At 31.1% G+C, this 72,089-nt stretch overlaps 7 protein-coding genes across 11 annotated transcripts; 4 read left to right on the top strand and 3 right to left on the bottom strand.

The window, feature by feature from the left end:
* The first annotated feature begins 240 nt into the window (after window positions 1-240).
* Window positions 241-15,201, top strand: LOC123892879 (ent-copalyl diphosphate synthase, chloroplastic-like). Its single transcript, XM_045942759.1, has 15 exons — window positions 241-396; window positions 1,181-1,252; window positions 1,436-1,539; window positions 1,923-2,205; window positions 2,465-2,648; window positions 3,036-3,250; window positions 3,758-3,878; window positions 4,025-4,137; window positions 4,251-4,477; window positions 4,564-4,679; window positions 7,755-7,853; window positions 7,944-8,183; window positions 12,497-12,620; window positions 13,611-13,805; window positions 14,743-15,201. The coding sequence occupies exons 1-15, from the start codon at window positions 246-248 to the stop codon at window positions 14,971-14,973; spliced, it is 2,475 nt and encodes an 824-aa protein (XP_045798715.1). The 5' UTR covers window positions 241-245; the 3' UTR covers window positions 14,974-15,201.
* A 2,820-nt stretch (window positions 15,202-18,021) lies between these two features.
* LOC123892131 lies at window positions 18,022-19,386 on the bottom strand. The gene has a single exon (XM_045941962.1). The coding sequence runs from the start codon at window positions 19,384-19,386 to the stop codon at window positions 18,022-18,024; it is 1,365 nt and encodes a 454-aa protein (XP_045797918.1).
* Window positions 19,387-21,423: 2,037 nt separating this feature from the next.
* LOC123889357 (CSC1-like protein HYP1) lies at window positions 21,424-33,967 on the bottom strand. The gene is made up of 11 exons (XM_045938647.1): window positions 33,888-33,967; window positions 27,118-27,460; window positions 26,546-26,695; window positions 26,280-26,343; window positions 25,945-26,154; window positions 25,579-25,767; window positions 24,622-24,920; window positions 24,029-24,305; window positions 23,331-23,606; window positions 22,623-22,856; window positions 21,424-21,889 (listed from the first exon to the last, which is right to left on the bottom strand). The coding sequence occupies exons 2-11, from the start codon at window positions 27,396-27,398 to the stop codon at window positions 21,686-21,688; spliced, it is 2,184 nt and encodes a 727-aa protein (XP_045794603.1). The 5' UTR covers window positions 27,399-27,460; window positions 33,888-33,967; the 3' UTR covers window positions 21,424-21,685.
* Window positions 29,908-34,342, bottom strand: LOC123889360 (pectinesterase 31-like). The gene is made up of 6 exons (XM_045938652.1): window positions 33,845-34,342; window positions 33,005-33,078; window positions 32,586-32,663; window positions 31,531-31,718; window positions 31,040-31,213; window positions 29,908-30,449 (listed from the first exon to the last, which is right to left on the bottom strand). Exons 1-6 carry the CDS (start codon window positions 34,128-34,130, stop codon window positions 30,287-30,289), a joined length of 963 nt encoding a protein of 320 aa, XP_045794608.1. The 5' UTR covers window positions 34,131-34,342; the 3' UTR covers window positions 29,908-30,286.
* Window positions 34,343-34,711: 369 nt separating this feature from the next.
* LOC123889358 (nuclear transport factor 2-like) lies at window positions 34,712-41,258 on the top strand. 4 transcript variants are annotated; one of them, XM_045938649.1, is made up of 10 exons: window positions 34,712-35,045; window positions 35,145-35,297; window positions 37,306-37,491; window positions 37,592-37,886; window positions 37,970-38,205; window positions 38,281-38,458; window positions 38,853-38,974; window positions 39,071-39,136; window positions 40,497-40,560; window positions 40,671-41,258. In XM_045938649.1, exons 3-10 carry the CDS (start codon window positions 37,306-37,308, stop codon window positions 40,928-40,930), a joined length of 1,407 nt encoding a protein of 468 aa, XP_045794605.1. In that variant the 5' UTR covers window positions 34,712-35,045; window positions 35,145-35,297; the 3' UTR covers window positions 40,931-41,258. The 4 variants fall into 4 exon arrangements, with proteins under 4 accessions (XP_045794605.1, XP_045794607.1, XP_045794604.1 ...); XM_045938651.1 differs by having other exon boundaries at window positions 34,775-35,049; window positions 39,074-39,136; XM_045938648.1 differs by having other exon boundaries at window positions 34,777-35,049.
* A 9,985-nt stretch (window positions 41,259-51,243) lies between these two features.
* Window positions 51,244-54,878, top strand: LOC123891598 (ninja-family protein AFP3). 2 transcript variants are annotated; one of them, XM_045941497.1, is made up of 2 exons: window positions 51,244-52,386; window positions 54,326-54,878. In XM_045941497.1, exons 1-2 carry the CDS (start codon window positions 51,618-51,620, stop codon window positions 54,616-54,618), a joined length of 1,062 nt encoding a protein of 353 aa, XP_045797453.1. In that variant the 5' UTR covers window positions 51,244-51,617; the 3' UTR covers window positions 54,619-54,878. The 2 variants fall into 2 exon arrangements, with proteins under 2 accessions (XP_045797453.1, XP_045797454.1); XM_045941498.1 differs by having other exon boundaries at window positions 51,289-52,386; window positions 54,332-54,878.
* Window positions 54,879-59,141: 4,263 nt separating this feature from the next.
* On the top strand, window positions 59,142-61,250 carry LOC123892412 (probable endo-1,3(4)-beta-glucanase ARB_01444). Its single transcript, XM_045942197.1, has one exon. It carries the CDS (start codon window positions 59,193-59,195, stop codon window positions 61,176-61,178), a length of 1,986 nt encoding a protein of 661 aa, XP_045798153.1. The 5' UTR covers window positions 59,142-59,192; the 3' UTR covers window positions 61,179-61,250.
* Window positions 61,251-72,089: the final 10,839 nt, after the last annotated feature.

Below are 72,089 nucleotides of genomic sequence, written 5' to 3' on the forward strand. Positions count from 1 at the left end.
AAGCTAGAAATCGTAGCTTCTGATTCTAGAATTAATTTTTACACTCAAATTTTTTGTTCAACTCACTTTTTCATGAATATATCCAAACATAAACCACTTCAGCTTAAAATCAATTTTGGCCAGAATCAATTCTGCCAAAATCAATTCTCTCCGCCGCAGAACCAAACACACGCTAAACAATTCACTTCCTAGCTCTCATCATCACTCAAACTAAACAATACTTACTTCCTTCCTTCTCTCACATCATGTCTATTCACTTCTCCACCCACTACCACCTTCCCTCATTCTCTTCTTCTAATTACAATTTCTCTTTTCCATCTAATTTTTCTTCTTCTTCTTCTTCTTCTTCTTATCCTTCTTCTCTCTTCTTTCATCTTTTCTCCAAATCCTCTCTAGGTAAGTGTAATATTCAATTCAATATCCATTAGTTTCTTATATATATGGTGGTGATTGGTGAATAATAAACGTGCATGTTGTGTGTTTCTCTTAATTATAAACCATAAAGAAGTTTTGTCTTTTTATTTATTTATTTATTTATTAATTTTTAAGTTGTATATATTAATTTTTTTTTATTTATTTTATATGGCATGTTAGTTTCTTCATGGGGACATTATTTTATCACTCAATCTTTTTTAATATTTAACCACAAAGTTACATGCTAATTAATTATATAAGAAATTAAAGCTAACATCCAAATTAAATGGAACATAATCAAAGAATTATTCATCATCATCATCATCATATTATTATTATTATTATTATTATTATTATTATTATTATTATTATTATTATTATTATTATTATTATTATTATTATTATTTGTTACTTAACTTCAACCTTACTTCTTGGTAAGTAATAAAAAAATTCTTCCCCTTGCATATTTACATATACATGGCTTCTTTTGTTTTATGTAAAAGAGCAAAATAAACTAATTTATTCTTACAAAAATAGAAAAATTTAATTAAGAACTTAATTATTTACTTAAGAACATAGTCATTTTGGCTCTATGACTTCCAGCTTTCAAGATTTCATTAACACAAGCATGCCACAGTTGTGAGATGCTTACTTGTATTTTGTATTTTCCTTAACCCAAAAAGAAAAGGACATTAAAAGTAAAAAATATTACTTCACTTCCAAAACCAACAAAATTAATGTTATTTTATACTATTATTGTATATAGGTGCTGTGTCCTTTGTGGTTAAAGACAAACAAGAGAAAAGATACAGAGCTATATCCAAATCAAGAATTCAAGGTATATATGTAGTTGAGATTCTTAAACATAACAGATGTAAAATGGTCATTGGTGCCGCTTAAATAATTTAAGGAGTTTAAATCTTAACATTATAATTGTAAAATGATCATTAACACTGCTTGAATTAATATTCACCAATGTTTTTTAAGAAAAAGTTAAATAATTTAATATTTCTTTTTGCAGAATATTCAGAAGTATTTCAAACTAATGTAGCAACTTTAAAGTTGAGTGAGATTAATGTGGAGGATGACATAATCACTGATGAGGAGGAGGAACAAGATATTAGGGTACTTTTAAAATTAAATTAATATTTATTAATATTTTGCTATTCAAAAAAAAAAAATTAATATTTATTTAGAGTTTCTCTGTTTTATTCTTTGTTTTATTCCTTTTTCGATTAGACTTTCTAATATATTCTTTTCTAATGCCTTTTTATTTTGGGTACTACAACAACTCATTAATTAATATTTCGTCTATTTTAAAATATAAGGAAAATTATAACAATAAAAATTGCTGTATTTAATTTAAAATTTAAACTAAATACATTTACTTTTAGTGACTCATTTTTATTTATATTTTGAAATGGAGGGAGTATATTTTTAATTTTGTTTTCATATACTTGGTTACGACAATTCATTAATTAATCTTTTTATTTTTATTAATAAAAAAGGTGGGTTTAGTGAACAAAATCAAATCAATATTGAGTTCATTGGAAGATGGAGAGATAAATATATCTGCTTATGATACTGCTTGGGTTGGTCTTGTTGAAGATGTTAATGTTAGTGGCACACCTCAATTTCCTTCTAGTCTAGAATGGATTGCCAAAAATCAACATCAAGATGGTTCATGGGGCGATCGTCAATTATTTTCGGCTCATGATCGAATCATTAACACATTGGCTTGTGTTATTGCGTTAAGATCATGGAATATGCACCCAGAAAAGTGCGACAAAGGTAATATACATTAGTCTTGTTATCAAAGTTTTAATTGCATTCTTGGTCGCAATTTATACTATAATTGTGGTCAAATGTAGTTTATATTATTTTAATTGTGGTCGCGTAGACATAAAAATGTTGATGTTACGGTTATGGTAATGAACCATTAATTTTGAACACTATGCAATATAATTAGATTTATTTGTTTAACATATGGTATCTTTAAAATTTGTTAAATCAATTTTTAATATTAATATCATATCATATGTGTATTTAGGAATGGCATTTTTTAAAGAAAACCTTGGCAAACTTGAGAATGAGAATGAGGAGCACATGCCAATTGGGTTTGAAGTTGCTTTCCCTTCACTTCTTGAACGAGCTAGAGGATTGAACATTGATGTGCCAAATGATTCTCCTATATTGAAAAACATTTTTGCAAAGAGAGATGAAAAACTCACAAGGTACCTTTTTATATATTTTTTGTGTGAAAACTCACAAGGTACCTTAGTTGTAGTCATAATTATGTTTGGGTCATGCCCATATCTATTTTCAGAATTGATTCTAAAAGTAACCTTATCTTACAATCAGGGAAATCAATTTAAAGTAATTTCTTAGTCCCACAATGATTGATTTATTATATCATTTAAAGTAATTTCATCTTAAAAGTGGATATAAGTGGAGTGTCCGAAACTCAAACCACGACTCCTATATATTTAATGTAATGTCTCTATCAGTTGAGCGAACTCACGCGAACACTCACTATTTTTTTCTAAGTTGTGCAATAATTAACAAGTGTGTGTATAATTATTGTATTGTGTGGGGCTTGATTTTGTGTTATGTTGGGATAGAATACCAAGAGAGATAATGCATAAAGTGCCTACAACTTTGCTACATAGCTTGGAGGGTATGTCAGACTTGGATTGGAAACAACTTCTAAAATTGCAATCTCAAGATGGCTCATTCTTGTTTTCTCCATCTTCCACAGCCTTTGCATTGATGCAAACTAAAGATGAAAATTGCCTCAAATATTTGAACAATGCCGTAAAAAAGTTCAATGGAGGAGGTAAAGTGCTACTACTTATTTGCCTAATGTCACCTTTTCAAATTCATGCATATACCCTTTTTCTCAATGAGGTGTATGTTTCTAATATCTATATAATTTTTTTGAATATTTTTTAGTCCTTAATACTTATACTTACATGTTTCTAATTCTAAAGAGTGACTGAAGACATGCACTTTTGTTGTATGGACCGAAAAGTGGGTATTAGGATTAAAAAAAACAAGTATAAATTTTAAAATAATATATATTTAACACGTAATTTTGATACGCAGATTTGGAGTAAACTACCAAATATTTCCCTGAAATTTCAAAATTCGTCAAATACGCCATCGAAATTTGGAAATAGACAAATACCCCCCTGAAATTATAAAATGTCAATCAAATTACTCCCTGACATGGACTCTGACCGGTAGTGTCAGGGAGCAATTTGATTAACTTTTTATAATTTCATGGAATTTTTTTTTGTTTATTTTCATTTTTTTATAATGATTTTTTTATTTTTATTTTCAGTTCCAAATGTGTATCCAGTTGATTTGTTTGAACATATTTGGGTGGTCGATCGAATTGAACGTCTTGGAATATCACGGTTTTTTCAACAAGAGATTAAAGATTGTATGAGCTATGTTTACAGGTAATTTAATTAACAATGACCCTCAAATTAATACGTTGCAATTAACTTTTTGAACATATTAATTGTGTTCTTAAGCCATGATGATTAGTAATTGTAATTTACAATGTATAAATGATATTGTCAAAAAAATAAATATGAAATTTCAGAAATTGGACTGAAAAGGGAATTTGTTGGGCAAGAAATTCAAATGTTCAAGATATTGATGACACAGCAATGGCTTTCAGATTACTAAGATTACATGGCCATCAAGTTTCAGCTAGTGAGTTTACTACACAATTATATATGTTATTTTTTACTAAATTAAATATATTTTAGTCCCTATAAAATTTACGATTTTTTAACCGTATGAAATTTACGATTTTTTTTTTATAGATGTGTTTAAGCACTTTGAGAGAAATGGTGAATTCTTCTGCTTTGCTGGTCAATGCACACAAGCTGTGACAGGAATGTATAATCTATATAGAGCCACTCAAGTGTTGTTTCCAGGAGAAAAAATTCTTGAACATGCCAAACACTTCTCTTCCAAGTTTTTGAATGAAAAGAGAGAAGCAAATGAACTAATAGATAAATGGATCATAATGAAGAATTTGCCTGAAGAGGTAAGCAATTGATATCATAATGAACCAAAAAATGTATGAAGTTTGGTACTAATGAGAAGGAGTGTGTCCCTTAATTTGTTGGACAGGTGGGTTATGCATTGGACGTGCCATGGTATGCAAACTTGCCTCGTGTGGAAACAAGATTCTACATTGATCAATATGGTGCTGAAAATGATGTTTGGATTGGTAAAACTCTCTATAGGTACTTTTCACTCTTCTCCTTTAAGGCTTTAACTAACATAACATTCATGCATGTATATGTTATTCAAAAAACATTCATAGTTGTAAAAAGTGCAATATCTCATCATTTATCAACAAATGATAACACTCCCAATAACACATGTATATTATTTGTTTGGTAGCCATCGTAAACTCACACACACAGTGGAGAAATTAGGGTTCGAATCCTGGTCATGACATTCAATCTAACGATTTTGATATTTCTATCAATTGAACTAGAATTTATGAACCCCAATAACACATATTTTAACACGCTTTTTTAATATTGGCTTAAATGCAGTTTTACCCCCCCTATTTTGAAAAATGCCGAATTTTACCCCCCCTATTTTAAAATGTGGAATTTTACTCCCCCTATTTTATAATTTGTTGGATTTTGCCCCCCACCAAAATTTTGCACAAAATCTGCTTCTGAGCCTCAAGTTCAAAGCTACGCACAGAACTCAATTTGGATCATTAATTCACCAAACTGGTACCGAAACGACCGCAATCGAGTTAGTTTTCCACAGAATCAAACTCCACTAAATTTGGAGTTACAGAGAGAGATTAATTACTGTTTTAGTGAAGGTCTGTTCAAATTAATTATCGTATGAAACTACTACTGGTATTCTCGTCATTCCTCTCACCCTGTAGCTCATTTTTTAATACTATTTACATGTATGGAAATCTAACGAAATTACCCTTGTTGGCATTTCAATTTCGTTGAATTTGGAGTTACGATGTGTTCGGTAGACGATGTTGAATTTGAAGATCACAAGTAGATTTCTGCAAAATTAGTAATTGGACAGACCTTCACTAAAACGGTAATTAATCTCTCTCTGTAACTCCAAATTTAGTGGGGTTTGATTATGTGGAAAGCTAACTCGATTACGGTCATTTAGGTAGCCATTTGGTGAATTATGGATCCAAATTGAGTTGTATGCGAAGCTTTGAAGTTGTGACTCGAAAGCAGATTTTTTGCAGAATTTTGGGGGCATACCTTCACTAAAACGGTAATTAATCTCTCTTTGTAACTCCAAATTCAGTGGGGTTTGATTATGTGGAAATATAACTCGATTACGGTCATTTCGGTAGCCGTTTTGTGAATTATGGATCCAAATTGAGTTGTATGCGAAGCTTTGAAGTTGTGACTCGAAAGCAAATTTTTTGCAGAATTTTGGGGGACATACCTTCACTAAAACGGTAATTAATCTCTCTTTGTAACTCCAAATTCAGTGGGGTTTGATTATGTGGAAAGATAACTCGATTACGGTCATTTCGGTATCCTTTTGGTAAATTATTGATCAAAATTGAGTTGTGTGCGAAACTTTAAAGTTGTGACTCGAAAGCAGAATTTTAGGGGGGGCAAAATCCAACAAATTATAAAACAGGGGGGGTAAAAGTCCGTGTTTTAAAACAGGGGGGGTAAAATTCCGATTTAATCAAAACAGGGAGGGCAAAACTGCATTTAAGCCTTTAATATTTAAAACAAATGTAGGTCAACAAATTTATATGAAATCCATATAATTTGATGGATTCCAAATAAATTTCAATTGATAAAAAAATAAGTGTTAAAATACATGTGTTAGAAACGGTGTTCCTAACACACCAATGTTTGATAAAAACAATTTAAGTAAAAGCAATTTATTAGCGAAAAAAAAGTAAAAGCATTATATTTTTTTTATTTGTATGAAAATTATTGATTATGTTACTGACAACTACCTCCGATTATTAATATACTCCCTCCGGTCCTTTTTATAAGGAACACTTAGGGCAAAAAAATTGATCCTTTTTATAAGAAACTTTGACCAATTTTCAAATGTTTTAAATGTTCAATTTCACTTATGCCCTTATTTACTATGAGAGAGAATTTAAAAATAAGTAAGTTAGTTGAATAAAGAGTAATTAAATAAGGGTATATATGGAATAAATTAAAATTTATAAGAGTATTAAATGAAAATAACTATGTTAAATGTGCTTCATTGGTCTGTGTGATTTTTTCAAAGTGTTCCTTATAATAAGGACCGGAGGGAGTATATGAGAAGATTTATTTTTTAGATATATTGAATAACTAATGTATTTGATATATATCATAGGTCAGATACATTATTCAATATATCTAAAAATAAATTTTCTATGTATGCTGGAGGGAGTATAGAAGAAGAGAATATCCATTAGGAAGACTCATAAACAAATGAGTAAAATACACACACACAAAAAAAAAAAACAAAGATGCTAACTTTTCAATGTCGTTAATGCTGTTCGTTTTCGAAAATTGCTCTTGACATTTATTAATGTATTCACTTGCACGTAAGAGATGGAATTCTTGTGTTTGAATAAAACAAACATAGGGTAAGACAAAAGAAGAACCTTATTTTGATTTGAGGGACTTAAGGTAAGACAATTGGGTTGGTGGGTTTGACAAATATTTTGATTTATATTTTGAGAGAATCTCAAAGTTATGCGGAAGGAGTTTTTTTTACTCTACATGATTCGGTGCTAAGAAAAGTCTGCATTCATATAATCGGTGTGCTGGGAGCCGTACGATTTTGATCAGAGACTTAGATTTAAATTTAGAAAATTTTAATCTATAAAAATAAAAATAAAGACAACTTGTATTGGGGAGACTGTTTTTAATATATATATATATATATATATATAAATAAAAATAAAAATAAAATTTTTAATTTTTCTAGATTGTTCGATCATGATGACGATTCTGAACACACTAACTATGTGAATGCATATTCATATATAATAAGATATGTGAAGTTCCTCATTTTATTTATTAGAGGTTTTTAATTATCTTTTGCGTGAGATGTATCCCTCTTTATCTATCAGAAGAAAAGATGAAAAAAAAACCCTTAATAAAAATGCATAATAAGACTATGCAGGTTAGATTTTAAAATTTGAATCTGAAATGTCATAGTTGTGTGTGATTTTTAGCGATATATTTGTGTCTTCATTTAAGACAAATAAAAATGGTTTATATCTCATACAATTATATACTTTCTCTTGCATTTTTTTCCTAAATTAAATTACTCTATTTTTTTCTTTAAAGGATGGCATATGTGAACAACAATAATTATCTCGAGCTTGCGAAATTAGACTACAACAATTGTCAAGCACAACATCTAACAGAGTGGAGCATGATTCAAAAGTAAGAAGTTTTAAAATTTAGATTGCGCCTAACTCAACGCTCTTTCTCCGTTGAACTAACTCTCACTATTGCAATGATCACATTTATTAGATGGTACTCGGAATCAAGATTGGAAGAATTTGGGTTAAGCAAAAGGGACCTTTTATTATCATATTTTTTGGCAGCAGCAAGCATATTTGAGCCTGAAAGATCTCATGAGAGATTTGCATGGGCCAAAACCACAGCATTGCTAGGAACAATTACAGCCTATGCTAGTGATGAAGATTTGAGGAAAGATTTTGTGAAAAAATTCAATGACTATATCAACCGGCGAGACAATTCCATTGGCTGGTAAGTTAATTTATAGCGATTTCTTAATATATTAGGTAGGTAATTGTAAAATAATAAACCCTCATCTAATTATTCATTTTTAGATTGACAAATGTTAGTATTACTTTGTTAATAGCAGGAATCGAACACCGACCACCTCCTTCTAAATTCTAATTTATATAAACCAATTATGTCAGTTCGGGTACTAGATACTCTAATTGTAAGGCAAATAAATTAGTTCTAGTTACAAGGACCCAAAAACCTTAATTACTATAAATAAATTTAAATTTTAAAAGACAATTATGTTATTACCAAGGTTGTTTTTGTATTTTCAAAGATAGTACCAAATTTGCTTTCTATACTTTATAACTTTCTTTTTCTAAAAATAGTGAAACATATATGGCTAAATATGTGCTATCATCATTATGCTACATGATAGTGGTTATTGACAGCTTATTGTTTTGTACATTTGAGAGTTTGTATGCCACATATCCCTTTCAATTAAGGTGAACACTTCGGTACACATATTATGTGGATGTGTACCGGTACACGGCTGAGGTGGTTAACAAGTGGCAAATATTTAATGCAGATTTTATTTCTTTATTAAGTTTTCTATATTAAATCCTACTTTTTAATATTTGCAAATGTATCCTTTACATAAATGTAATCATTAATCATAATCATGTCCCACAATAAATCAAAGTATGCATCAAATCTTTCGACTTAAATTTTCAAAAAAAATTTAAGCAAATATTTTCTTTTTACAAGATTCAAATATTATAATATTATTATATATCCTGTAAAATATATGATTTTTTATTATTTAACAACATCTGGTATTTTCTTTAAAAAAACATCGGATAAATTTATATTATTTTTGCATCCAACGAATATTTTAATATTTCAATATTATTTATATTTCCATTTTTTTAATATCATTAGTTTGTAATGTTTAATATTTATTTACCTTTGAACCATTAATAGATATAACTATATATTATTTTATGTAAAAAAAAAACTTATAATTCTTAGTGTGTGTATATATATATATTGACTCCAGGAGTAAGTCTCCATTGATTTATTTAATAACTCGATATCGGCATTATATTTCTTCAATCCAACAGTTGAATTCAAATATCTCATTGAGTAGATCAACTCCACAATTTTTTTTTAAAATTCAAAATCGTTTGATACTTTTTTTGACAACTTCAATTGAACGTACGATAAACTTTTAAAAAAAACCGTTGAATTTCAATGGTCTGAATACATAACTACATATTTTGAATTTTTATAAAAATTTGTCGAGTTGATCTACTCAATAAGATCTTTGAATTCAACGGTTAGATTGAAGAAATATAATGGCGATATCGAGTTATTAAAGTGAGTTAAATACAACTAAATTAAATTTTTCGTATACATAAAAAAATTGTGTTTTCATCTCTTCAAACTGTTTATGCATGCAGATAGAGTCATGGTGTTAAGTTGACGTGTATTTTATGATAATTTTGCAAATATGTATAGAGCATTATAAAAAGTTTGTCCAAAAATAAAGAGCACGATATTTGATTTTTAGGTCAAATGATTTTTTAGACAAAAGGAAAAATATATTAAGTAAAAATAAAAAATACAGAGACCGGAGGACATTAAACCTAGCCTGGCTAAAACCTAAACGGGAATACAACGTGATCAAACAAACAAGGTAGAAAAACCCTAATCAATCTAGCAATACAAACAAATAAGATTTTATGAAATATTATATAAGTTTTTCAAGGTAGTTTATGAGAAATCAGCTTATAAAGATACAATTCTTGTTGGTGAAAACTTATCAAAATAACATAAATTTTATTTATTTGAATAAGTTATTTTCATAAACTAAAAAATAAGCTAAATTCAATCGGGCCCATAATAACAAATAGGTTCAATTAACAAGATGATTATTTGTCTTGTTGGTAAGTTGTATGTGTTGTTAACGTATAGTCTGAGTTCAAATTCTAATCCATCATGAGCCAAATTTTATTTTACTATTTTTTTGGAAAAAAAAAATTGTCTACAAAATTATGATCGTTTGGTCTAGTGGTGAGGAGTTTGGGTTGTACATTTGAGGTCATAGTTCGCTTTTCAGCTCAATTGTAAACAAAAAAAAAAAGTAGTAGCTTTTACAAAAAAATAGGTTTGTTTGTATTAACTTATTTTTAAGCTTATAAAAAATGACTTATGCAAATAAATAATTGTTAAATCTCAACTAACTGAACTAACAATACTTAAAAATTCACCATGGACCAAATTTTATTTTGCTTTTTATTTTTTAGCTTATAAAAAACATTTTATACAAATAATAAACTTTTATATTAGTTTATTAGTTGCTCCAAAAAAATATTAATTTATAACTTCTACCTAGCGAAAATTGTATTTTCATAAGCTATTGTTTTCATAAATTATTTTGACAAGCTTATGAATAATACATAAGAGATTATTTATTTGTCTAAGCTTAAAACTAAGTCAATTCAACTGCGCATAAATTTTATTCTTATTAAATCATATTTAACCCTATTAACCTACTAATTTCAAAAATCATAACTCTCAACTAATTAGATTAGCTATGACTCAAGAAACCTAGTTCATATGAAATAAGTCTCAACTAATTTTCTCAATTTTGACCATGGGAATCAATCCATCTCATTCAGTTTGTTCAACTTGACCTGATTAGAATAATAAATACTTAAGAAGTTGAATTTCAACAATCTAACGGTTCAATATCATATTGTTAGACTAGTAACTAATGCTCAAGAAACCTAGTTATTATGGAAGGATTGCTAAGTCACATCCACCTAGCTAGATTGAAAGGGACTAAGGAGATCATGTATTCTCAATCTGACTATTCAACTTGACCAAATTGGAATGAGAAACACTTAAGAATTCAAATTTTGACAATCAACAAATAGTTAAACCTCAACTAGTTAGATTAACTATGACTTAAGAAACCTAGTTTATATGAAATGATTGTTAAGTCTCAACTAATAATGTCGAATGTGACTCAAGAAATAAAAATTTATAGATCAAACACTTCAACTTGAAACATAGTTCATATGTAAACTTAGCTAATTATACTTACTTTCATTAATGAATTCAAATTTTCTCAATCAAGTCGTTCAATATCACCTAATTGGACTAACAATAACTTATGAATTTAAATTTCGACAATCAAGCATGTCTAGAACAATATTTACAAAACTTTAGTATTTTCCAAAATGAGATGAATAAAATATGAATTTTCTAGATCAAAATATCAAGATAATAGTAACGAATGTTCTGACCTAAAAATCAAATTTTGAGATCCTTATTTTTTGACAAACTTTTTATAACGCTCTATACATATTTGCAAAATCATCATAAATACACATCAACTTAACAACATGACTAAAATTGCATGCGAAAAATTAAATTTAGTAATTTTGCAGAGGCAAAAAACTTATTTAACCCTATCAAATATTACCAATCACTTAAAATTAACAGACTTACAATAAAATATTTAAACATATTAAAAATTATAAGTTTTTTTAACAAGAAAATAATTGTAATTAATAATTATATGTATTAATTGTTAAACGGTAAATAAATATTAAACTTTATACACTACTAATATTAAAAAAATTGAAAGGAAATAATAATAAAAAAAAAGTTATTAAAATCATACGTGTTTTTTAAAGAAAAAATATCAAATGTTGTTAAAAATACTAAAATCATATTATTTTATAGGATATTAAATAATATTTTTTTAAAGGGAAATTAAATAATATTAAAATATTTGAATCTTGTTAAAAAAAATGAAAATCTAGATCGAAAGATTTGATGCATGCTTTGATTTATTGTGGGACATAATTAGTGATTACATTTATGTGAAGGATGAATTTGCAAATATTAAAAAATAAGATTTAATATAGAAAGCTTAATAAAGAAACAAAATCTGCATTAAATATTTGCCACTTGTTAACCACCTCAGCGATGTACCGATACACATCCACATAATATGTGTACCGAAGAATTCACCTTCAATTAATGCCAAAGTTTTGCCCATGGTGACTAACAATTTATTTTTTTGCTTTTAGAGATTCACAATTATTTTCTAGAGTAGGCACCAAATTTCCTTGTCCACCTAAAGTGGATTGCAATCTTTTGTCAACAATTATTATATAAAGAATTTAATACATCCATGAATTAAATGGAAATAATATTAATACCATCTATTTTTAAATTATTATGTAGTTTAGACTATAGTAACCCAAAAAAAAAAAAAAAGACTATAGAGAAATTGAATAGTATCATTTTATGTGTAGGAGGTTGAACAGGAACAAAACAGGACATGATCTTGCTGAGACACTTGTTGCAACTATAGATCAAATATCATGGGACATACTTTTGTCTTGTGGTCATGAAATTGGATATGATATGCATCAATGTGTGAGTCTTCCAATCCTCAATCCTTTCTATATTCATATGAATTTGGATGATTCCTTATTATTGCCAAAGGAGCTATTTAATCTATTGAACTAGTTTTTTGGGTCGAGTTCTCTTCATGTGTTTAAGTCCAAATAATTGAGAGTTGGGCCACAGAAAAAGCTGTCTATCGGTTGGGTTAAGGTGCTACACCAAATATTAATAGGTGAGTGAAGTCACCGATGAGGAAAGAACTACCATCGGGTCAGTGTCGTTAGTGTGAAAGTCGTCGTGAACGTCAGCTCTTAAAAGGCGTGACAATATTAGAAGTCTCACATCGAGTATATCAAAGTTCTCAATGTAGTATTTAAGACATAGACTCTATCACCTATTAGACTAATCTTTAGGATTGAACTCTCCTCGTATAAAAGAAAACTCTTGTATTGACAATTTTAGCGCAAATTACAAATCCAAAACAACATGTCACAAACAATGAAACTTTGAGATCACATATCTAAAAATAGTGACACTACTATTTGATCTGATTAACATAGTATTTTCACCACAATAGAATAATAACTTAAAATAGTGTAAAACTATATGATGCATAAATTCTTCTTAACTAAAAATAAATACAACTCATTTGTATTTTTTGTTAATGTAAATTCTTTTTTACACTATCAATCCAACATTACTATTAGATCATTGAAAACTTCTGACTTTAGTTATAAATATTTTTAGAATCATACATATAAATAGTTAATTGTAATTGATTGACAAGGTAAAATTTTGTACACCAATAATAGTGTATGAAAATTAATCTTATTTTTTAACATGATTTTATTTTTCCTATTGCTCCACCAATGTGGAATTGGCCCCAGGCCAACTTGAAAAAAAATAAATCAGGGCTACAAAAAATAGAGAATCAAGTATCAATAGATGAATACAACCACCAAACCAAAGTATTGGCTCAAATGTGTTATGCATTTTGACTTTTTCTTTGTATTATTGTAGTGGAAAAAGTGGCTTTCAAGCTGGCAAAGTGAAGGTGACAAATGTGAAGGAGAAGCAGAACTTTTAGTACAAATAATAAACCTAAGTGCTGGTCATTGGATTTCTGAGGATCAAATATTTAATCCACAATACAAGCATCTTCTTCAACTCACTAACACAATTTGCCATAAGCTTCGTTGCTATCAAAAGGACAAGGTTAGTGACAATACAAACATTTTATAAGATTCAAATTCTCCACGATTACGAAATTACACATTTGACACAATCATACGATCTAAATCATCAAACTAAAATAAGAAGACACGTGTTCTCACTCTCATAAATTAAGTTAAAAATATAATGTTGAAACGTGAATTGTCTTATCTTAATTGGATATTTTAGATAATCGCAACATAAATGTAGATAATCTACTCTATTGTTGTGCAAGTATAAGGTGAGTTAAGCTCACATTGCTTAAAAAAGTGGAGGTTAAACACTTTATAAACGAGAAGACTCATAAAACCTAATGTTATAAGGTTTTGGGTTAAAGTGTAGTACTCTCATCTCACTTGTATAGTTGTGCTGAACCCATTGTGGATGATCCCTTGCTCCCTCGTGACCCAACAATGGTATCAGAGCCAATAGTTCGACAAGCAGTGTGAGGTGAGTTAATATCACATTGCTTATAAAAGTGGAAGTTGAATATTTTATAAGTGGGAGGACCCAGAGCCCAATATGAATGTCCCTCGACTGCCCCCGCATGACCCAACATCTATTTGTTACTAATTTTTTGGTTGGTTTAATCTACTTGATTTTTTTCTTTTTCTTTTTTATTTATTTATTGTCTAAGCAACATTTTGTATATGAAGTATAAGTTTAGTGGTAGGATCTTAAAATTTCAACCTTAAGAAACTGAGTTCGAATCCCCACTAAAAAAATTGTAAAATAGTCATCAATGTATCTTTTGTTTATGAGATGTTAGTTTAATGATTAGAGTTTGACTTTGTAAAATTCAAATCCTATATGAAAGAGTTATAAGATATTTATTAGTGTCAATGTTATTAATAAAAATTGAAATTGCTCTTCTCTAAAAAAATTATTTAAAAATCTACTTTGATTTCTTATTTGAATTTTCTTTGAATAAAATTACCAGGAACTTAAGACAAGCAGCTGCAATATGCATGAAAACATGACTACACAAGAAGCAGAGTCAAAAATGCAAGAACTTGTACAATTGGTGTTCCAAGAATCTCCTAATGACATTGATTTCATTATCAAGAATACTTTTTTAACAATTGCAAAGAGTTTTTACTATGCAGCTTTCTGTGATTCAAGGACCATCAACTTTCATATTGCAAAAGTTCTCTTTGATAAAGTTGTTTAATCAAATTTAATGCCTTCAATAGGTATTAGATTTCATCATTATTGTACATATATAATTTAATCTGATATTACATAATTGCCTCTGATGTGGTATTTAAAGAAGAGGAAAATATCAATTATTGTAATTCAAATGTGTAAATAATTTTATATGTCAATTAATTCACCAAAAAAATGTATACAAATGTCAGTTTTTTTTAATAAAAAATGAGTGCTTACTTGTGCAACTTAATTTGGTTTTATTGTGAATGTGCAATTCATCAATTTCTTTTTCTACAATGTACTTTTGTCGGAAGAATCTCATTAACGGGGCCGTATTTGAGGGATTGTAAAGAGGGCGACCGTCTTAAGTCCTTAAAAATAAGTCTAAAATTTGGGCCCAAAACAATTTTTTTAGGGGACTAATAGGCCCAACAAAAAATATATGCGAAATTCTTAGTTTTGTATGTGGCTTCTTATTCTCTCTCGGTGAACATATGATTGTATTAAGTATCAATTATGAATTTTGATGAATTGAAACAATGATACGTAAGTATCAATGATCAAATTCCCTATGCGTATGTATCTCTTACTCATATCAAATTCTCTATCAAACCGCATTTGTACTACTTTTCATCAATTTTTCTCTTCTCGCAATCTCGTTACATATCAACACAGACTCATCGTCTTCGTCTATCTTTCTCTCTACAAGTCTGCAACTCATCAGTCATCCCTATTTTTCTCTTATTAGTGACTTTGCACGATTGCATTTAGAAATGGTGGTAGGAATTGTCTTGTAAGAATATTTTGATATTAAATAAAAAATTTAATGTTTTTTGAGAATTCAATTTTTTATACTATAATTATTAATGGGTAAATAGTGTCATACCCCCCTACAAAATAGGCGAGTTTTGCGTTACCCCCCTGCAAAATATTTTTTTGAGATTACCCCCCTGCAATGTCAAGATTCCTTGCGTTACCCCCTGGCTCAACAAGTGGACATATGACATGGACGAATCTTGACGTGGCATGACACGTGGAAATTAATTTATTTTTTATTTATTTTTAATTGCCAACTCAGTAATTATTTATTTTTTAATTAAAAAAAAATGAAAAAAACTTTTTTTTTTAAATAAATCTTTTTTTTTTTAAAGAAACTTTTTTTTTAAAGAAATCTTTTTTTTTTAAAGAAACTTTTTTTTAAAGAAAAAACTTTTTTTTAAAGAAATTTTTTTATTTAAAGAAACTTTTTTTTTCATTCCGTTCATATGCAGCGATTGTTCTTCGTTTTCAATTTCAATTTGGGGGTTAAGGCAAAGCGATTGTTCTTGCGTTACTATGTGATTGCAGTTTTTTTTTTTTGGTTACTCTATTATTATTAGTTATTATTATTATTATTGTTATTATTAGTTTTTTGGTTACTATTATTATTATTAGTTTTTTTGTTACTATTATTATTATTAGTTTTTTTTTCATCTTCGTTTTTTTTTGTTACTCTATTATTAGTTATTATATATATATAAGAATTTTTTTATATATATATAATAACAACTTTTAGTAAAAAAAAAAAAAAACTTTCTTTTAAGTAAGTTCATAAAAATATAACAACTTTTAAGTTTTTTTTTCATTTTTTTAATTAAAAACCCACATTAATTAAGGAGTTGGCAATTAAAAATAAATAAAAAATAAATTAATTTCCATGTGTCATGCCACGTCAAGATTCTTCCATGTCATATGCTCACTTGTTGAGCCAGGGGGGTAACGCAAAGAATCTTGACATTGCAGGGGGGTAATCTCAAAAAAATATTTTGCAGGGGGGTATAACACTATTTACCCATTATTAATTAGGGCCCAAATTACAAATTCGCCCTTAGGCCACCAGAATCTTAGAAACCGCCCTGCTCATTAATTATCCTTTTTTATACTTAACCTATTGTTGATGTTTTATCTTTGTTACACAGTGGCTGAAAATTATAATCTAATGAACAAAATAAATCCTAAATTTGAACATCTCAATTTTGTCCCACTTTTATTTCATTATTATATATTTTCCATTTTAGAAATGAAAACTATAAGTAATGGTCAATGTTTGGGCCAATTTAACCCCAGTTACATAACGAACCTCTACAAATGAACTAATTTAGGCCCAATACAACAGAAAATATAGGAAATTGCTCTTCTCCCCCCCCCCCCCTCCCCCCCCTCACATACATCACTCGCAACTCTCCCAAATTTCTAAAAATGCCCTCTTGATATCATCATTGCAAATTGAGCTGGGATTTATGTACAACTTGTTGATATCTACTTAACTAGCAATGTATCTTTCGGTAAGTATTAGCGTATAAGATGTAGTTTGTCTTATATAATGATAACTAGTATGATACCTACCTGAAGATATAATTCAATATGTATTTGTATATATATATATAAGACAAAACACATATTTTTTACATTTCTACTTCAACACTCAACCTCCAAAAAAAATTCAAACATTAACCTTTTTACATAAAATTTTGTGTTTCTTTACGCAATCCTATGTATACTTCAAACCATCCTCATTTTTGTCTGCTTTTTTCAAAACGGTACTACTCGTACCGAAAAGTATCTTCGATAGGACTGATTTTTAACACCTACCAAAATAGTAATAAATGTTATTTTTTTCATATTCTAATGCAAATTTGTGATATTAATATTAATAAGAGATATATTTTTTAAAAAAGTAATAAATGCCTCTAAAAATATGTAAATAGTTTTTCTATTTAGAGACAAACTTTTTGTATAAAAAGATCTTATAATTAGAAACGGAGAGAGTAATTAATTCCACATATCTACCGAGTTTCAGTTTTGTGTTTTCATATTACTGAGCATTATGAACTAAGAAAATATCAACAACTAGGCTTCATTTTAGAGAAATCAACAACCTACTATCTAATTACTACAAATTTATTTAGATAAAAATATAATGTTACAATAAATTTTGCTTAGCATACATATTATAAAGTTAAAAAATTGAATGAAACATGCATTTAGCAGCAGCAATTTTGTGTGAATTCTACATGAGTTCATCTTTCTTCTAAGCATCAATTTTGTTTTTGTTACAAGCCATTTTGAGGTTGGTTAGTTCATTAGAAAACTCTATTGCTTTGTTTTCTGATCCAAGTTTCAACTTCAAGCATTCAGGTATTCCATTGAATGCATACAGAGAAGCTGAAATTTTCCTCTCATATTTCATTCTCTTCATAGCATTTCTTAGCATTGAAGACTCATCATCATCATTGATCTCTAACTCCACATGCTCCTCAATATCAAAAGGACAATAATAGTTCATTGCAACATCATTAACATTGTCAAGGAATTGAAAATTTTGTTGGAAACTCAAATCAATGTTTTCTTCAATGTCTTCCTCTTTTTCATCACTTGATGTAGTTTGTGTCATCACATAGCTTAAATTACATTCTATGTTCATTTCCTTTTCCTTGCAAATTGATTCAACTTTTTCAGTTAAACATGATTCAAAACCACTGGTAATGTCATCAATTTGTGCACTAGTACTACTATTACAAAATTCAATGTTGTTACTTGTGCTATAATCTTCTTCAAGACCATCAAAGAAATCTATAAATTGTTCATTTGTTATATTTGTTGATTCATTTACATATACATCTCCTTGTTGCTTTTGTTTGTTGTTCATATAATAAGAGTTGGAAGAAGAAGAAATGGTTTTAAATTGCGGTCCGAAACTGCAATTGTAACCATAATATAAAGGATTTTGAGGTCTATGCGGCATTGCAATTGCAACCGCATTGGCCTCATTTTCCTGCATTTTACCGTAATATAAAGGATTTTGAGGTCTCTGCAACGACATTGCAACTTCACTTTCGACAGCATCGGCCTCATTTTCCCACATTTTATCCCAAATAAAAGGTTCGTACCGGCCACAATATAAAGAATTTTTAGGCCTCAGCAATGGCATCACAACTGTATCGGCAGCATTTTCCTGCATTTTACCACAATATAAAGATTCACAGTTGCGACCGCAATCACAAGGATAAGTCCTTGCTTTAAGTCTTTGAAGGAGGAGATTGATGATTTTTGAAGGAAGAACATGAGTACTAGAGGAAGATTTAGAAGAAGGTAAGAAATTAGTTCGAGTATTGGAACCACGAAGTATACATGCAGCTTCATCATAAGCTCTTGCAGCTTTTTCAGCTGTATCATATGTTCCTAACCAAACTCTTATCTTTTGAATGGTATCTTTTATCTCAGCTACCCATCTTCCTGATGGTCTTTGTCTAACACCAACAAATCTCTTTCTGTTTTTAGTTCCTTGTGAACTAGATTGAGTAGATTCCTTCATTACTTCATTCCACTCTTTGATTGTTTCATAAGGACTAATGTCTTCAACTAGTGTTTCAGAAACTTTTCTCTTCCTTGACATAATTTTTCTTTAGTGTTACAATGTTTGGCTGTTTAAGGTTTATTTTAGTGTTTGTTTGATGGTATTGAAGCTTTGTTGTTATAGCTTTCTTTGTGTTAGTTTGGACTTATATAAGGAAGAGGAGTAGTGACTAGTGACTAGTGACTAGTGAATGAATCTTTGAAACATGGCTTCATTCATTTATGTACGGCCGACACTTTAAGTTGAAGGTGTGTACGAGTGTCTGATTGGTACCGGTATTTGACACTCGTACAATACCAACAAATGTGAATGTTTTGAAAACATAACATGGAAAGACCTCTAAATCAGGTTCAACTGTCTTAAACCGCTTGAATTAGGACAAGACCATGATCGATCGGCCAAAATAAATAATTGAACCATAATATAGGTCGGTTCAAGGTTCAACCAATTGAATCATCTTATTTGATTCGATTTTTAAAAACACTACATTCTCGCTTCTATTTTCTTAAATTATCGGTATGTTACATGTCAGGATCGTGTTTGATGTCTGTTTTACAACTTCATAGACATTTAAAGTTGAATAGGTCACACAATCACAATGATTAGCTTCATTTATTTGTTTTTTTATAGTAATTTATAGGTGTCATGGTGAATTAACATTTGGTGGATTCTTGTTTTTGCAATTGGTGCAACCTTGTTAGACTTGGTAAAAGGTATTTATATACAATAGTGTAATTAATTAAGCTTGAATTGGTCATTGCCACAACTTTTAACCTTAATGTGATAGAAACTTAATACTATGTGATCTTATATTTTAAGGTTGTAGTATGTAGAATAATAATGGTTTCACACCAGAAAGCTCTTAGATATTTGTTTATAAAAAAAGTTCTCTTCTATCGGCTCATCTTTTAATCTAAACTCGCATGTTATAAAAAAAAAAAAAACTCATTTTTCGCACCTTCGTAGTTTTTAGGTTACCTCACAACCAATGTGAGACTCTTAATGCTAATTATAGGGAAAATAAATGAGAAGGAAAAATTGCAAATTCTTCTTAAGAAGCATAATCAAGAGTAAGAGTTCGCAGAATATGAATTGTATGAATTATTTACGAAACACATTTATCGCAATAAATGCGTCACACAGTTTTCAAACTCAACTGATCAATCTCAAATTAACAGTCAAGATTGATTAAATTTGTTTTTACTATTGTGTAAATGAGTCATTTAATCTCAAATTAACATTCATCAAGATCAAGTGTTGAGTGTGAACGCGACTCTTTTTCTACGGCAAGGAATCTAAATCCATTTATTTATCAAATTAACTAGAAAACAAATCTTCTTTGAATTTATTAACAGTTAAAAAGTTGAATTTGTATCATGCAAGTGTGTAAAGAATCCAGTTTTAGAAGTCTCTTTCAAGAAAACAAGGTCAATATCACTCTTATTTAATTTAATTTAAATCTTAAACACTCAAAAGAAGTGTACACTTTGTTATTGTCATGTTTGGTAAAGCTTAGGAAATACGATTGATCCAATGTCACACACCATAATGTTCATGTCCAGCCATAACATATTTTTTAAAATAATATATAAACCCATTCAAATGTTTTTGAGATAGTGCCATCAAACTTTGATTGATCAATAATTATATCTTACTATCATTTGATGTTTTTAGTGCCTAAAGTTTTTATGGGAATGCATCTAGCAATGATAGTGACATTTTTGGACCAACTTAAGAATCAGTTTCCCTTTGTCAAATAATGTAAATGTACGATACGTACACCTAGCACAAACCGGATTCAGATTCCTTGTTGTGGCTGATTTAAGCAGTAGATAATCTCGACCCTAGATTCATGATTGGACGGCTCCAATTTATATACCGTTGATTTGACAGTTTAACACAATTTTCAATCTCAATTATTCATTTTTTATCGGACAGTCTACAATGTAGTAACCGTGTGAAATCCAATCCAGCACAAACCTAATTGAAATCCTGATACATTTATTTTTATTTTTTTGGAAAAAAATATAAAATAGTTCACAAACCTAACTGTTATTCAAAATGTGTTTTTTAAAATAGCTCACAAAAATTTAAACTTTATCTTATGTTTGTACAATATGGTTACAAAAATATTTATTTATTCAAGCACATGTAGTGTAGACTATAATTGTGCAGCAATGTTTCATCTGATAGTCTACAAATATGTTGGCAAAGATTTGTATACAAGGTCTACATATAAAGCTGAATTCTACTGAACTTTATATTCTAAAACAAGTAATTTCTCTTAATTCAAGAAAAATTAAAGGCTTAAATCATCTACTTAAACAAGTAATTTTTCTTATACAATCATGTCTTCTGATGAACTCTCCCTGCTCATAGTTTTGGGTTCTGAGCTACCAAGTAAGGGAGACCTGCGACTACTAAACCTTCCGGAATACTTGATTGGCATCAGAGCTGGATCATTATATGCTTTGTTCAACTTATCATAAAATTCAGACATGTTAGGATCATTTTGATCTTGTCTATCTTTCTTGATCAAACACTGCAGGAGACATAATTTCATAAGAATGCTAAAAAGGAAAACTCAAAATTGAAAGAAGAAAAGAGAAAAATCAGCAATATATGCCACTTCAAAGCAGGAGAAAATGGCTAAGATATTATCATCATGTGTTTCATCGGTATATTGCAACAGTTACTCAGAAGTTGCCAACACTAGTTTATTGCTTAGGGGAAAAACCATGACTCTAATACCACTTGTTGGGGAGTCTGGAGAGCACCAAAAGCTACAACATGGAGCACCAAGCGACATGGACGCCACATCCACACTCAAAACCTTAAGCGATTCAGAATATGGTTTTAGTCGATGTGAGACTAAAACTCAAAACTTGAATTCTAACAATAACTAGCATGAAATTTTGTCATCTACCAATTCCTTATATATAGCTTGGCAAGACCAGAAAACCCAAGTGAAGAACTAATAAATTAGTAACCTGCTGATAGTAACTAAATTGCCTCTTAATCCACGGGAATCAATCGACAATGAATAATTAAATTATCATCAAGGATGGGCAAAACAATTTCATGCAATTACTTTTTTATAAGCTTTGCAGGTAACATCTGTGTTAGTAATAGTCACAGTCACAACCTCGGGCATAAATAAGGAGAAATGGAAAAACTAACCTACAGATGAAAATAAGGGAAAATGAAAAACATACAAGCATCATATTATCAAGAAAAGAATAAAATAAATTAGGATAAATTCTCAAACAACGTACTTCAGCAGGAAAGGCCTGGAATATAGGAAAGAACCTCTTCTGGCAGTACTCATTGAAAAGAAGTGTGACAATAGGAAGAGGAAGAGTCAAGCCGGATGCTACTGGAAGCTTCTTCAGCCCAAATATCCCAATCACTATGGTTTGCATTAGTACCAATGAAAAAATTGTGTAGTTGTGTACTACAGGCCAAAATTCTCCTCCAGTCTCGAATTTAGGCACATAAACATATAATAGCTGTCAACAAAAGAAATTTAAGGTATTTCATTCACAAGAAAATCTTCTATTCTACAATATCATCTTATCTTAGCTATTATGTTTAGAATTCATCCATTGCGTACAGTCCAACGGGTTAAGCCAAAGAATTATACAGTAATCAAGAGTGAGAAAGATCAAAGTTAATCCCGACAGCCTCAAACAGAAACAAGTTTAGAATATTGAAATAAAACTTCTCCCGCCGGGTTCTTACCAAAAGATTCTTACTTACTACTTACTACCGTGTAATACCACATAGACGAACATATATATAATCATTTGATCATATTTATTTGGAAATCTAAGTGAGTATCAACCTTCCTGCTGTGAAAAGTGAGAACTTATCATCAGCAAGTAGTTTGCTTCCCAAGTTACATTAATTATTAAATGTATACTCCAGACAACAAAGGAAAATACGTATATGTATTGTAAAAAAAAAAAAAACAAATTCTAAACCTGGTTGCGGTAAATGATGTATCCCAAACAAAAGTAGACCAAGAGAAATGGCAGCATGAGAGGAGCAAGGATAAAGTATGTTACACCGAGAAGACCAAAGAAAACAATCCTGGGAATTTCCATGTGGTAAGGAATTGATGGTGCTTCAAAATCTTTGCTACAGTCTCCACCAAAAAATCTATTTACATAATTGTAAAAAAGTGGAATCAATTGAAAAAGTTCTGATGCTATATTAGTCCATCCGAATGCCACAATATATGCCATGAAGAACGATGCCTGCACCAAATATGTATAAAAAAAAAAAATTGAACTGCATATGCTCCAATTCATTTAATAATATCTTATGCACAAAATAGAAGATGTTGTTTCCTGCAAGTAAATACAGGTAATGCAATGCAACAGTCAATAAAAGATATATTTATGGAAAACGAGAATGTGAGAGAGAGAGAGAGAGAGAGAGAGAGAGAGAGAGAGAGAGAGAGAGAGGCTCAAAGTTGTAAGAAAGTTTTCCAATCTCTCCACAATTCAGAAATAGAAGTCTCTGCAACTTGTCTAATCACAGAATGGGACATTTTCCTCGTAGCATCAATAAATAAGGCACACATTATCATTTTGTGGAATGGTATTCCCTAAAACACAGGAAGACCTATAAAAAATATTGCTTGAATTTGAGTAACAAAACTAGTCATTATTTTCACCTGTGCTGGTACAGCTTCAGCTAGTACTCTAGGAAACTCTTTAGGCTCAAGCAAGTAATTCAATCGGTAGATAGTTGACCCTGATAATACGTTTGCAAAGAAAATGTTCCATATGGTAAACCATAATACTTTATTGCATGCACTTTTTTGTATCCGACTCCATGAAATGTATCCTTGCAAGGATGAAAGCATAATCATAATAGCTGGCACAAAAGACAGAAATGCCTGAAGAATCAGAATGGGAAGGTATCCTGTGATAATTTGGCTCACAACTTTTCTGCAAATAAATATTGGAAAGCTTTACTTCATTTGAAAATCCATGGAAAGATACCAGGATTATGAATTTAACAAGCTATAGTTACAGGCACTGACTCAAGAAATCAACTTTTTAGGAAAAGAAAAGCATTTATTTTCAAGAGAGATTTTAACCATATAAGAAAAAGAAAATTAGGAGAAGCAGGCACAAAATTGTATGAAAATGAAAAATATGTTTACATATTCGGTGTATAATTACTAAACTCTACATGTTAATCTGACTCACTATCAAGCTTAAGTATAGGAAGGCAACTTTAACATCAACATTTCCAACTTACAGTCTCAGAATGCTTTTCAGAGGAGGGAACATGGTTTCCAATTGATCAAGATGGGTAAGACCTTGAACGAGTGCAACCGGGATTAAAAATAGAATTGTAAGAGCATTGCAGGCAACATAAGCCACCAGTTTGCTGATCCATCTTCTAATGAAAGTCACAGAAAAGAAAGGCCAATAAACATCATGAGGCTCTGGAGCTTGTTCAGTGATCCAGTGTGTGGGATTGATACCCTCTTGCATGTTCAAAGCTATTGCCGCACCATATCGTGACTTAAACGAGACAAAGGCAGCTGGAACTTCCTATTCAATTAAAACTAGTTATTGAACAAGAGGACGGTTATTCAAACACAAAACCAAGCCTAATTACACATATACTGAATAGTTTGTCCATATCGGTTTAAGTCTTGACTTCTCACAAGTCACAACACAGAGCGCTTTTCAGCTCAGCATATGATTAACAGTTTGGGAATCTTGGTACACTATGCAAACCAAGCACAGGATTTTTACTAGTTATTTAGATATGTAGAGATTAACAGAATCAATACTGCCTAGAGCTGTAAAAAGGGCCTTAAGGGGCCGGCCCTTTAAGGGGCGGACCCACTTATTCCTGATTATTAATTTTATTTAAATTTTAAACACAGTTTTTTTAGGGTGCCGATCGTGGACAGTGCTGATTGAAGAAAAAGAGAATAAGTTCACGACACTAGAAAAATTATTTAAAATTTAAATAAAATTAATAATCAGGAATAAGTGGGTCCGCCCCTTAAAGGGCCGGCCCCTTAAGGCCCTTTTTACAGCTCTAATACTGCCCAACACAATTTCGGTAAATATTCACTTACAGATGATATGGTTTAAAGTAATGATTCAATGAAAAAGATCATCAAATTATTTTGATTTGTTGTTAGATAGAGTGAAAGTCGTGCTGCGCCAGATATTAATGCCTAAACATGATGGTTACCTTTCCTGCCATTGAAGACTGTTCTATTCTCACATTATCTGCAATGTTTCCCAATGTCTTTTCATAATGATCTAACATATCAACTTTATGTCCAAAAAGTCCCAAAAATCCATCACGCCTATGCCTTTGTGGAGAGTCATCTTTATTTTTTAGTTGGGTAAACCTTTTGTACAGTCTCTCTCCATCAGTCTACATGAAATAACTTTTCACTGTCAAAAATACAATGTCGGAAATATCGAAAGGAAGAATTGAAGGTTCAACTTTATATTTTCTATTCTTCAAAAAAAAAACTTTATATTTTCTAGTAAGTTCAAAGCTTCACAAAGATATGCAATGACTGAAGTAGAACTCGAGAAAAATGCTCACAACTAGAATTTGAAGTTTGCTGCTTCGACGGACAACTGAATGTGTAAGATAATCAGAAGGGTGATACTCCATGAAGAATTGCCCGACAGCCTCATTACATGTACATCCAGGTGGAACAGGAATACCTCGCACTAATATGGTAAACTGATGAGGCTGCGGCTTCGAGGAATAGAAGCAAGCAATTCTTTTTGATGCAATGTACGCATACTCCTGCATATATGATATTAACATCAAGCATGAAACTCAGTCATTAGTACACTATCATACAGAATAACATAAAACCAGAAAAAAAATTCAAAGCATGTAATAAGAAAACTTGAGCAATAATAACTTACATAATAAAGAAGAATGCAGACAACTCCAGTGAAAACATAAGCAGCGCAAAAATGAACCCATAACCTTGATAACGGCCAAATCTAGCGATCAGAGTTCCCATGTTATAACTTAGATAAAAAATTAAGTAAAAGGAATCAAATTCCAATAAAACTAGTGTAAATAATGCAAACAATAAATTAGTATTTCACAATACAAATGTATGACAATGATAAATCATTCTTGATAATCATGTCAGAACATCCTCTTCCGTTCAGGTGGGACTCACCCGTGTGAACCATTGTTAACATTTGAAATACTGAAGGAATCCAAGGACTTGTTCTGAAAGTCAGAATTATCACGAATCTCAGTCCCCATATAATTAATCGGAAGAAGAATGAGTGTCCCGACAATTCCAGCAAAAGTAAATACTTTTAAGCTGCACAATGCCACAATAAAAGGGAAAAGTATAAGCCAAACAAAGTAAATGCACCCTTCGAACAACACACAAAGTACCAGAAAATAAGAACATCATAAAGCATTTTAAAGAAATGTAAGATAGAAAGTAATCAGTGGTTACAGATGGATGTTATATCATATTGAGGAAAAAACTTAAAATCCACTCCAAATTAACAAAAGAATATATATTAAATTTAGAACAGTGGAAAACCAATCAATAACAACGAATGTGCTGTACTAGTGCAGAAACCACCTATGCATACTTATATAACATATGTGTGCGCGCGCGCACATGTATGTTATAATTGTATGCATAGATGGTTCCTGTGTGCGCGCACACTTGTGAAAATGAATGACATGATACTTGTTTAAACCTAGAATCAATTTAGTAATTGAAATCACCTAAAGACAAATATACGGATGAAGACAAAAGCATCTAAGCCTGCAGTTGATATAAATTCATCATCAGAAGGCTCCCATGCTCTTCTCACCCAACCGGCAGTAGGTAACAAACATGCCGAGTTAAATTGAGCGCCCTCTTGGAGTCTTCCTTGACAAACTAAGCGTGGTGCATAGACAATAATATTACCAGGCTGCTTCCTCAATATAGAGTACAGGGTGAAAAATATAAAACAAAGGCCAAGATTTATTGCAACTGAAGTTAGAAGAGCAGAAAGAATCATTATTTAAATCTAGATCGAAACCAGCAAATCAACTTTGTATGCCTGATAACACAACTATAGTCCTGAAAAATCAAATAAAACATAACTATCAGTAGTTGAATATGAAGAAGCTGTATACCAATAATACAATACCTATAACAGAATTCATATACAGCTTAATTGTTAATTGTAATAGTTAACTTATATGATATAAGAACTATTGCTAATTCTTATTCTCTTTTCAAAGTAATAATGACTATATATGGTGGTTGGTGTCTATATAGACATAGAGAGGTTGAGTAGCATTATGCTGCTGAACATAATTTCAAGAGTCGGTAATCCATGAGGTGTAGTAAGAGCTTGACTTTGTAATCTCAATTGACAGAGTTCAAATCCCGTCGGAGATTGCTGTAAAAGTAGTCATCAGTGCCACTTTGGACAATGATAATTTCCCTTCTCCCCAAAACGGATGAACATATTCCCTTTACCCGAAAACGGATGAACATATTTATCAAAAATATTGCTCTTCATCTCATAAAACACCAAAATTATTATTCTGTGGACTTCAGAGCATCAGATCATGTAACTTGCTATAAAGCACTCACACAGACACAAACACCATACACGACATTAATTTGTAAAAATGGTAGGATTGAATGTAACCACACAAGTTGGGGTCGAAAATCAGATACACCTTCAATCTGAAGTGTCGATGCAACATCTTCGCAAGAAAATTTGAACGCTTAGGTAAATATCTCATTTACATATAAAATGTTTTTACCAGTACTAGTATTCTCCACAACCCTTCAATTATTGTGTTGAAAAATCTCGAATAAAAAAACCTTAGGCAACAAACCTTACATATTTACATTTAACCAGGAAGAATAATGAACCCTAAAGCGTAATTAAGGTATAGAACTTCTGATTGAACGCGCGTCTGATAGATGTCATGTCAGTGTCAAACTCCCACACAACACTATGATTATTGCATTCAACTAATAATTCATTCCTTCAAATTATTAACAATGCGTATTGTACATTGTCATACAAGATTGCGGTTTTGAATTTCAATAGTTTTGATGAAATGCATTAACAGATCATACAACGGATCCAAGCACATTAAAAAAAAAAAAAATACAGTTTGAAATTTGACATGCAAGAGAACGTTACTTCACAAATCTGTATTAGCATGACATGATTGATAAATTAAGAATTAGAAATGAAAGAAAAAAAGAGAGAGAAAAACGATGGAGATTGAATGAATAGTTTGGAACCTGGTAATAACAAAGGAATTAGAAGAATGAAGGAGTTTGTTCGTTAACATGATGAATATCTATCTATCAACTGGGTGAGAGGTCGGATCCAATGAAAAATCAAATAATAATAATAATAATAATAATAATAATAATAAAAAAAAAAATAACTGTCAAGTTTTTTCTCCCGCCTTTTTTGGTAGTGATCATAGGTGTCCAAATAAAGGATTAAACTCAGAACCTTGTTTAAGATATAACCATTTATTAATACTATTTTGATTTTGATAAATGTTAGGTTCAATGTATATAAAAACTTATGAAAATGGGTAGAATTATGTCAGTTTGTTTGGTTTTCCTATTATAAAACATAATCTAATAAAATAAGAAAATGAAATTATGTTAGTCTATTTGATTTTGAGGATACTGTATAAAAATTTATTTAATTTGAAGTTATTTGAAAAATAGAGAGCATGAAATAGTTTGTATGGAATTTTTTTTTTTTTTTACTAAAGTATGGAAAATTGATAACAAAGAATACACCGAAAAAAGATAGCAGAGAATACACAAAATGGATATATTATTTGCATGAAAAATCATTATAAACCGATCAATCGAATCGAAACAAACTGGTTAGTTTGATTCATTTCATTTATGAAAAACACTAATAACCGATACCGATGGAGTTCATCGGTTCACACTTTTATGTAAAAACTGAACCGATACCGATAGAGTAGCTTTTATGTTTTAACAAATCAAGCTTATAATAATTGAGTACTAATTGAAAGGTCACAATTTCAAACCAAAATCACAACACTTGGTTGGTGTTTACAGCACGGTAGAGCTTGACAGTTTCATACCTTCAAACTAACTGAAACGTACCAATTTTGTGGTAGCTTAAAGTTTAGAATAAATAAAATGACATGGCTTCAAACTTATCAAAAAACTGATCAAAATGTAACGATTTTGCGATAGATTGAAGCGTCGACTCAACTACACTAAATAAGCACTACAAGGGAAAACATTGTCAAACAAAACCAAATTGAAACAAATAAGAAATGACTCGGAAAATGCTCAAAGAACGGAAGAAACCCTCAAAAGTGCAGTCCACAAGCTTGATGCGGTTCCAAACAAACCAAGAGTCTAACTAGTCAAAATGACATTGACGAACGCATTGAACAGATAGCCAGAGTCGCAAGGACCAACAAAACCAACAAAAATGCATGCTAAAAATGCACAACGCCCACAAAAACATGCAAACAACAGCAAAAGAACCTGTGAAACAGTTGAATTCGCTACTTTTATAACATCTGATAATATGTTATAAGATATTATAACACCACTTGTCTAACGTAACTTTTTGTATTTAGTATTTACAATAAACTTACTTTGCCCGTCTTTGTAACACTAGACATTTTTTTGTTGATTTTTTATATCCAAACACTCTCTACCACACAACGTTGCAGAGAGATTTTAAGCAAATGTATTTTTATTCATGTATGCAAAAGGCACCATCTAGCATTTCCGATTCATCACAAGCGTTTCACACATACAAAGACTTACTTTCTTCGTCGGATAGATAAGACATTTCTAAGCCGAATGGATGGATTCTCTCAAATAATTGACTGCGTGGAATAGTCACGTGTGTCCACATATTTTCTAAGCAGAATATGGAACCCTCAAGCCCATTCTTTGAGCGAGCCAAGATCTATCTGGTTCTGGATCAATGAATGGATGCATGATGAATTGCTCTGCTTCTTCATCCACCAATTCTCTACACCATGTTACTCGATCGGTTGGACAGCAACCAGGTCCAAAACACCTGTAGTTACAACAAAATTACTTCAAACTACTTCACTCAATAAATAAATTTCCCATAGAAAACAAGTCAAGCACGGATTCTGAGAAGCGACCCCTAACTCCAACCTATACATACTCCTAATCCTACCCCAAATCAATCTTCTGTGAAAATATTATCTTGTACTATTTTTATGCCCTGTCTGTATAAACAGCATAATTAAGCACTTATCATATAACTGCTCATGTATAAAAGCTATTTGAATAACAAAAAATAAAATAGAGTCAAATTATTTTCATATAAGCTATAAACTATTTCGGTCAGCTTATAGAAATAAACTGAAAACAACTTATGGACATGTTATAAACTATTTTCGTAAGCGCTTTCAAACAATCTCAAAAGTGTTTATGTCTGTATATATGCTGAAATTAACCAATCCATAGCAACCCTTAATAATGTATAGGGACCAACACCTTAAGAATATAGGATTTGAATACAGAAAGTAGCACTTTGCTTAGGGTTGAAACCACTAGTCCATGAAAACTTTTACCATAATCACGACAACAGTAGAACACTATGCATTCTAAAACAAAATGGAATCTGACATGAAATACCTGTATTCATAAAAGCAAGCACTCCTCTCATTCTTTACTTTCCCCCAGTTATCCCAACCAACTTGTCTTATACATGGATCCATGTAAGTGTATGCAAAAACCACCCTTCCAAAAGGTCCCCACGGTCGTCCAAGATACGCATATGAATTTCCTCCATTACCTGTGATAACACATCTGCAACGGTACCGAAGACAACTTAGTCGTAAATACTTAAAGAATCAAAAGGTCCATAACATAAAGAAAGATTCCCTGAACAAGCAGTGTAGTAAATCAGAAAAGAACAAATTGAATGTCAAATTTAATTATTTTAATATAGAAAGTGCAAGAGGAGAGTTATTTTAGAGAGAGTGGAGAAGTTCTTAAGCGTTATTCAGTAAAAAGAGTGAATCTTCCCATAAAAACACTCTTAAGCTTAAAAACTTATAATGACTAAAACACGGTATTGGGTGCTGGATGAGATTGTTGACAATGGAGAGTGGTCATTTACACACCTCAAGAATACATAACCAGTTGATTCCTGTGATGATTTTCTACCCTGTGCGGTTATGAACCCTTCACTCTTGCAGTGTATATGACAGTGCTCCAAAAGGGCAGTGCTATTGCCAAAGATGAAGTCCACGCTTCCTTCGATATAGCAATCTTTCAAATATTGTTTACCGTAATGTAAATACAGTGTGTCCTGCACCATAATCATGAAGAAAAAAAAAATTATCTAGTTGGTAAATCCATAGAACGTAAGCAGAACCTAGGCTTCTGATCATAGCCAAAAAATATTTACAACAATAACTAACTGCGATGATTAGTGTGCTGCTTACAACACAACCCTAATTATTGTCACCGTTGTTAAATGTTATACTTGAGACAACAGGCTAGAAAGGCGACAATAATAACTAACTGTCTTCTCAATCGCATATATTGGAAAATAGCGGTTTGTTCAAATTCCGCTAGACAATAGTGCTATAACAACGCTATAGCCATTATATGACTATTTTGTACTAAATAGAGTATCACGGAACAATCGCAATTAGTTCAAGTTTTGCTACGTCATAGCGCCACGATAGCTGCTAATTTAACAACACTGATAACTAACACAAAGAACTCATCCAAAAAAGTAATCGTTAAACCAACACAGTTTATGATAATGTAAATACAGTGTGTCCTGCACCATAATCATGAAGGGAAAAAATTATCTAGTTGGTAAATCCATAGAACGTAAGCAGAACCTGGAGGATTGAACATACGAGAAACTAGGCTTCTGATCATTGCCCAAAAATATATTTACAATAATAACTAAATGCGATAATTAGGGTTCTGTCACCTTTGTAAATATTATACTTGAGACAACAGGCTAGAAAGGTGACAATAATAACTAACTCTTCTCAATAGCAGATATTGGAAAATAGTGGTTTGTTCAAATTCCGCTAGACATAGCACCGCTATAGCCACTATTTGACTATTTTGTACTAAATAATGTAATATCACAAAGCCTCAAACCTATATAAAGTGATGCCATCATGATAGGGGGAAAATGGAGTGCTGAATATACCTGCCATCCAAGGAACCTGCAATTATAGAAGGCACAACGATCTGCTGTTACTCTAATTGCCACCGCCTGTCCTGAACCCTGCCAGAAAGAGAGAAAAATATAAGGTCTAATTGCCACCACCTCTGTACTGAACCATCTATGATAATGTTTATGCAAATGTGTATATAGCTTTATATATGAGTATACATTTTCCCAATTGTTAGTATCTTATAATAGTGCAATGATCCTCAACTTACGATCTTTCAGCCCCTTCCCAATCTTAGGAACAATCTCAATTTTTAAAACATTGATTCCCTCTACCAACATGCACTTATGCACATTAATCAAACCAATACCATTAAACAAAGTGACTAAGTAATAATAAAGGAATTAGCAGGAGGAAACACGGATTTGGAAAATTGAAATTTCACAGGCATTACCTGGGGGGATGAATTCTCAAAAGTAATATTATCTGCAATGAAGTCCTCTCCTTCCACAATGGCAGTTCCACAACCTAAATAATAATCCAACACAAAACCAAAATTAACAAATTGTGGGATGTATCAACCTAATTCTTGCATTATCCATATTCTAAAAAGATCTCTGGAATTGCAAAATGTTAACCAAGTTTGTACCTTGGTCTGAATATGTTATCAAATGCATCCAGAAAAATTAACTTGGTTTCAAATAAATTTATCCTTCATATTAACAATTTAATGTCATTCTAGTCCCCACAAACAAAGAGACAAATTTGGTTAAAATGTTGCAATTTCAGATATTATTTGAACAATTCAACCATGTGGTTGATTTCATGTGGTGGTTACTAAGCTCCATCAAAGGACAAATCATTCATAACAATTCGAGTTTGATTCTTGATTGGAACAATTCTTCCGACCAAACTCCAGCTTAATGGGGCCTTCCCCCGGGAACCGGAGGGTTAACACAAAAATAAAATTAACAATTTTGCCGCATACCCATTACACCAAAGGAAGAAGACATTGAATGAAAAATGAAAAATGAACAAAGATCAATTTTGTGACATACCCCATTACTCCAAATAAAGAAAACATTGAATGGAACTGAAAAAATGAAAATTTTTGTCACATACCCATTAACCCAAATGAAGAAAAACATTGAATGGAAACTGAAAAAATGAACAATTTTGTCACATACCAATTACCCCATATGTAACTGAAAAATGTACAACTTTGTGACATACCAATTATCCCAAATGAAGAAAACATTGAATGGAACTGAAAAATAACAATTTTGTGACATACCCATTACACCAAATAATAAAAACATGGAAGAAAATGTGCGTACTTGATGGTGTTCGATTTTGGTGGCAGTGTTATTCCAAGTAAGCACAGTATCCTCAGGACCCAACCCAGCAAGAGTGATGAAATTCTTGGTTTTAGCAACGTAAACCGGTTGCCGGTAGATTCCCGGAGAAACCCGGATCACAGTCCGTCGTGTGTTACCAAACGGCACGGCGTCGATTGGTTCTTGCACCGTTTGAAAATCTCCGGAACCGTCTTGTGAAACGATGAATACACAAGCTGCCATTTTGTAGAAACCTTGAGATTTTGGTGTGAAATGGAGTCAAATTAACGTTTGCGATGAGATGAGAGTGTTTTGTTTTGTATGTTTTGGTTTTTACTTTTTACTACTACTACTATTGCTGTTTCTGAGACAACATATGGATTTGTCTCCCTGTCTGTCTCTCCGTTATCATCCCAATTTGCTCACCGCTGCTGTACTATGGAATTGGATCCTCTCTCTCCTTCTCTAAATCTTGACCATTAGATCAATTCAATGGATGAAATACTAACAAACAAAAAGATACTCCCTCCGGTTCTTATTATAAGAAGAAATTTATTTTTTAGATTCATAGAATGTTGAACGTATTTGTTCATCTAAAAAGTAATCTTCTTCTTATAATAAGAAGGACGAGAGGGAGTACTATTTATTTTATACTCTCCGTCTCAATTTGATTGACACAGTAGTTGACTATTTCATTCATGTTGATGCATAATTTGATTATTAATAGTAAAAATTATAAAAATATGATATTTTCATGACGAATCAAACAACGTCTTATATTTATTTTTGTGTATTAATAGAAAAATAAGATCAAAGCATTGAATAGTGCACAGTCAACAAGTGTCGATCAAATTGTGACGGATACCGTAAACAAAATTTGGCAATTGTTCATTGAAGTTGCGTTATTCTTCTAAGGGTTCTGTTCTTTTATTCATTATTATTATTATTATTTTTAATTCAAGACGGGAACACTTTTTCTGCAAAGTTTGTGTCCTCCATGACAGCCGTAGAACTGCCGGATGTCAGCACCGGTGGAGGAACACAGAGGCGTAGCATAGGTTTGTTGTTTGAATATTTTTTAGAAGAAAAGAAAATAGTACTAATAGGTGTCATTGTGTGAAACACATGATTGATCTGATGGCTTAGAAAGACTGAAAGGTAGGTAAGGTACCTTTGCCTCTAAAAAGTTAGAGAAAATGGTTCCATCTACACATTATTGAGTTTTTCACTCACTCATAATAATAATCACAATCACAGGTAGCTTTCGCAAACACTTCTCCTTATTCTCGTGCGGAAACTGTTTCCTTTATTAGTCTCTTTCTTCACTCCACACTTTCTCAAACAACACTTTCACTCTTCCAACACGATCACAACCTTCAACCAACACCATCATCATCAACACATTCTCAGGTATTCCACATTTCATTTTCTCACTTTTCTCTCAAATGGGTCTTCATTTTTTTCATCAATTTTATATCTTTCATTGTTTTTTCTTATACCCTTTTAACCAATTCATTCATTTTCACAAATGGGTCGTTTTTCTTTTACGTTAATTCTTTAAAAAACTGGTTTTCTCGTTTAGTTATGATCAGACATTGTATAGTTTTTCTGTGTTTGCTTAGTGATTGTCAGATAGTGGCTGAATGAGCTGTGTTTGTTAATTTGATTTGATTGATTCAGTTTATGTGAATGATGAACTCAAATGGGTGTTGTTTGATTTGTACCATAGGTCGGTTTAGGGTTTAGATTTCAGATTTTTTTTATTATCTATGGGATCTAAGATAATGTAATGAGGATAGATTGGTAATACAGATAGGTTTTTTTATTCTTGTGTTTTTGTTGAAATGTGGGTAATGGGTATTGGTTCATTTGATAAATAAAATTGGGTTGATCTTACATCATTATGAGAATGAACATTGCTTTGTTGTCTTTTTCTATGATGGTGATGATGATGTCTTTGATTTTTTTTCTTAGTTAAATGACTTAGATTGTTTCTCCCTAAGTTTCTCTAACAAAAATCCGTCTGATGAGGAAGCCGACACGAGTTGTCTTATTTTAGGCTTAATTGCACTTTTAGCCCTCTTAAGTATCGTGATCATGTGATATTGACATCGACTAATTTTTTAGCGGTTTTGACCCGTTATGTTTTCCCCCTTTGTTATTGGGTAGTCCCCTTCCGATTTTTCAAAATTTACAATGAGGTGACATCAATTATTGACTTGGCACCCAAAGTTTATAGCAACATGACTTTTCTATAAAAAATTCTAATTTGTAATATTATAGAAAAGTAAGGCTGATTTTGAGAGTTGGGTTTCACGTCAACGTAATTTTGAGAAAAATTGGAAGAGTACTACCAAATCACAAAGGGACAAAACATAAGAGGTCTCAAAATCGCTAAAAATAAGTGGGGGGCCAAAAGGCAATTAAGCCTTTATTTTATTATGAATTGTTTTAATTGAATTGGTTTTAGTTATCTGAGTGAGGTTACTAGCAAGTATGGTTTTTTTTATAGGATTATCAATTTATGGTTAGTTCCATCAATAGTATGGGTCTGTGATAAGTGTGTTGCTCTTGCATTGAACTTGTGCAAAGTTGGTTACAAATTGGATGTATTGCCGTTTATTTATGTTACTTCTCTCAGGTGGCCTTGAAATTGAAATTTCGATAATCAAGGGTTAGTTGCTTAAGCATAATAAGTGTAGGATTAGCGATTAGTGTAACCATGTTGATAACCATTATACTTGCAAATTTGATAATCATGCTGTTTTTTGACCTCTGTTACGATGTGTTTGTTCTTCTCGCGTTCTCTCCTACGTTTCTGTTAGCTGTATTTTCTAGTGTGCGTTCCTTCATGTTGTGATTAGGTTGCTTTGTTCTTTTGTTGCACTATTTTGCTTTTCGTTTCATTTCGGTAATCTTGCTCTTTGTTGTTCCTCTGTTATGCTGTTTACTTTGTTTGGCGTTGGTTTTGCTGCTCCGTTTTCTGAAGCTATATAGCTTGTTCTCATCTACATGCTTTGCTAATTTGATTTATTATGGAGTTTATAATTGAATTACTTTTTGTTAATTGGTCTTCTATTAGATATATGTCTCATTTGCCGGTATTTTAAGTCATCTTTTCTATATTCATAGATTCTTACGAGTTTACCAGTCAAGCCTACAGACCCTTCACGAGTCTACACAGACTCTCGAGTCTGACAACCTTGATTTAGAGAGAACATTCTGGAAACACTGAAAATATTGTTTCAACATTTTTCTGAAATATTCAATCTATTTTTAAAATGTATTTTGAAAAACTTCCGTAATGTCTTCTCTGATGTTTATTTTATTAGTGAAAATATAAACACGAAAAACCTGAAATAAACAAACCCTAAAATGTTCTCAAGTTTCAAATATTGATCGGTTGGCTTTTTCATAGATGGCTTTGCAAACAGCTACTCCTCCAACTACTCCCAGTGCGGAAATGGTTGGTAATGCATTTGTTGAGCAGTATTATCATATTCTTCACCAATCTCCAGAATTAGTCTATCGGTTTTACCAGGAGTCTAGTGTCATTAGCCGACCTGATTCCAATGGTGTGATGACATCAGTCACAACTATGAAAGTAAGTTTGCTTATAGAAAACCGACGACTCTAAATGTTTTTTAAAAGATTACCGAATTTATTTTTAATGCTAATTGGAATCACTGTCTTTTATGGTGCAGGGCATCAACGAGAAGATTCTTTCACTAAATTACAAGGAATTTAAAGCAGAAATAAAGACTGCAGATGCTCAAAAGTCGCACAAGGACGGAGTTACTGTGCTGGTGACTGGATGCTTGACTGGAAAGGATAACTTGAGAAGAAAATTCGCACAGTCATTCTTCCTCGCTCCACAAGATAACGGCTTTTTTGTTCTGAATGATGTTTTTAGGTATGTAGAAGACCGTGAACCGTTGGAACCACATACAGTTAATGGAGTTGATGATGCAATTGCTGTTATTGTAACCTCAGAACCAGGCAAGATTAACGCAAAAGAAATGTGTCTTCTGTGACTGAATTTGCTCAGGAATTGTATTCATGATATTAATGTTTCTTTACAGAACCGATTCACATTGCTGATCCTTCTCCACCGGACCCTGCAAATTCTCACAAAGAACGCCAAATTGTTGCTGAGAATGCTTATGAGCCTTCTAACCATCATGAGACACAGATAGTTGCTGAAAACGAAGACATCGTAGAACCTGACTTTCAGTCAAATGAGAATGATGATTCTCAGGCAGCTGAAATCACTTCTTCATCTCAAGAGGATGCTCCAAAGAAGTCTTATGCATCAATTGTCAGTATTGCTATAAATCTTTCACTTGCAAACACTTTTCTTATTCAAGCTTCGAAGCTTATTAGTTTGTTGCAGGTTAAAGTCCCAAAAGGGAAATTGGCACCAGCTAAAGTGTATGTGCCAACTAATACTGTAAAGAAGGCGACTAACAGAACTGAGAGCCAAGTAGTTGAGTCAGTAAAAGCTGCGCCAGTGCCTGAATCAGCACCGGATAGTGTTGGCAACCCTGAAAGTAATGATAGTAACGACGAAGGTATGTGTTTTGTATCAACTTGTGTGCTTTGGTTTTTCTTTCCTTTTTTTTGGATATAGAAAAGTTAGGCAAATTGAGTCCCAGGGGCTCACTAGGACTAGGGAAAGCCCAAGGCTTAGAGAGCGTTTACAAATGTGCTTATATATATTATCCACCGACAAGGTTCTCAAATCGAGATTGAGATTCAAACCCAAGTCCTTTTGAGATCTGAGCCAATTACCAACTACACCATCCTACGTTGGCGCTTTGTTTGAATTTCAAAGTTGAAAAAAATAAAATAATGCAACACATTATTTAATTTTGTGAAGACTTGAAGTTATCACTTGAAACTCGGTCAAAATATTTTCTTAAACATATATGTCTGCTTCTAATGAACACGACCTGTCTTTAACAGTTGAGGGACACTCCATCTACATTCGAAATTTGCCCTTAAATGTGACGGTTGCTCAGTTGGAAACAGAGTTTAAGAAATTTGGACCAATCAAGCCAGGAGGCATCCAAGTCAGAAATAATAAGGTAACTATGATGTTATTGAATCATTCAAATTACCTTTTATGTTGTTTCTTAAATCCTAATAAGTTTTTTATGGAAACGATTTGTCTGTCTTTGCAGCAGCAGGGATACTGTTTTGGCTTTGTTGAATACTTATCACTAAATTCAATGAATAATGCAATTCAGGTAATGTCACTCATTAGTGGATACTTTAAATTCCTATAATTTTAGTAGTTATTCATGCAAGTTAAATATATCTTTTATGTTGGAGCTGCATTCATGTTTGAGTAATTTCATGTTGGATGTAGTTATATGATTCTTAAATCTGACACCGCTTCTAATTGATGGCAACGTGTTAGTATGATAAAATATATATGCGTTCTTCAAGTTATAGAAAATTTCTTATCTGAAATTTCCATGTATTCTTCATATTTACCTCCACCATCTCTGAATCTAGCTATTAGCTATTAGATGATGAGATCCTAAGTAGATAACCTAACATGTCTCGCTGACCTACATCGAAATAGGGAGGGAACCAGGAACGTGATTGTATCTATTGAGATCCCGGTTATTCCTTTTTCTTCTTTTCTTTGGATGCAGATCCATGTTACTCAACACACATTAGGCAACACTTTAGATGCCCGGTCTGGTCTTGAGGACGAGTTAGGTTTTCAGGTAGATGATATCGATAGATTCTTTGATCTGCCTAGGTAACAAGAAGGGGCCTGATAAAGGCCAATGATCCACTTGTGTGGGCTGATTCTCGTTGGCACTAAATCAATTGTTTCTTGTTATTTCCCTTTTCATGGTTTTAAGGGTTTGTGTTGGCATATCGATGAAGTTTTTCACTCTGACCCAGTTGTTCTCCCCTTTTTCTTTGATAAAAGTGCCTACTAGTTGATTGGACATATCTAAGCACACAGTTTTTTGAATGTTTGAGGCGCTGTCATAATAGTCTGAATATATTAGACTTACAAAAATATGTCTAAATGTGTTGTTCGTCAGTCAGTTTGCTCTTCGAATTTGTTGTTAGTTGGTTAGTCTAGTCATTGAACGTGTCTTCATATAGTCAAGTTGGTCCAAAAAACTTATTAACAAAAAACACTTGGGAATGTTTATGTTATTTTAATACATCTAGAGACTATAGTGATAGCAGCTCGCACATTTAGGGACCAAAATTATTGTTTACTCGAATAGAACTCTCAACTATTGTGCATTATACTAAATAGACAGGTTTCAAAAGGGACCAACATGATTTCTGATATTCATGATGTAATCTTCAGATGGGAACATAGCTACATCTTGATACATTTATCTTACCTGACTACTAGAGTGTTTCATTTTTTTTCCTTCGTGTTCGAGTTTATACTCAAGTTCATACTATGACAGGATGGCCATCTTGTTACATTATCTCCGAATTTGTGATTTTTTCATTCTACCCTTCCGAGTCCTTAAGGAGCAAAGCTAATTGCTGCATCATAATTTTTTTTAGCGTTTCTTGTAATTTAATGTGGAAAACTTGATCTTCATTATTTCACTTTATCAGGCTTCACCTATTGCTATTGGGGGGCGTCAAGCTGTAATCGAGATAAAGAGAACCACTGCCCGAGGTAATTTGAACCTAAATAGCACAAGTAAACTAATATCATTCATTTAATAGCAACAAAATAAAGAAGAATTGGAGCTCTATAAAACTTGACAATTTCATTTTCTCTTTCAGTTGGAAGTGGCACAGGCGGCGGTATTGGAAGAGGTAGGATTCCATCAGGAAGACCTGGATTCCGAAATGATTCATTCAGAGGTCGTGGCAATTTCAGTGGTGGTCGAGGCTATGGTCGAAACAACGACCACGGAAATCGAGGCGAGTTTTCAATTAGGGGGCGTGGTCCTGGTGGACATGCAGAGAGTTATCACCAAGGAAGAGGGAGAGGCGGTGGCCGATCTAATGCATTTAAACAAAGTGCCGTCCCTTCCGAATGATTTTTCGGTGGTTTTTTAAGGCCATTTTTGGTAGGTTGCAAACATTGACGGAGTCTTCAAAATTTTCTTGCCATCTTCAACCTTGAAAGGCTTCTGATGTTATTTTCACTGCATTTGCACAGTTGTAGTATTTCTAGTTGTTATTTGCCATGATCTTAGTGGTTTTTAGCAATGATCAGGAATAGGTTATAGACTCTCTTTAATTTTAAGATTAAAACAAATTACATGTCTGTTTTTGATATTAGATTAACTGTTGTTTGTTATTCTTTTTTGTTTCTATGATATGTTTATTTATAAAGGATTATATTCATTTAATTTATATTTTTCATTTTCATGTAAAATTTAGGAATAACTTAAGGTTAACTAGTTTTATGTTTCTGCAATCTGTATGAATATGAGATGAGATTAAATTTGTTCTATTCTATTTTTTCTTCATATCTCCTCAATTACATACTTATAGTAAATATAAGGGAAAATACTTTCACTGACATTATGTCGATCTTGTATCGTACTGTAGTACATGATCAGAGTTAGCGAACATTTTTTTTTTCTTTTAGGTTTGATGATCAGAGAGTTGTGTACGGTACTGGAGTACTCGGTTGTTTAGCTATGTTGGTGGCCGAGCTAGAGATAGACTAGGCGAGGTTAATTTACATACTTGCATGGACTTAACATGTTGTCCGAGTATTTGGTTGTCGATCATTTATGGTTTCGTCATCCTCAATCAAAGGAACCTACTACTATGTTGATTCTTATTTTGACACCAAAAGAGTGTATTTTGTAAGGTCGTCCCACTTAAACCAACACCGGTACACCACCACCACAAAGTCCATCTACAAATCTACCTCCTCAACCTCCCCCGAAGTTGGCTCGTGTTTTCAAATGAGAATATTTTTTTACGTGTACACATCATTCATTTTATTTTTTTATTTAAGTATCTTATAAGCACCACATACCTTCAACCAATAGTAGTTTCTCCAATAAATTTACTGAATACACCCTACTATTTTTCTGACTGAAAATACACCTTATAACTTCAAATCCTTATATTTCATCAAATAAATTTATTAAATGATTGAAATCTGAAATATAGCACAATAAGATGTACTCAAGTCAATAATTATACGTAGTAAAATAGTAGTAACACATTACTGTCAAAAAAAAAAACATATAGTAACACATTATCATGAAATTAGCTTTGTAAAGACCTCCAACCACATTCTTAATTATTAAAAAAAAAATTGTAGCAATAAATTTGTCAAAAATTTGTGTTTCTTTTATATATCCCTACAATTTTTTTTTTCTTTTGAGATGGTCATATCTAATTGTAAATTAAATTGAAACATTTTTCTAAATAAATTATTAATTAATTTCGAAAATAACTAATAATATTTACATATTTGATCTAAGTGATAAGAATATTAGTTTCCTTAAACATATGATCAGAAATTCGATTCATGACGCATGCATTTGAAAAAAAATTGGTTGAAAGGAGAGAGCTCAGCTTATATCCATACTAAATATCATAGTAAAAAAAAAAAATTACATATTTGTCTCTTTTTATTCCAATGTCCTATGAACACTTATCGGTGTTCTCTTATAAATCTAAGTTAGGAATATGACAGCAACATTAACTTATAGCAAATATGAAAGCAACATAAACTTATAGCATAAGTGACAAACCAGACCAAGTAACAACTTGTCCCATACTTTGACTCCCCTAAACCCCTTCCACACAAATATATAGTATTAACACTTTACAGCCACCTATTCAGCCAGCACAATTCGAGTAAATTAAATTAAAATACCATATGTTAACATCAACCAATTCAATTTGTTATACTAATTATATATACCAACTAGTGGCACTCTTCATGCACAAGTTGTTGTTCAAGTCATCAACTCCCACTCCAATCATCTATTGATTACTACAATTAAATTCTATACTTTATCTATACAATTTTTACTTTTGGGGAATGATTTTTTTTTCTCCCTTCTTCAATCATTTTTGTATTTCTATGGGTCACACATCCACGTATACAGTTGGGATATGATGTACTCCTTCAATCTTAAATATTAGTATAATAGAAAGTTGAATCAATAAAAATATTAAATACATCAATTTTTATTAATCAAACTCATTTAAAATGGGGAAAGTTGATTTTTGTATATGTGTCTAAGATAATGCTTGAAATAGTGATAAGAAAAGTCACAAAAAATTTAATAAAAAAATACTAATAAATGTCCTTAAAACATTGGTTAAGTATACAAATATAAAAATATAGTGTCCTTAAACAATATCATTAAAATTATTAATAAATAGTACTTTTTGTAGTATTAAACAATATTTTTATTACTTTATCATAATATGTTCAAATAAATAAGTGTTTATCAGTCTCATAAATGTAACTCAAATGATAGCTATCAAAAACATTATTGTAGTGGTCGAGATTCAAACCTCGAATTTCATATTTCTTTACATTTAAATGTGTGAGACTCTAAACACTAAATTACTTAAAAAAAAATTATTGTCTTTTTATGATTGCCATTGAGATGATTCAAAAACTAGCAAGAAGGAGAGTGAACAAGAAAACGACACGTGCCAAAAAAACAAGGTCTACTTGCAGGGATCAACACTATTACCAATCCCAACCCATCACATCATTTTGACATTCATCTTTTGACACGTCATCCTATGCAACTTGGTTCTTTCAATTAGACACGTGTCACTCACCCAATTCGCCACAATATACTTTTAAAAACGTTGCAACTTGACTCTGACATTGGGCCCCATTACTAGATCCGCTAATAATCTTTCATCTGATTTTCTGTTCCTCATTCATTGCCGTGTTGTCTTAAGATTCCTTCTTATTTTTTTGTCTGCTCCCTCTTGTTACACAACACCTAACTTCTATCGTTGGATTTAAATCATCATGTTTTTATGCGTACGGTCTACGTTTTTATCACCTTATTTTTATCAAACAACTTGTTAAACAAATATTAATCCCTCCTGTCTTAAACCTAAACAAAAATCAAAATAAAATCAAAATGTATTTAGTTTAAATTTGAGGTAAATATATTTTGATTTTTGTTTATATTTAAGATTGGGGGAAGTATTTTACTCATCCGTCCCAAAATAATTATCGCTTTAGAAATAAAATTTTATCTCAAAATAATTATCATTTTCATTTTTCAAAGTAATATTTTTCAATTGTATCTCTAATAATTATTATATGCATTATTTTCAATGAAACAAACCTATAATTTATAGGATAGTTTAGTAAAAATATTACTCTCTCTGTCCCAAAATAAATGATTTAGACCTAGTTGACCACTGTTACGTTTGCCAATGTACAACTTTAATCGTTAATATTTTAAATTATATTTTATTAAAAATTATATATTTTAAAAATGTTCATCGAGTCGAATCAAACAATATGGTTAAAATATGGTTAAAATATATCATATATTTTGAAAAACAATTTTAAAGGATAATCTTTCTTAAACGGAATGAATATTATTTTTTATTTTTTATAAATCTTGCTAATGGGGTAATCTTTAAACATTCTAAACGACTCATTTTAAGCATAGCTCATTAAACCGTTCCCCAACATCTTAGTTATTTCTACTAATGGTATTAAATACTTCCTCCGATCCTATATATAAGAAAAAAAATTATTTTTAAAATTTATTGTAAAGTTGATGTTTCTAGACAATATTATAGTTTAGATACATCAAATTTACAATGAATCTAAAAAGTAAATTTCTTCTTATATAGGACTAGAGGGAGTAAGCCACCAACTACACCAGATATTTGATTATATAGCAGTAGCCCGTTCACCACACAGGGAAGCATCCAGAATTGTCCACGGATAGTCCGCTATTGATCTAAACAACCTAGACACTCTCTGGGATTCAAAAACCAGTTACTCACATTATAATCCATCTCGCTAGATTTAAACTTTAACCAATTCTAAGATATAATCTTCACAGATTCTAATATTTTGTCCACATGCACTTCCTTATTCTTGAATACCTTGTCATTGCTTGTTTTCCAAATACACCAGATGACGGCAAACCAGATCACACTAGCTCTATTGACAAAAACTCTACCTTTGTTGATCAAACCTTCAAATTGTTCCAAGTGATGCACCCCTTCATTATGATAAGTCGTCGACGCTCCAAGCCATTTACCTATTGAATACCAAATACCTGCAAACACTAGGCACTCAAAAAATAGATGAGACACCAATTCTTCTATGCCACAATCTCCAACACATTGAACGGATATTTCAAGTATGGTCTGTGTGGGATATTTCACTGCTTACCTAAGAAATGTGTGAAAGTAAAGGCGAAAAAAAAGAAAGAGAAAAAGTTCATTAATTAGCTTGATTGATTGTGTTTGTTTAATTGAGTACAACTTTGATATTTATACACAAGTCGTGACTTACAATTTTTTGGCAGTGCATCAAACTATCACAACATGGATGACGGTGAAGCCCCTTGTTCGACCGTTACTCTTCCACTTTATAGCTAGATTTGTTAACCTTACTCGTAATGCCCAATTTCTCTCCAATGATGTGTTTGCGCTCGTCGCCCTGCCTTCTATGGCTAGCGGTGATTTAAACATATATGGAACAAAATCATAACACCTAAATGTTGAGTCATATTGCCTTTTAACAAATTCTAAAGTCGTTGGTCTGCGTTTATATTTGTCTGTTATACTATCGAGTGAAGCTCATTTGGCTACCCTCTTAATTGCCTGTCTTGCCGACTTCCGCTGACATATAATTTATTTTTACATGTAAATAACTTTATAAAATTATTATTCATGAATGATATGAGATAATAAAATTTGAAAAATAGGAATAATAAATATTCTGGATTGTACTTTTGGGCTAAATTAAGCTCTATATATGGCTAATGCACACCCACTCACTTTTGTGAAGATGTGCATTAGCAACTTACACCTTCAATTTCTCTCTTATAATCAAAAAAAAAAAAAAAAAAAAACCTACACCTTCAAATAAGACAAAAAGTTAATTGTTTTTAATTTAATAAAAAATGAAATTTGAAGATAGGAGTGTAATTTTGATGTTGTTTCCTCTCACTTTTCCATTTTTTTCCTACATCAAAGAGAAAGTGTTTGAGAGCAAAATACAATTGTGTAAAAAAAATTAGATGGTTCCACAAAATTCCCAAAAAATGGTTCTATCCAAGTTCTGAATTTTATTTTATTTTTTATCGAAATTTCTTCAATTGAAATCCAACCTCATAAGGTATGGGTTTCCCTCTAACCTCGAGCTCCACCTCATAATTGTATTTATATAATGAACCTAAAATGTCAATTTTGCTTATAAAGTGTCGTGGATAAAGTACCAAAGTAGAATGCAACGTATATACCAAAGTATATGCAATAATGATCTGTATTGAAAATAGTCGATGTAAGCAATGCATTGATTAAGGGATAATGGCACCAAAATTGCTAGGGTTGTGTTGAAGATTACATTAGGATCAAATGTATCTAGATAGTTACATTAAATGTAATGAACCTAAAATGTCAATTTTGCTTATAAAGTGTCATGGAGAGAGTACCAAAGTAGAATGCAACGTATATACCAAAGTATATGCAATAATGATATGTATTGAAAATAGTTGATGTAAGCAATGCATTGATTAAGGGATAATGGGGCCAAAATTGCTAGGGTTATGTTGAAGATTACATTAGGATCAAAGATATAAATAGATTATAGACCATATACATTAAATATAAAATGAGCCTAAAAAGTTAATTTTGGTTATAAAGTGTCACAGATGGAGTACTAGAGTAGAATGTAATATACTCCCTCTGTCCCAAAATATAAGAACTCATTGACCACTGTATGTATGCCAATACATAATTTTGATTACGAATATCTTTAATTGTATACTAGTAAAAGTTATAGAAATTTGATATTTTGAAAATATTAATCGAAACAAATCAAACAAAATCTTATATGATAATATTTACATTTATATACTTTTAGAAAAATACGGTCAAAACAAGACATATGAATTGTGCATTTAGTCAAAGTAAGTCTTATAAAATGGGACGGAGGGAGTATATTCCAACGTATACGCAATAACCTGTATTGAAAATAGTTGATGTAGTTAATGCATTGATTAAGGGATAATGATGGCAAAATAGCCAGAGTTATGTTGGAGACTACATTAGGATCAAAGATGTAAAGATATTATAAACTATATACATTAAATATATAACAACTTAAAAAGTTAATTTTGCTTATAAAGTGTCACAGATGGAGTACCAAAGTACTCCCTCCGTCCCAAATTATAAGGGAAAAAAGTCCATTTTTTTTGTCCCAAATTATAAGAGAAAAAATCATTTTCAAAAATGTTTTTTCCTTATTTTCATAAAATTAAATGCAAATTACATTTAATTTCTTCTCTCTCTCATTTTCTCAATAAGCAATAACCAATAAAAATTGTTTTTACATCTTCCTATGCAACTTATTCCAAGAAAAACTCACAAAAACATACTTCAAATTCTCATGTTTTACTTTTTCTTAATGAGTGTGATTTTTTTATTTTCCCTTATAATTTGGGACGGAGGGAGTAGAATGCAATGTATATACCAAAGTATACGCAATAATGACATGTATTGGAAATAGTTGATGTAATTAATGCATTGATTAAGGGATAATGACGCCAAAATAGCTAGGGTTATGTTGGAGACTACATTATGATCAAAGATATAAAGAGATTATAGACCAGATATATTAAATATACAATAAACCTAAAAAGTCAATTTTACTTATAAAGTGTTACAAATGGAGTACCAAATTAGAATGCAACGTATATACCAAAGTATATGCAATAATGACCTGTATTGAAAATAGTTGATGAAATTAATGCATTGATTAAGGGATAATCGAGCCAAAATAGCTAGGGTTATGTTGGAGACTACATTATGATCAAAGATATAAAGATAAAAATGACGCGCCTAATTTATTAAATGATATGCCAACACATCACTAGACATATGTGTAAAATTATTTTACACTGATGGTGTATAAAAATTAAAATCTTAAACAAATTTATCATTTCAAAAAGTTTTCTTAATACTTAATACCCATAAATTTAGTTATAGATTCATATAATAATAACAAATGTAATAATTTTTTAAATTTAATGTCTTCTCTATTTTTCTTTGGTAAAAACTTTATGATTGCCTTAGACTAAATATGTCTCCTCTTTATGGGTGTTCAAGGGTCCGATGGCTCCGATGATCTAAACAAGTTTAACCTGAATTTAAGTTTGAATCCAATTAGGGATGACAAAAAAACTCAAACTCGAGAGACCAACTCGAACCAAAACTCAAGTTAACGGGCGAAATCTGATTTGACTAGGTATGAGTTTGGGTTCGGGTGACACCCGATAATATGGGTGTGAGTTTGGTATCAGTCAAACCCACACCCGAAACCCATAGACCCATCCGAAATATTTTAGAATTACCTAATTACCCCTCATAGTCTCCCTCAATTTCCTTGGAAGACCTTAATTTTAGTTGTAATTTAATTCCTTGAAAGTCTATGTTGTAATTTCTTGAAAGACTATGTTTGAATTTCCTTGGAAGACCTTAATTTTAATTGTAATTTAATTCAAAGTCTATGTTGGAATTTAATTTCTTAAATTTGCAAATTATTTTCAAATGTGCTGCGGGTTTGTGTTTGGGTGAAAAAAAACCCGAACCCAATGGGTGTGGACGTGGGTGTTGTTTCACCACCCGAACAACCTTTGGGTTTGGGTGATAATTTCGGGTGTGGATTTGATAAGTGTCAAACCAACACCCATGAACGCCCGTTGCCATCCCTAAATCCAATCTGTAATAAAAGTTCAAATCTTAAATAATTTATTTAATGTAACGAATTTATGATTACAAACTCATAAATCTGCAAATCAAAATCGTTTATAAAAACTAAACTCATTTCATTATCTTAGAAAAACTAAACTATACTCCCTCGGTCCCAATTTGAGTGAGCCAATTGACTATTTTACGCATACCAATGCATAGTTTTAACGATCAATATTTTTAATTGTATAATAGTAAAAATTATAAAAATTTAATATTTTAAAAATACTCATCGAGACGAATCTAATAACATCTTATATGCTATTATTTATTTGTATATATTAATAAAAAAATATGATCAAAACAAGATATATAAATAGTGCACGTAGTCAAAATGGCTCACTCAACTTATGACGGAGGGAGTACCTTGTGACTCCTGGCCAATATCTTAGTCCACATCTGTCACAATCTCATTTCATTACTTGGAGTTTAGTTTCATTGACTTGAATCAAGATGACACGTGTACATCGTAACTTGCAACTAAATCCTTCCCACTTACTCCGTTTTTTTCTTTCTTAAAAGACAAAAAGACAAACCACAACGCAACAAACAAAGCCCACAAAGAAAAGAACACTGCACAGAAACACTAGCCTCGTACGCTCCAACTCATCACTCTATCAATTCGCCACGTTTCACTTCTAATTTGCCCTTTTATTTCCACGTGTCGCTTTATTATCCATCAAGGTCATTCTCGTCATTTGCAAATCACCACTTGTCCTTTTTCTTCTCTTCAATTCTTTTTCCTATTGCCTCTTTTTAATAATATTTTTTTAACAGATGATTTTTTTTTTTTTAACAAGCCAAAATAATATATACTTCTTTCGATCCTAAATATAAGAGAAAGTCTATTTTTTAAGTTTATTGAGAATCTAATACATCTAGTTCATATATAGATGCATTAGATTCTCAATTAATATAAAAAGTAGACTTTCTCTTATATTTAGGACCGGAGGGAGTATTAACACAAACAGTCTCCAACACAAAACGTATCGAGGTAGACTACAAAAGTTACAAAGAGTCAAATAGTCGAAATCAAAAACAAATCATACAAGACTCAAGTAGAGTAAAAGACTAGACCAACAACTAATCCTTTTTAAATTATTTAGTTACTAGATGTTTAATGACTCCTCTTATCGTAAATTGTTCGAAAGTATTCGAATTTAATTTTTGGTGAAAATAATTCTTAGTCAGACTATACTTAGCTCGCGGTCGAACTCTATATTATCAGACCTGATAGTTAGAGGGTTAAAAGCAAAAAATTGTTGGAGAGAAAAACACACATTATGTATTCCATAAAATCTCTGATTGAGATTTGTCATCGATAACAATAATAAAAACTTTATATTTATCTATAAGCAAAATAAATTATTTTGTTTTACATGATAGAAAACTTGTTATACTTATTAAACTATCTTTTGTAATACATTCAAATTGTATTGGGACCATACTTTCATCTTAACGAGTAGAACAATTAATAAAAGGTCTCTTGTGTCAATTTGGATGAGCTAATTTAATTTCTTAAAAAAAAAACAATTAATAAAAGCTACTTTTAGAACAATAATATTAAATAAAGTGGAATTTGTGACTTTTTAATAAAGTTACTTAAAATTATTTCTATTTTTTTTATAGCTTGGTGGTTAGAGATGTCTGTAGTTCAAATCTCAACCCTACATATAAATTGATATGTCACTGTCAACTGAACTAAGTTTACGGGGACAACTACTTCTCATTTCTAATAATTTCCTGATTTTTTTTGGTATAATATCCTAGTGACTAGAAATTCTACCTTAAAGGTGAATAAGTGAAGTGTCCAGAGTTCGAACTCCGACTCCTACATAATGTTTCAGATCAATTAAATGCCCAACATACTTGAAGGCCCATCAAAACGGGATAAAACTAATCACGTGGCACAACGACCACAAAACTAAAACAACGAGCAGGAACAGAGGCCAAACACCCACAACGTCCCAACGTGCTTCGTTGCAAATGACAATTCAGGTGTTATATGTGACTAATCCTGTGCATATGGGGGACCTCACTATATTGTAAAACCCTAATATTCTCCTATATATAAGCATTCATACATCAATCCCTAGGTATGAAATATTTGTGCCTCCAATTACTCACTCTCTTTTACCTCATTCAAATATTGACTTGAGCGTTGCAGTACTAACAATCTTGCATGTACCATTTCCCCCACAAAGACCAAGAAATCATCTCATCATCCTCTCAACAATATCATTTCATATTCATGCCAGCTGAATCACGACGAGCTAAAATAAATCATTTCTGAACAACCAATTCACATAATATATGTGATGTCCTTATCAATTAAGCTAAAATTACGGAGACTCTAATTTTTTTTAATTCTATAATACACTGATCAAATCCAATACCAATTGATTAAAGATTCAAGTAGCATCCACCACTAACACAAATTGGATTATTTGTTACCAATTTTAGCCTTCATTTATTAACTCTTCATCCCTCTTAATTTCTCAATTAACTTTCTCTCTCTACATCTTAGTTGCACAACTTGCAAAACTTTTCTCAGGAAAAAATTGAGTGCATTTTTACATACCAGCTGTTGCAAAACAAAACAACTGATAAAAAAAGCATTCAATTTATATTTCACTTGAATGAACACTCATCAAAATATGAACCAAATTCAGTTGCTACTCACAAGTTCCTCATCACTTCACTTGCACGTTTTCGTGTGATTGAAATTTTTGTACACTCTACATAAAGTTTTTTGTCCAAACGTTCTTATCTCACATGGCCATGGTTGAAGATAAAAACCATTCTCATGATCAAATTTCTACACCATCAGTCCCAATGAATAACAATTACACAAGAGAAAGAGATCTCTTCAACAAGTTCTTAGCGTCGGAGAATCAACGTCTCCGTCGCTGTCATGTACCGTTACCAACGGTGAAGCCAGTTCATCAGCAACAACAGTATGATGAACTGGATGACGATGAAGACTTGGAACTAAGTCTTGGTCTTTCAATGAATGGTCGATTTGGGTTTGACCCAAATGCCAAAAAGATCAAGAGAACAACTTCTATACCGGAATCCATGATTCCGGTATCTGGTGGTGGTGTTGGTGCTGGTGGTAGTTCTGGTGGTGCTGATGGTGGAAATTTGATAAGAACATGTTCATTACCGGCTGAAAGTGAAGAAGAATGGAGAAAGAGGAAGGAATTGCAAACACAAAGGAGATTGGAAGCTAGAAGGAAGAGAAATGAGAAACAAAGGAATTTGAGGGCTATGAGAGAAAGGAACAATTTTGGTGGTGGTGGAGAAGGGGGTGTTGGAATTGAAAGTGGAGGTGTGAATAGTAATAATTTAGGTGATGGTTTGATAAGAACGACGTCGTTGGCTAGTCGTGTTGGTGGACTTGGTTTGAATGGTGGTGAAAAAGAAAAGGACCAAGTTGTGCCTCCTTCACCACCACAAGGTGGTGGTGGTGGTTCAAGTGGTGGTGGTTCAATTGGTTCTTCTTCTGGTACCTCAGAATCTGAAGGTCAACAACATGGTCAAGGTAAATGATTAAAAAAAATTACTTTTTTAGTGCTCCATTTTCATAGTTTTTTTTTTTTGTTATTGTTGATAAAATGGTGTTTATTTTAATTTATGTTCTTGCTTTTGGGTTATTTTTATTTTTTATAGGGTGACCTTTTAATTGGATAATAATCATGAATCAAGTCCCAAAAGTGACAACTTTTGACTATTTATTTTTTGTTTACTCTCATTTTTTTAACTCTAAGGAGTATGGAAGATGTGGATCTAGAAGTATGATAATTTTTGTTGATGGATTTTAGTGTTTCATGTCACATGGTGGGGGGTGGGTGTTCATTGTCAAGGTTGATCATGCTGTGTCGTGTCTTATCAGAACATGTCCGTGCCTCTCAAAAATTCTCAAATGGTTTTTGATACTACATGTCTACATCTAGTCTCTAGTCTCTACCATAAGAAAGAAGATTTTAAGAATAACTTTGATGTTTATTTTGTGTGTGTTAACCTTCAATTCCCTGAAAAAGACCGATAATTTTGAGTTCGATTACTGAGTAAAGTTTGACAAAAAAGTATTCCACAAAAAATTGAGATAGGATTATTCACCCGATTCATCATTTGGTAGAACTTATTATTTAACCATTTGAGCTCAATTGTTAAATTAAATTTGGTGTTTTTTTTTTTAGTCAAAGTTACATTAATTGATAAAATTTAATGTGAGATATATATTAATTTTATAACATTAGATAAGTATAATTTATGAAGTTTTATACACCATCATTGTAAACAAATTTTACACGTATAAATGATGGGTTACCACAATAAGATGTTTTCACAAAATAAAATATTATTTGTGACAACACATCATTTGATATATGTGTAAAATTTGTGTAAAACTCATCTATAAATCTTTTTGAATTATGAACATAGGTTAGATTTTGTATTGAGTAAAAAATGTATGGCAAATTTTGCAACAGACTTCGGTACTTTTTGATAACACTCACTTACTCACACACAAATCGTTTCATTTTGAATTCATTTGAAATAACAAGAAGAAGAACAACAAAATTCCATTTCAAATCACATGCATTTTCAAATGCATTTTGACACATGCATGCAGTTGAGTTTGACAATTATTGCATTATTTTTGAAGATTTTATGAAAAGTGAAATGTTGTCGTTACGTTGTGAGAATCGATTAGTTTTAATTGTCAGATATTTTCCACATAATATCGTTATGTTAAATTCTAATGAGATTGAGAGTATCTAAATCCAAACATGTATTTATTCAATTATATTTGCATTCATATTTATTTAAGTATAAGTGTTCGGTCACCGTTGCCTTGCCTTTGCCTTATCAATTTTCTTCTATGGTTAAAAACATAAGCCAAAAGATGGTCAAACCATAAGCCAAACTAAAAGAATAATGATTTAGTTCTAGAAGGTCTACTTTATTATATGACTTAAGAGGGATAATTTGGTATCGCTTCTATGATAGTAATGTAAATTGGCTTCTCTGCAGTAACTGTGTGACGTAGTTACCAATCTCGATCATTTGAAAGAGTGGTAACTACTTCGATTTAGCGAAACTGTTTAATCACTTGTCATTTGTATTATTGTATAACTAGTTATATAATAGATAGGTGAGTGAGTGGTAGTTTGCTAAAACTCAAAACTTGGAATTCATAGTTATATAGCTGCTCCTTTTTAAGATCTTGCTACCAAAAGTACAAAACTTTAATTTTGAATTTAGACTTGAATAGTATTGAGTGAAATCCTATTACTAGTTTCATATTAACTACTTGTACAAGGAAGTTGTGTCTATGCAACACCAACACCTTCAGATTAAAGATGTGTCTGATGTCTGACATGTGTTAGTGTTGGTTACTGACACATATGATTACATTCAATTACTTTGATTTTATTACATTACACACGCTTAATATTTTCACCTACCTGATTTATTAGGAGCAGTACCAATGGATACTGAAAACTCGAGCAAGATTGCTGGACCTCAAAACAAAACAAAGGACCTAAGGAACTTGTTTGAAGACATGCCAAGTGTATCTACCAAAGGAGAAGGACCTAATGGAAAAAGAATTGAAGGTTTTCTTTACAAGTATGGGAAAGGTGAGCAAGTGAGAATTTTGTGTGTTTGCCATGGAAGTTTTCTTACCCCTGCTGAATTTGTCAAGCATGCTGGTGGAGGTGATGTGGCCAATCCATTGAAGCATATTGTTGTTAGTTCAAGCTTAAATTAATTTGAGGCTAAAAGTGAAGGAAACTATGATATGAGTAATCATATTTTTATTTATTATTATTGGTTCATTTGTTCAATCTTAGACTTTGAAACCATAGATGTTTGAGGATCTGAATTTGGTGTTTCTTATTGAGGTATATTTTTACCTTGGTCTTGGTCTTATGTATGTTGTGACTTTGGGACCTCTATGAGGTGAAATGGTACTTGCTAGAGTTTAAATTTTATGTTAAATAATGTTAATTTAATTGTATTTTTAGACTATTTAGTATCTCTCTGTTTTTGTGGTTAATTTTAGTTTTTTAAATGTTTTAATATATAATTAAATTTTATTATCACTTCTATTTTGAATTCATTTTTATTGAAAAAATTATTCTTTTATTATTTAACAATTTATCATGTTAAAAGCTGATTTTACTGAAAATAAATTATTACAATTTTCCTCTTTATTTCTTTTGCATTTTCGTTTTCTTTTTTTGATAAATATTATCTTGTATTTTCTAAAATTTAAAATTGGCTAAATAGGGTTTTACCCCCCGCAAAATAAGTCAGTTTTGTTTTTCCACCTGAATTTTTTTTTTGGATTCTCCCCTGCAATATGAAGATTCCATCGTTTACCCCCGGATGGCCAAATTGAACTGACCGTGTCAATCTGCTTACGTAGCATGCTGAGTCAATTTTTTTAATTCTTTTTCATTTTTGTTTTTTATTTCCAACATGGATTTCCTTTTATGCTCCCATGTCATGTCATAAAAAAATAAGGATTCCATGTCCAGTTGGCCATCCAGGAGGGTAAACAATGAAATTTTCATATTGCAGGAGAGAAATTCAAAAAAAAATAAATTTGTAGGGGGTAAAACAAAATTGGCCTATTTTACAGGGGTAAAACCCTATTTACCCTTTAAAATTTTATTTTTTGTGATATTCTTTAGACTTTATTCAACTATGTCCTCTTAGATTTTTCATTCTATATTTGTTTTTATTAAATAAATCAAGTATTATCTCATAAAAACTATTCACAATTATTAAATTCTCATTTCCTATTATCACTTGAGAGTTATAAATTTTGTTTATATTCTCCTTAATTTGACATCAAAGTTTCTTTGAATAGAAAATTCGAGATTTTTTTTTTATTTTGAGATTTCATTTGAATAGATGGCTGAGTTGTGTATCATCACACATATGGGCTTCAGGAATAGGCCTCCCACTCAGGAAAAAAATCACAAATTTAAATATTACCAATTTGGTTTTTATTTGATTCTTTAAATAGTTTGTTATTGAATTTTTTATAGAGAATATCCAATGGGTGACTTAATATAATGTTATTCTTAAGTAGATTCACAAATTGTGGCCAAAGGTGTTATGTTGTCCTTTCTTCATAGACGTTTTCTCTCCCGACCCCCCTCATTTCTTTTCTACCCCCCAAAAATCCAATTTTGCCCCTTGCGGTATGAAAAAATTTTGCCAACAAACTTCGGTTTATATAAACCGAAGTTTTTAAACATGGAAAAAAAATTCGGTTTATATAAACCGAAATAACATATACCCCCCAAAAAGAAGGAAAATTTATGTGAAAATTCGTGTAGAGCTACCTGTGGTAAATTTATCATATCTCTCTGAATATAGGTCGTATGCTAATGATTTTTAATCCAGTGTAAAGAAGACAAAGTTTACTACAAGATTGACACCGGAATTATTAAATTTCATTAAGTATAGTACGAGAAAATCTACCTACAATTTTGAGAAAAGTTTCTGCAAAATGTTGTAGATATACCTGTGGTAAATTTATCATAGCTCTCTGAATATAAGTCGTATGCTAATGATTTTTAATCCAGTGTAAAGAAGACAAAATTTACTACAAGATTGACACCGGAATTATTAAATTTCATTAAGTATAGTATGAGAAAATCTACCTACAAGTTTGAGAAAAGTTTCTGCAAAATGTTGTAGATATACCTGTGGTAAATTTATCATAGCTCTCTGAATATAAGTCGTATGCTAATTATTTTTAATCCAGTGTAAAGAAGACAAAATTTACTACACGATTGAAACCGGAATTGTTAAATTTCATTAAGTATAGTATGAGAAACTCTACCTACAAGTTTGAGAAAAGTTTATGCTCTGTTTCTGTACCAGTACCCACTATTTGGTCAAACTGAACCAATTGGATAGTTAACCCTCAAAACAAAAATTATATTTGTATTCTTGACACCCTAAGCTTTCCAACGAGTGGTCATTTACTCAAATCGGACATCGTTTAGTATTTCAAATAAATTGTGGAAGTTGAGGGTCTCATGCAGAATTTATGCAGGAAAACTGGAAAAAATTTTAGAACACAATATTTCGGTTTATATAAACCGAATTTTTTTAGCATCACAAAAAAAATCGGTTCGTATAAACCGAAGTACCCCCCAAGGGCAAAAACGGAAATTCAGGGGGTAGAAAAGAAATGAGGGGGGTCGGGAGAGAAACCATCTTCTTCATATCTTAGTTTTTGGTTTTCATTCTTAAGTAGATTCACATCTTATCAAAAAGAAATATTTTAGAATTGATGGACCTTTATTGTTCCTTTGCAATTTAGTAGTTCAGCTCCCCCCCAATTTTATTTTAAATTTACACTACTGTAGCATGTTTATATTTATTAACATCCACTAAATTGGAATAGCTAGCAGCGTGACTTTTTTATAAATTAAAAATTAAAAATAGAGAAATTATTCACATAGACTTAAAAAGAAAACATTAGCAGAATTGAGTTTTGTGCTAAGATTTGAAGTTTCCCCCACAATAGACTTTAAAAGAAAATAGAGAAATTCTGTTTTAAAATGCAGGTACCATTTCCCCCACAATGACCGTAATCGAGTTAGATTTTTACAAAATCAAACCCCACTAAATTTGGAGTTACAGAGAAAGATTAATTACCGTTTTAGTGAAGGTATGTCTTCCAAAATTCTACACAAAATCTGCTTTCGAGTAACAACTTCAAAGCTTCGCACACAACTCAATTTGGATCAATAATTCACCAAACGGATACCAAAATGACCGTAATCGAGTTAGCTTTACACAGAATCAAACCACATTAAATTTGGAGTTACAAAAAGAGATTAATTACCGTTTTCGTAAAGGTATGTCACCCAAAATTCTGCACAAAATCTGCTTTCGAGTCACAACTTCAAAGCTTCGCACACAACTCAATTTGGATCAATAATTCACTAAACGGATACCGAAATGACCATAATCGAGTTAACTTTCCACAGAATCAAATTTCACTAAATTTGGAGTTAAAAAGAGAGATTAATTACCGTTTTAGTGAAGGTCTATCCAATTACTAATTTTGCATAAATCTACTTCTGACCTTCAAATTCAACATCGTATACCAAACACATCGTAACTCCAAATTCGACGAAATTGAAATGATAACAAGGGTAATTTTGTTAGCTTTCCAGACATGTAAATACTATTAAAAAATGAGCTACAGGGTGAGAGACATGACAAAAATATCAGTAGTAGTTCCATACAATAATTAATCTGGACAGACCTTCACTAAAATGATAATTAATCTCTCTGTGTAACTCCAAATTTAGTGGAGTTTGATTCCGTGGAAAATTAACTCGATTGCGGTTATTTCGGTACCATTTTGGTGATTATGGATCCAAATTGAAATCTGTGTGAAACTTTGAAGTTGAGACTCGAAAGTAGGGGATAAAAGTTCGCATTTTAAAATAGGGGGTAAAATTCCAATTTAATCAAAACAGGAGGTACAAAACTGCATTTAAGCGAATTATCTATTTTCACATAAGGCATCTAGAAATTTTGACGTGCTTTCATAAATCCTCATTGTAGTGACTCGAGTCACTGCTAAATATTTATTTAACTTTATTATTATTATTATCATAGTATTTTAGTCAAAAAAAATATTAATATACTAAAACAAACTCATTAAACAATTGTTCAAAAAATTAAAACCGATTGACAATGCAGTTATTCTTATAAGAAACACTTTGACAAAATCACACAGACCAAGGAAGGTAAATTTTCTCATTAATGATTCTAACATTTTATGTTATATTCCAAAACTAACCTTTGACTAGCATGAGAAATAGACTTTTCTAATTAATGCACTAGCATTATAATGAATTATTTGATTGTATTTAATAAGGGTACAAATGGAATTGTGTCAAAGTGTTTCTTATAAAAAGGACCAAATAAAAATTCCAAAGTGTTTCTTATAAAAAGGACCGGAGGGAGTATTTCTCAAAAGAGTAATGATTATTCATTTTATTTTTAAGGAAAAGAGTAATGATTATTAGGAAGACTCTAATTGAAATTGTAATATTATCTTATACTTATTCAAACATAAGTTACACAACGGATATATACTTTACATTAATATCACCATAAAAACTTAAAAAATTATTCCAAAAAATAAAGTGTTTTATAAAATATTTTGTTTAAAGTCAACTTTTTAATTCTCAACTATCTCACCTAATCTCATACTAATCCATCTATAAAAACATAATAGGAAAAACAAACACCACACAACACAAACATTGTAACAATCTCTTATCAACCAAAACCACAATGTCTTCTGTTCCTTTCCTATTTCCTCAAACTCATTCAACTGTTCTTCCAAACCCTTCAAATTTCTTCTCACAAAACTTACTATCCACACCCCTCCCTACTAACTCTTTCTTCCAAAACTTTGTTCTCAAAAATGGTGACCAACCTGAATACATTCACCCTTATCTCATCAAATCCTCAAACTTTTCACTTTCTGTTTCACACCCTTTTCTCCTATTTTCAACAGCAATGTTGTACCAAGTTTTCTCACCAGATCTCACTATTTCATCCTCACAAAAATCTCACACAAACTCACCAAAAAATAAGCATTTTATCTCATCCTATAGTGATCTTGGCGTGACTCTTGATATTCCATCTTCAAATCTAAGATTCTTTCTTGTTAGAGGAAGTCCTTTTGTAACTGCTTCTGTTACAAAACCAACACCTCTTTCAATCACAACATTGCATAACATAGTTTCTTTGTCTTGTTTTGATAACAAAAAAACCAAATATACACTTTTGCTCAACAATACTCAGAAATGGATTATATACACTTCTTCACCAATCAATTTAAACCATGATGGTTCCGAGGTGAAATCCGATCCATTTTCGGGGATAATTCGTATCGCGGTTGTTCCTGATTCGAATTACGAGAAAATTCTTGATAAATTCAGCTCTTGTTACCCTGTTTCTGGCTATGCAAACATTCAGAAGAAATTTGGTTTGGTTTATAAATGGCAAAGGAAAAATTCAGGTGATTTACTTATGCTAGCACACCCTCTTCATGTTAAGCTTTTATCAAAAAGTAACAATCATGGTGTTACTGTTTTGAATGATTTTAAGTATAGAAGTGTTGATGGTGATCTTGTTGGTGTTGTTGGAAATTCATGGAATTTGAAAACTGATTCTATTGATGTAACATGGCATTCTAGTAAAGGTGTTACAAAAGAATCACATGATGAAATTGTTTCAGCACTTGTTAAAGATGTGAAGAAATTGAATATTTCAGCAATAGAAACAAATTCATCTTATTTTTATGGTAAGATTGTTGGAAGAGCTGCAAGATTTGCTTTGATAGCTGAAGAAATTTCTTATTTTAAAGTGATTCCAATTATTAAGAATTTTTTGAAGAAAACTATTGAGCCATGGTTAGATGGTAATTTCAAAGGGAATGGTTTTTTTTATGAAAAAAGTTGGGGTGGATTAGTTACTCAACAAGGGATTAATGATTCAAGTGCTGATTTTGGTTTTGGAGTTTATAATGATCATCATTATCATTTAGGATATTTTCTTTATGGAATTGGGGTTCTTGCAAAAATTGATCCTTTATGGGGACAAAAGTATAAACCAATAGTTTATTCACTTTTGAAAGATTTTATGAACTTGGGCAAAAGAGATAACAAAAATTATCCAACTTTAAGGTGTTTTGATCCATACAAGTTACATTCTTGGGCTTCCGGGGTGACTGAATTTGAAAATGGAAGGAATCAAGAAAGTTCGAGCGAAGCTGTGAATGCTTATTATTCGGCCGCATTAGTAGGTCTAGCTTACAACGACAAAAATCTTGTTGCTACCGGATCTACGCTTTTAGCATTGGAAATTAATGCCGTGCAAACTTGGTGGCATGTGAAAGCCGAAAGTAATTTGTATGGTGAAGATTTTGCGAAAGAAAATAGGATTGTTGGTATTTTGTGGGCGAATAAAAGGGATAGTAAACTATGGTGGGCACCATCCGAGTGTCGAGAGTGTAGGCTTAGTATACAAGTTTTACCTTTGTTGCCTATTACCGAGACTTTGTTCAATGACGGTGTTTATGCTAAGGAGCTTGTGGAGTGGACATTGCCATCTTTGAAGAATAAGACTAATGTTGAAGGATGGAAAGGGTTTACCTATGCTTTGCAAGGTGTTTATGATAAGAAAAATGCATTGAAGAAAATTAGGTTGTTGAAAGGTTTTGATGATGGAAACTCTTTTAGTAATCTATTGTGGTGGATTCATAGTAGGTGAAGATTTGATGTACAAGATCAATTGTGCAAAATTTAGTAATCAATAAAAGATTTGCAATTTGATGTTTTTCAATTCGATCATTTATCAATATTTTGTAGTTTATTATAATTTATGAAATTCTATTAGATTTTGTTATCATGAAGATATAAAATCAAGTTCCGGGATATCTTTAATGTTTAACATATTTTTCTATAAAGTTTAGGTTGATTAATAGAACGTAATAAAGTGGTTGATCTCACATAATTAACGAGTTTTAATGATTTAAGAGAAATTGAGTATGATTTATGGAAAGAATAAATATCTATGATATTTTACTTATTATTCTATTGATTTTTATCGGAGTCTCTTTTTTTGAGAATCGGAAAGTTGAAGCACAAAAATGTATTGACATGAAATTATGACCCATTGTTATTTTTTTTTTAATCGTTGAATTTCAAAAATAGGCTGTTTGCTAACTCCTCATTGGCATCTTGAACATGTCAAATTCACACACAAATGAGACAATGAAATTTTCACGCTCCAAACAATGCAAGCTTAACTTTTGGGTACTTTTTAGTCAAATAGGACTCAAAACCAAAATCATTCACATGTTTAGGTCAGTGGATTTTGTGATTAAGAGACGACAAAAACCAAGTCATATGACATGCTGATATCCACCAAATCAAGACTCGAAATATTGGCAATATATATAGGCAGTGTCTCATGAGGCAATGATAAAAAATAGAATAAACATTCAATTCGTGAGAAACATGACATTAAAAAAGTCATTATGCCTATATAATACAGAATGTAGCAAAAATTACTCCCTCCGGTCCTTATTATAAGAAACACTTTGACAAAATCACACAGACCAAGGAAGGTAAATTTTCTCATTAATGATTCTAACATTTTATGTTATATTCCAAAACTAACCTTTGACTAGCATGGAAAATAGACTTCTCTAATTAATGCACTAGCATTATAATGAATTATTTAATTGTATTTAATAAGGGTACAAATGGAATTGTGTCAAAGTGTTTCTTATAAAAAGGACCAAATAAAAATTCCAAAGTGTTTCTTATAAAAAGGACCGGAGGGAGTATTGTGTCCCACATGTTAATATTTAGGGCATTGGAAAGTATCTGGCTTCCTTGCATAAGATTCTTTTACATTAGTAAAATAAAATATTATGCAACTCAATCTCTCCAAATGAATTTGAAAATGAAAGGAGTTAAGAAAGTTCGATTGATGATGTGAATGTATACTATCCGTAGCATTGATAGATTTCGCATATAGTATTAGATATTAGGTATTAAGTCTAATTTATTTTTACAAAATCGGTTTGTGCGGTGAGAAATAAGAATTACCACTTACTTATAAGTTATAAACTCTTGTATGGTGAGTATTAGAAATCTGTTCTTTGGTGTCCTCGTCCCTAGCTTCTATACAAAGTTTTACATTTGTTGTCTATTATTACTGAGACTTCGTTCAATGTCGGTATTTATGCGAATTAGGAGCTAGTACCGAAAAGGACACTGCCATGTTGTTGAGAATAATGTCTAAATATCTTTTTGGAGATTCTTAATTTAAATATAATTTAAATTTATATTTCAAATAAAATAATATTAGAATTTAATATTTATATTTCAATGTTGGTGTTTATGCGAATTATGAGCTAGTACCGAAAATGACACTACCATGTTTGAAGAATAAAACTAGTAATATTGTTGAAGAAGGTGTTTAAAAAGTAAACTAATGTTGAAAGGTTTTACTCTTTCAGTAATCTGTTGTGGTGGATTCATAGTAGGTGAAGAGTGATGTACATGATCAATTGTGCAAAATTTAATAACTAATAAAAGATAAAAGATTTGCAAGTTGATGTTTCAATTTAACCATTTATCAACATTTTTAGTTTATTGTAGTTAATGAAATTCTACATTTGGTATGAGTTGTTGTTATCATACGGTGTAAGATTGAGTTTTGGGGTATTTTCAATGATTTGATGGAATTGAAATTTATTAGGGAATTGGATTTAATGCCCGTTTCTTGAGAGGCCACTTTTTTTTTTATAACCCTTTGGTTCTTAGGGGAAAGAGATCTTAGTAGTTCAGAATTCGGCCGCGAGGTAAGTAAAGTCTGACCAAGAAATTATTTCTTGAGAGACCATTTGTTGATGATTTGTTCTTCAATTGAGATGGAATTGGAGATTTAATGTTGTTGAAAATGACACAGTTTTAGACCAGGACTGTCTGATCTAAAACGTGTGGCTAAGATTGTTTATAACAATTTAATAATTACGTCGATATAAACTGTCCAATCTATGATCAATGGCTATGATTTGAAATTGCGTGGAACTGTATGCTATAATTACAACAGGCAATCCAGGTCCGTTTATTAGTACTCCCTCCGGTCTTAAATATAAACAAAAGTCAAAATATATTTAATCTAAATTTGAACAAAATATATTTTAACTTTTGCTTATATTTAAGACCGAAGCGAGAGATTATCATATTTTTCAATTGCACTTGAAGGTCATGTACCTATAAATGTAACGCGTTGACATGAAATTCTGTCCCAATTGCAATGCAATTCTCCCTACTCATTTAAATATTTAATTGAATTTCAAAATTAAGCTGCTTGCTCGCTCCTCATTGGCATCTTGAACATAGGAGTGATCGTATCCGAACCAATCCAAAAGTAAAACCGCAAATCGAACCAAACCAAACCGAAAACCGCAAAAACTGCATTTGGTTTGGATGTATTTGGATGGCTTTCTTACTGAACCGCAAACCGCAAAACCGCAAACCGCAAAAACCGCAAAAACCGCGGATAACCACAAAAACCGCATTAAGTTACTATTATATATTTATATTCCAATATCGTAAAAGAAAATATATTTATATTCCAATATACATGCCCAATTACCAAGTCAGTCGACCAAATTAATCGAACTTCAAGTTGTTTTTATTTTTTGTACTGAAATTTTATTTTGGTGTTGTAATGTTATTTTAAATAAACAAATTTTATCGGTACCGTGATGTTATTTTGAAAATTCAATTTTTTTATATATTTAAAATTGTAAGTTACTATAATGTTATTTTGGATAAATAATTTTTGTTGGTACTACAATGTTATTTTGGAACTTCAATTTTTTATTTTTTTTTTATGCTTAAAATTGTTCGGTACAATCGTTATGTTTTAAACCGCACCAACCGAACCGATCCAAACCGCATTGGTTTGGTTTGGTTTGGATGACTTTTTAAAAATCAACCGAACCAAACCGAACCGCATGCATTTTTATCTCGCGGTTAGAATGATTTTTATGCTCAAAACCAAACCAAACCGCACCGCGATCACCCCTACTTGAACATGTCAAATTCACTCCCAAAGTCGACAATGAACTTATTAGAATATATATATTTTAGAATTGAGTATTGGGGCTAACTCATCCTTACAAAATCGGTTTGTAAAGTGAATTGTCTCTAATTTATAAACATCAAGATTGTCAATCTCAAACCGATAAAATTGAGTCAATTGAAAGTTGAAAATCTTCCTCAAAAATAGCTTTGTTCGTTTATCTATTGTTTTCCGCACTTGATGATGAAAATAGATATCTAGTCCTTATTCAACGGGGTTTGCACAGCCACTATTGTAAAATTGGTTAATTAATTAATGAGACAAAAGGAGTTGCTCCTTCCTCCAAAAAATGGGGAAAAAATAGTGTTTTCTATAAACTACAAAAAAAAAAAAAAAAAAATAATTAAAAGCATTAAAGTTGTCTAAAAATCATAGTAGTTAGTTTTTTTTTTTTTTTAACGGTAAAATCATAGTAGTTAGTATGGAGTACTATCTTACACGAATAGTATAAGGTTGTATTTTCTCCGCCCTAAAATATATAAGTAAAATGAGTTAATAAATTTGATGTATTTAATTTAAAATTTGAACTAATACATTCATGTTTATTAACCATTTTTTATTTATATTTTGAAAGGGAGTGAATATATTTTAGGATAAAGATAAGACAGTTTTTTCATTTCCTAGTTTAAACAAAGTATTGATTTAGCAAGGCAATATTTTACTATATTAAGATTTTTTTTTTTTTTTTTTTGATAAGCCTATATTAAGCTAGTTGCACTGATTGATAAGTGTTTACTATTTACTAAAATAGACTATATTAATATTTAAATGAACAAATATGATTGGAATGTTATATATCAATGGATACTGGCTAGTTAATCTTAAAGAAAAGATTTGATGAGATAACATAGATATTTAGACTTTGCCCGTTGGTTCATGTTTGACTTTGCTTTATTTCCTTTGTGTTTAATTAGTGGACTACTTCATCATGGTACAATTTCCTTTTGCAAACTCTCAATTAGTCCCTCCGATTCTTTTTATAAGAAACATTTTAAAAAATTAAGGAAGCACATAGTAGATAGTTATATTCATTTAATATACTCATATAAATTTAAATTTATTTTATATATACTCTTATTTAATTACTCTTAATTTAATTAACTAACTTACTTATTTTTAAATTCGCTCTCATAATAAATAAGGGCATAATCAATCGTTAGTTGGTTCAGTGGTGATTGGCGCTGAACTTAGTATGGAGTACCACGATTCGATTCCCGCAACTGCGATCAGGAGGGGCTGGAACCACTTGATGTCAGAACTTACCCCCGAACCAGATTAAACTGGTGGTAAAAGCCAAAATAAATAAATAAGGGCATAAGTGAAATTAAACATTTAAAACATTTAAAAATTGGTCAAATTTTCTTATCAAAATAATCAATTTTTTTACAAAGTGTTTCTTATAAAAAGAATCAGAAGGAGTATTTTTTATGTCATTCACAAACTATCTTAAAATATTTTGGAGGCCTTGTTTTATCTTTAAAATTTCATATATGCAGATACTTGAACTCTTAAAATTTCAGATGTTGAAATTGGTATATATAAAAAATTTGGCTACTAAAAATTGGTATATATAAAATTTTAGATCTTTAAACACTTTAAATTTTGAGCCTTAAACATTTTTATTTAATATTTTTAGGGAAATTTCAATAGCCCATTTTATATCCTTGACGTTGTAATTCTTTTATGTCCCATGAATTTATTGTATGGTCTCTTTGCCTCCATTTTAATGGATGTGGAGATTTAGCATATCTCATGTCACATGAGATGATCCGCACACTACAATTTGGCTTACTTTATGCAGCAAACAAATCAAAGGTCAAAGGAATTTTATATATATTTTTTAAATACATTTTGTTGCTTTTTTATTTAATACTTTTTATTTCTTTCCATTGGCATCATCCCCCTTGGGGTTGACTAAATGTAATATTGATGGATCTGATATTAATGGTGAAACTAGTGCATATTGTGGTTCAATTTTATCATCAAGGTTATTGAATTTTAGGTTTTACTAACAATTTGCATTCTACTACTAATGTTCTTTGTTTTTTAAAACAAAAGACAAAATTTTATTATTAATGTTAGGTATTTTTTCATTTTCATCAAAAATGAATTTTGATCCTTTAACTTGTTTAACTCCAAAGTTAAATGCACATGATCATTTATGAACTCATCAGTCACTAGTCATCACTAATGTAGGAATTTTTCTATTCCACCCCAACTTGTTTCTTTTCTACCCTCGGTTTTCCATTTTTGCTTTTATATAAATATTTCATAACGCATTTTCCAAAAAAAAAAACTTTGGAATGTGTTTTTCGATTTTTTTCTTCAGAATTTGACTATAAAAACTTCAAAAAACACGTTCCAAAATTTTTATACAAGGGCAAAAATAAAAAAAAACAAGGGTAGAAAAGAAACACGAGGGTGGGAAGAGAAAAAATCCTAATGTACAAAAATATATTATCAACAACAAAAAATGGAACAGCACTTAACTCTATTTTTGGGCCTTTCCCAAAAAAAACTCAAGTTTTGGGCTGTTTATAGATCCATCACTGTTTGCCTTGTTATGGGTAAGATAACTGTTACTTATTTATTACCACAACATTTTTTTTAAAATCTATGAAATTTCAGATTTTCATTTTTAGTCTTTATAAAAAAAAATCTTTAATTTTAAATTTCAACAGTATTTTCCATAAACCGTTCTATAGTCCCATGAGGATTGATCCCATTTTTGTTACGGAAACTGAATTACAATAATATTTCTCTTATTGGAATTTTAGCTACTAGTTAAAATTTGAGTTTAAGATGCACATATAGTCATTTATGAAATCATGCAAAAGAAGACCATCATTTAACTATATTAGTATTTTTTGGGCCTTCTCCCAAAAACAAACTCAAATTTTGGGCTGTGTTATAGGTCCATCATTGTTTGCATTATCATAGGTCCATAATTTTTAATTTTTTTTAATAAAAAGCTAGCACATATATAAGTTGAATTAATTGCATTGAGCCAACAAGCTACTCCTACAAGCATCATGTACAACATGATGGGTTTAATAAAAGCTACTCCTAAAATACAAACAATGGATAATGGATTGGTCTTACCAGATACAGATTTTGACTCTTTAAATAAGTAGTAAGAGCATGGACGGATTTAGAAATCAATCACACGGGGGCCGAATTTCTTTTTTAACAATAAATAATAGAGTTAAATATATTTTTTATCCTTATAAAATAACGATTTTAGTCCTACTAGTGTTTAGTCCTATTAAATTTTAACTTAAAATATTCTTTAAAATATTGCAGTTTGTTAAGAATAGTCCCCATTTTGAAATATTCTTACAAAAAATTGATACTTTTAGTCCTCAAAATTGTCTTATAAAATACAAATATGGACTAAAAGTAAATTTTTTGAAGGACAAAACTTAAAAACTCATAATTTTATAAAGATTAAAAATATATTTAACTCAAAATTATTAAATAAAATCACAATAATTTATTTAAGAGGTGTCATTAGCAACTATATGTATGTGGGAGGGGGGTTGAAGCCCCTGCTTGCCCCCCTTTCAGTCCGTCCCTGAGTAAGAGATTCGATATTTGACTCTTGCATATAAAAAACAATTGATCGAAAAGAAAGAATCTTCTTTATGTGTCTTACAGATTCTCTAATAGAGATTAATTACCGTTAAAGAATAGTGAAAATTTTGTATCCATAACATGTTAAAAAAAATTATAAATAAAATTACATTGAGCAAGTTAACAAGCTACACCTATACAAAGTACAGCATGATGGATTTTAAATTTAATGAAAGGATGCATGCGTGTGACACAATTTCTTGATCTGACATTAATCTAATAATTGATCCAGAACTATACCTCACTGCTCAGATAGAACATATCACACAACAATTTGGATTTGGAGTGGATACTCAGTAAAGTACACAACACATACAAAGGAAACGTAGGAAGCAAGAAAAACTTTGTATGTGACGCAAATATATATACACATAAACAGCATGATTTCAGTGACAATTTATAGCTACGTGCAAAATTTTACTAAATATCTGAAATTTAGATACAACTCACGTGTTCTTCTTATTAATTTAATCTTGTATTTGTATGTCATAAATATTATATTAAATAAATAATTGTGTTAAGATTTAACTCAACTATTAATATAGGCTAATGCTACGGCACCGTGGACAAGTGATATATGGAATATGAATTTTACGAAATTCACTGTTGGATTGAAAATTTATATCGCATAGATCATTCATAATTTTTTTAAAATTTTTTGAAAATCATTTGATATGTTATTGAGACCCATCAAGATTTACGTTATTTAATAAACCGTTAATCTTGATGTTTCTCAATAACATATCAAATGATTTTCAATTTTTCTAAATTTTTCTATGAATGATCTATATGATATAAACTTTCAATCCAACGGTAAATTTTGTAAAATTTGTATTCGTTATAATGATATTCACGACTGGTCCACCATGGATCACTTGATGAAGTGATCCATATTAGAATTTACCTCGATATATATTGATAGACCATGTTGTTATTATTAGACCAGACATCCTCATCTAAGTTTAAATCTAAAGTTCTGAATTGATGGAAGATAATGGAGCAGAACGGAACATAACAGAGTGAAGTGAAAGGAGCATAATGGAATAAAGATTTCATTCTATTATTTGGATAACTTATGATGTGACACTATGTTGTTTTCATTCCATTGTTTAGAAAGTAGACGGAGCAGAACAAGTTATAATTTTTTAATCCCATTTTTACTTTTAATTATAAACTATTATTATTACATTTTGAATTGGTCGAGTTTTACTTAAATTTTATTATTTTGTCTATGGATAAAAAAGATATAAACAATTTCTATATATATATATATATATATATATATATATATATATATATATATATAAATAGTTGAATATGAAGATAAATGTCAAAGCAATAATGCCAAGTAGGGGACATAGGATACCATATCTATTTATTTAAGCATTATCATTGCCACTATTTGGGATTTTATAAATTAAAAATATTTAGGAAGAACGTAGATCATTCATGCGGGTCTTGAGGAAGAAGATGACCATTGACCAATTAGATGTGACAATGACAAATACCTTTCTCAGTCTTTCAATCAATGCCTTTAAATTTTGGGGCCAATATGAAGTTTATAGTAGGATCTTGCTAGGGTGGTTTTTTGTTTCTACCAAATTTTTGACTTTTCAAAAGAAGTGAAATCAAAAGGAGACTAATTTGACTTATGAAAAATTATTCAGATGAAAAATTAGCTAGCTATATGAGGAATTATTCATATGAAATATAAATGCTAATATTTAATTTGTTACTAGTATTAGTTTTTTTTAGGTCTTGTTGGAGACTTTTCACAGGGGCAATTGTCGCTCCTTGCACTTGTGATTCTCTCTGTGGAGGATTTTGACTCAAATACGAAACGAAAGGAGTACAAGTAGCTACTCTGACTCTGTTTGAATTCAAATCTAAAACTGGTTAGTCTAACAACTCGATCCTCTTAAGTTCAAATTCAACTAATTTCATAAAACTGTGGTATGTGTGCGCACGCATATTGCAACCTCTAATTAATTAAGGCTCTACTTGAGTATTAATCTAGTAAGACAAATGCAATTACTAGATCAAGCACGTGTCTCTATTAGATGTCTTCAATGAGAGCGACGAGAAAACTCACAAGCAACTACGCAAGAATGAGTCCTTGTCAAAAATATTCAAAAGAGCAACCGTGATTCAAATGCAACTAAAGAGCAAAAATGATTTAATTACTTAATATTTGTATTGAAATTGAGTAAGTCTAAAGTCTTGTGTGGAGTAGTAATAAGGAGTGGTATTTAATTAACCAAAATAAAAGATACATATTGAATTAATTAAGTTCTTATTCAAACAAACCAAAACGTAGAATAATCCCATATACTATTCTCTATAGTAATTAATACTCTATATTTTTCTTATTTTTTAATTTATTAATATTAGATATGAGGCTTAAATGCAGTTTTACCCCCTGTTTTGAAAAATGCAGAATTTTACTCCCCTATTTTATAATTTGTTGGATTTTGCCCCCCACCAAAATTTTGCACAACATCTGCTTCTGAGTCTCAAGTTCAAAGCTTCGCACAGAACTCAATTTGAATCAATAATTCACCAAACTGGTACCGAAACGACAGCAATCGAGTTAGTTTTTCACATAATCAAACTCCACTAAATTTGGAGTTACAGAGAGAGATTAATTACCATTTTAGTAAAGTTCTGTTCAAAATATGGGGGGTAAAACTGCATTTAACCCTAGATATGATAAATAAAATTATTTTTTTTAAGGCAAGAAATTTATTTATTATAAAATGAATATCTCAAAATGATGCCATTACTAAAATAATGCTAAGCATGGCACAGATAAAAAGTTAGTGGTTTCAAATTGTAGCCTATTTGTGTGAATCACATTTACAACCTGCATGTAGGCCAACTTAACAATACACAAGTCCAAAAGAACCATCATCATGTCATGCTAGTGAGTAGTGACCACAACCATTTATAACCATTCTATTTACTCACTGAAATGGTATCTCATACGTACTATCTCTAAAGCTCGCGTGCAAGAAAAGGGAAGAGAACTGTAGAACTAGGTCCCTTTTCTTTTTCTTGTTTTTTTGTTTCCCTCTAATTACAAAATAATCACTTTTCTTGTTAGTCTTAAATTTTTCAATTTCATGAAAATGGGAAAAATTGTTTGAGTTGTTTAATCATTTTGTGTATTACTATTACTATTACAATTACTAACTGGATGAGCAATATCTGATTTAGGGGTGTACATGGGTTGGGCAAATCCGGTCGACCCGGTCAAACCCACCCAACCCAACCCAAAAAAGTCGGTTGGGTCGGGCAAGTGGGTGGATATGGATTTCAAAAATGAAAAACCCATTAAAAAAATTGGGTTTCGGGTAAAACCGGACCCAACCCAAAAAACCTACTAACCCACTAGTGCTATGTTTCTTGAAATTTTTTTATGAAAATACTAAAGATTTTTTCATTCGATTATTAAATATTTTTTATATTGAAAATGAGTTATATTATTTTTTACGAAAATAAAAATGATTGAATAATTTTTATAAACAAATATGATAACTTGTCGCATTATTTTTTAAAAATTTAAAAAATTTGAATAATTTTCATAATAAACAAATATAGTGATTCATGGTTTAGTCATTTGATATTAAAAAAAGCAAAAAAATCATTTGGATAACACGCTATCCAGCCCGTAAATTAGTAGATTTACACACAAAAATGGGTGATTATTTTTTATAATGAAAAAAAGTTACCCTATTTTTCAAGAAGATACATTGATTGAGTTATTTTTTATGAGAAAATATGACGATTCAATATTTAGATATTTAATAAAAAAAATAGAAAAATAATTTGGGTAACCCACAACCCAACCCAATCCAACCCGGAAATTAGTGGATTTACCCA

The sequence above is a fragment of the Trifolium pratense genome, linkage group LG6, assembly GCF_020283565.1.
Source record: "Trifolium pratense cultivar HEN17-A07 linkage group LG6, ARS_RC_1.1, whole genome shotgun sequence".
NCBI lineage: Eukaryota > Viridiplantae > Streptophyta > Magnoliopsida > Fabales > Fabaceae > Trifolium > Trifolium pratense.

What these genes read in the sequence shown, in the direction of transcription:
- LOC123892879 (XM_045942759.1), top strand. Translation starts at nt 246, where the DNA reads ATGTCTATTCACTTCTCCACCCACTACCACCTTCCCTCATTCTCTTCT. An exon ending in CCCAGAAAAGTGCGACAAAG is followed by an intron (nt 2,206 to 2,464) that starts GTAATATACATT and finishes ATGTGTATTTAG; the next exon opens with GAATGGCATTTTTTAAAGAA. An exon ending in ATTGGTAAAACTCTCTATAG is followed by an intron (nt 4,680 to 7,754) that starts GTACTTTTCACT and finishes TTTTCTTTAAAG; the next exon opens with GATGGCATATGTGAACAACA.
- LOC123892131 (XM_045941962.1), bottom strand. Translation starts at nt 19,386, where the DNA reads ATGTCAAGGAAGAGAAAAGTTTCTGAAACACTAGTTGAAGACATTAGT.
- LOC123889357 (XM_045938647.1), bottom strand. Translation starts at nt 27,398, where the DNA reads ATGATTCTTTCTGCTCTTCTAACTTCAGTTGCAATAAATCTTGGCCTT. An exon ending in GCAAACTTCAAATTCTAGTT is followed by an intron (nt 25,768 to 25,944) that starts GTGAGCATTTTT and finishes TATTTCATGTAG; the next exon opens with ACTGATGGAGAGAGACTGTA. An exon ending in ACATCATTTACCGCAACCAG is followed by an intron (nt 22,857 to 23,330) that starts GTTTAGAATTTG and finishes TTTTGTTGACAG; the next exon opens with CTATTATATGTTTATGTGCC.
- LOC123889360 (XM_045938652.1), bottom strand. Translation starts at nt 34,130, where the DNA reads ATGGCAGCTTGTGTATTCATCGTTTCACAAGACGGTTCCGGAGATTTT. An exon ending in TTGAGAATTCATCCCCCCAG is followed by an intron (nt 32,664 to 33,004) that starts GTAATGCCTGTG and finishes TCTTTCTGGCAG; the next exon opens with GGTTCAGGACAGGCGGTGGC. An exon ending in GCAGGTTCCTTGGATGGCAG is followed by an intron (nt 31,719 to 32,585) that starts GTATATTCAGCA and finishes ATTATGGTGCAG; the next exon opens with GACACACTGTATTTACATTA.
- LOC123889358 (XM_045938649.1), top strand. Translation starts at nt 37,306, where the DNA reads ATGGCTTTGCAAACAGCTACTCCTCCAACTACTCCCAGTGCGGAAATG. An exon ending in CAATGAATAATGCAATTCAG is followed by an intron (nt 39,137 to 40,496) that starts GTAATGTCACTC and finishes TCACTTTATCAG; the next exon opens with GCTTCACCTATTGCTATTGG. An exon ending in AAAGAGAACCACTGCCCGAG is followed by an intron (nt 40,561 to 40,670) that starts GTAATTTGAACC and finishes TTTCTCTTTCAG; the next exon opens with TTGGAAGTGGCACAGGCGGC.
- LOC123891598 (XM_045941497.1), top strand. Translation starts at nt 51,618, where the DNA reads ATGGCCATGGTTGAAGATAAAAACCATTCTCATGATCAAATTTCTACA. An exon ending in AGGTCAACAACATGGTCAAG is followed by an intron (nt 52,387 to 54,325) that starts GTAAATGATTAA and finishes CTGATTTATTAG; the next exon opens with GAGCAGTACCAATGGATACT.
- LOC123892412 (XM_045942197.1), top strand. Translation starts at nt 59,193, where the DNA reads ATGTCTTCTGTTCCTTTCCTATTTCCTCAAACTCATTCAACTGTTCTT.